This window comes from Callithrix jacchus, chromosome 8 (genome assembly GCF_049354715.1).
Source record: "Callithrix jacchus isolate 240 chromosome 8, calJac240_pri, whole genome shotgun sequence".
NCBI lineage: Eukaryota > Metazoa > Chordata > Mammalia > Primates > Cebidae > Callithrix > Callithrix jacchus.
Window position 1 is genome coordinate 17,222,745 of NC_133509.1, and position 71,333 is coordinate 17,294,077.

General features: G+C 48.8%; 2 long non-coding RNA genes and 1 other non-coding gene across 4 annotated transcripts; 2 read left to right on the top strand and 1 right to left on the bottom strand.

Moving 5' to 3' along the window:
* Positions 1-15,277: 15,277 nt before the first annotated feature.
* On the bottom strand, positions 15,278-24,205 carry LOC118145102 (uncharacterized). Of its 2 annotated transcripts, none has more exons than XR_004730270.3 (3): positions 24,079-24,205; positions 23,157-23,297; positions 15,278-15,438 (listed from the first exon to the last, which is right to left on the bottom strand). It is a non-coding gene; the product is annotated as an uncharacterized LOC118145102 (long non-coding RNA). The 2 variants fall into 2 exon arrangements; XR_004730271.3 differs by lacking the exon at positions 15,278-15,438 and adding an exon at positions 21,231-22,118.
* A 117-nt stretch (positions 24,206-24,322) lies between these two features.
* On the top strand, positions 24,323-27,636 carry LOC118145103 (uncharacterized). Its single transcript, XR_004730272.3, has 3 exons — positions 24,323-24,499; positions 24,601-25,439; positions 27,482-27,636. It is a non-coding gene; the product is annotated as an uncharacterized LOC118145103 (long non-coding RNA).
* Positions 24,708-24,810, top strand: LOC118145284 (U6 spliceosomal RNA). The gene has a single exon (XR_004730410.1). It is a non-coding gene; the product is annotated as a U6 spliceosomal RNA (small nuclear RNA).
* Positions 27,637-71,333: the final 43,697 nt, after the last annotated feature.

The window sequence follows — 71,333 nt, forward strand, 5'->3', positions numbered from 1 at the left end:
GGGTGACAAGAGCAAGACTCTGTCTCAAAAAAAAAAAAAAGAAAAGAAGAAAATAATACAATTGTACTTTTTTTCACTTCATTTCCAGTTGTCGTTAATTCTGAGGGCTTCTTCCAACAAATCCAGAGGAATGAGTCTTGAAAATATAGCCCACAGGCTGTGCTTTTTAGAGGTCAGGTTCTAGCAGGCAAGATGGGGGTGCTGGAAGAGCCCCTTTGCAGGGAGGCAGTGGCAGAGGAGATGAGGAAAGGAGTGTGGTTTGAGAGCTTACCTCTGCCACTTGCCAGCCAGGTAACCTTGGGTGTGTCACCGAATTTCTTCAAGCCTGGTAGGTTGAAGTGACAACATCTACATGAGGCTCCTGGCTACTCAGGACTGGCCATTATCATTCAGCATGCTGGTTCACTTACTACTCTGCCCTAAGATCAGACTCACACACCACGTCTATACCCAGTTCTTGACTTAATGACTGGAATTTGTTCCTGAAAACTGCTGCTAAATGAAAATCTATTAAGTGAGAAACTCATTCCATAAATTTTAATAGGAAAAATGATCATTCCTTTTATCCCCATGTACTGGTTTAAGGCTGCCTCGAGGGCAGACTCTCCAAGGATACGTGTGGGAATTTATGCGTCTGCAAAGCTCCACAGGTGATTGTAATGCATGCCCAGGCCTCAGAACTCCCCTGACTCCTTTCTCCTCCTTCTCCTCCTCCTCCTCCTTCTTCTTTCTCCTTCTCCTTCTTTTCTTTTTTTTTTTTTTTTTTTTTAATTAGAGATGGGATCTCCCTGTGTTGCCCAGGCTGGTCTCAAACTCCTGGGCTCAAGTGATCCTCCTACCTCAGCTTCCCAAATTGTTGGGATTACAAGCATGAGCCACCATGTCTGGCCAATCCCTTCCTTTTTCCTTTGAAGAGCCAGAGATCTTCTCATACCAGCCCCAAGGTCTGAAACTGTACTAGGGGTTTTACACCAAATAGTGCTTTACAGTCACTATTAGCCTCCTAAACCCATTTTACAGATGAAGAAAATATTTTACAGAATGGAGACTGGCTGAAGGCCACCCAGACACGATGGCAGTGCTCTGGGCCAAATCACAGGTGGGTCCATTCTGAGACCTGTGCTCTCTGACCTGCATGTGCGAGGAAGGTGGCTTTGCTAACTCAGGATTAGACCTGAGAGTCTCAGATCATCATCTGCCAAGGACTGAAGGTTCAAGTGTTCCTGGCCTCAGCTGCAGCTCGCACATATACAGCTGAGGGGCCCCGGTGTTTTTACACAGGGTCCTGGTTTATGGTTTCCCCAGAGATTTCCCACTTAATAAATCCCAGGCCCTCTCGGTGTAAACGGGAAGAGATTACTAGCAGGGGCATTTGGTGGGTGCTGCCTGGCCCTCACACACCTCATATAACAAAGCGGGTGCCCCAGGAGCTCTGGCACAATGAGGGGGTTGATTCAGGGCAGCCAGGTGGAATGGAGCTCTTCCCACCACTCTTGTCTCCTCCCCAGCCAGCGGGGCTTCTGTCTGGAGGCCAGGGTAGTGAGTGATTTCCATTCTGCCTGGGAGACAATGGCTCCTGTTCTGGTGGGGCTGTGTGTGTCAAGAGGTGAGAGACACTCCTGTCGCCAGAGGGCTTGCAGCCTCCCTGGAGAGACCAGACACGCACTGCAGAAGGGAGTGAAGGAGGTGCATGTGCATGTATGTGCGTGTGTGTGTGCACACGTGTGCACTTGCACAGAAAGTGTACCTATGATCTGTGAGTTAGGAGGGAGGAGACTAGGGAGAAGGAAGATGAAAGGTGCTGAGAGAAAGGGAGAAAAGAGGAAGAAAGGGGAGGGCAGGAGAAGGAAGAGAACAGGGAGGAGGGGGAGAGAGGGGAGGAGAAGAAGAAGAAGAAAGTGCAGGAGCCGGCCAGAGGTCTCAGGGGGTTCATTTTCCAGCTGGCTCTCCATCCCCTGGTTAGACACAGGATCAGCACTATCCCCTCAGGCCTAGGGTTCCAGATGTGGTGCCTGGAGGGTCTAGCAGGTAGTAACACACAAGAGGGAGGGCGGGCCTGCGCAGTGGCTCCCACCTATAATCCCAGCACTTTGGGAGTCTGAGGCCGGGAGTCTGATTCGAGACCAGCCACAGTGAGACCCTAGCATGGCCGCCTACACTTGCGGTTCCAGCTACTTAGGAGGCTGAGGCAGGAGGATCACTGAAGCCCAAGAGGTGGAGGCTGCAGTGAGCCATGATTGTGCCACTGCACTCCAGCCTGGGGGACAGAGTGGGACCCTGTCTAAAAAAATAAATAAAGTGAGATGGGCCAGTTGCAAAGTTTGAGTGGACCGAGGCTGACTAGAGAGTCTTGTCTAAAGGTCTCAGCCTCCGGAAGCTCCAGCTCATTGTTGCCATGTGGAGCAAGAACTCCGTGTGGCCAGATTTTCCAATTTTCTAATCCAGAAGCTGAATTCCTATAAAAATTTCCAATGTTTAAAGCCTGACTTGGGCCAAACAACACACATTTCTGGGCCAGATTCTGCCTGCTCAGTGTCTGACCTGTCTCTTGGCTTAGAAAAGAGCGCGGCTTTGGGGTCAGATGAGCTGTGTGTGTATCTTATCTTCCACTTTCTCCCTGCCGGGTCCCAGACAAGTTATTTAATCTCCGAGCCTCTGTTTTCTTATCTGCAAGATGTGGATAAGATTGGCTATCTCCAAGGGTTGTGGTGGGATTAAAGATTACACTTGGCAAGTGTCCCCTGCAGGGAGCTGGCAACTAGCACATAGTAAGCGATCCACAAACGTCAGGTCCGTCTGTCGTCAGCTTGCTCTTCTCAGGAAATACTTCTTAGAAACGCCCCTTTGAACATCTTTCCTCTCGGAAACAGTCTTCCTTGGTTTATAATGACAAGGTGGACAGTCCATTCATTTGGATCTGAGACTGGCTAGCTTGTAGTTTACTGGCTGATGCGTTTGAGAAGGCTTTCTCCCTCAAAGTGGAGGACATATGCAATCGGACATGTGAAGACAGGCATAACCCACTGTGCCCATTCCACCTTCTCCCTCTGAAAGAGACTGAGGGGAAGGCTTGCTCAAGACCACCCAGCAAATATCAGTGTCAGAGCTAAGAGGAAAATTCAGTTTCATGGCTCCCAGCCCACGGCTGTCTGAGCCCCTTCTCCCAGCTGGAAATGAGTCTCCAGAATTGGGGGTAGGGGGGATTCGGGAGGTCCTGGTTTTCTCACAGAAGGTACTGTCAGGCCACCTCTGGGTGAGCTGGAGCCTGGAGTAACTCAAGCCTGCCGATCTGGTAGATGCTCCCGCAGGGTCTCTCCAGCCTTGGAGCCCCTGAGCCAGGGAGGACAGCTTGGGAGCGGAGCCTGGCCTGCGCCACCTCTGGCCCTGGGCTCCAGCCTTCCCTGTTCTGGTCCTGACTGTGCATTGCTCCCCTACGCAGGCACATTCATACCCCCAGCCTCCTCCTCAACAGGAGTGTGCATTCGTTCAGAGTGGGGACCTCCATCTTGCCATCTCGATACTTCCCATGTCAAATCAAGAGCTCAAGACCTAGTGGGCGCTCAGTGAAAGCCTGCTGAATGGAAAGAATGTTGGAAGAAGGACTGACTTCCTGTCTACCAAAAGAGCAAAAACAAATTGAGAACATCACCGCCAAATGCTGATAAGAGAGTAGCGGTGAAATGGGTGTACGCAACTCCTGCGGGTAGCATTTGGAATTGTTACGTCTTTTAAGAAGAAACTCAGCATGTAGGATGCACTCTACAGCTGTTCCGCCCTTTTGACCTAGCAATTCTACCTCTGGGAATAAGCACATGGTCTCGGCTTTCTTTAGTCACCATTTTTCTCCCCATGGCTCCACCTACTATTTGAATAACCTTTTCCTGTTTTTTCCCTCCCAGAGACTTCTTGAAGTGCTTCTGCTGTCCAAACTGCTTTTAAAGGAACGTTAACTCATGAGCAAGGCTGGCACTTTTAAGTCCATTCACGTTAGACACGCATGAGATGGCAGCCCTGATGGTCTTGGAAGCCAAGCGTGCCGGCAGGCCTGGTTTTTCCTTCTGTTCCTGGGGCTGTCCTTGTGCTTGTGGGGGAGGTCGTCATGTTTGCCTTTGGTGCTCTCCCACCATCTCCTTCTAAGTCCGTTCTGCCTTTCCCCTTCTGAAATCTCATCCATTTCTCAACAGATGAGAACCTTGAAGGCCTCCGCCCAGGAGGGCCCTATATGTGTTCCCTCCTTAGGGAACTGGTCTCCTAGGATGGATTTCTGGGGAGAGAAAGGGAGAGCACACTGGGTGGGTATCAGGGTGGTTGCAGGAGGCAGGTATAGATGGAAGGACAAGATGTGCCTTTCCAAGTGTCCCCAAAGGGAGCAAAGACAAAGTGAAACAGAGAAGTGCAGTCACATAAGTATTCGCTGTGAGATTCACAGAACAACTCAAACGATTTCTAGCCAGCGTTGTGTTGTCACCCCAGATTCTCCAGCTGAGCGGAGCACAGCTTCTGATCAGATTTGTGTCTTTGGGAGAAGAGCTTGCAAACAAATAAACAGACACGTTTCTGAGACCCACAGGAGTGATTTTGTAAGAGAGGAGTTGACAGTGAGTCTAGGGGCTTTCTCTTTCCACGCCATGCGCCTTGGCAAAGCCTCTGCTTTCTTCCTCCACACCAGCACGGTCAGATGCATTTGCACAGGGGCTCCTGATCTTATTGTTTCTTTCTTTGCCATGAAGTGCTGTGTCGTAGAGAGCTATTCATCTTTTCAATGAACATCTAGTTTTGGCTTCCCATTGCCACAATCTTCTGGAATACACACTCTCCTTAGGCCACCTACACATCCCCATTTCACAAACATCACTGCAGTCCACATCATGGGACACAGACCTTTGTGGATCCCTTGTTCTACAAGGGAGAGACAAATCTCTACCTTCCCTGAGAAACTTACCCGTGAACATACGGGTATTGGAGAGGTCCTCAGAGATGGTTTCGTTCAACTCGTCGATTTTTCAGATGAGGATTCTGAGGATCCAAGAGGGAAAATAACTTGCTCCTGGTCACCCATCTGTTGAATTGGTGACAGAATCTGACCACAACCTTGGTCTACCTCCTCCTCCTTCCCCCTCCCCAAGTTTAGAAAATTACCAGGTGACAAGGGGCGTAGCCAGGTAGAGACACATAGATGCAGAGCAGGACAAAAGCTTGACTAGATGGCAGCAAGGGGGAATGGATGAAAGACTTCGAACCTCCAGGTTTATCTGTCGTATGAAAGATACAGGAGTCTGGCTGTAGCTGCCTAGTCACTGCCGGGTGTGTGTGTGCATGTGTGAGAGCTCTGTGTTTCATCCTGAAAAGATAATGATACCAGCAGCGATGCTGCCTCTACAAAGAGAGCAAACAAGCGTGGAGCAGAAGCAGAGGGAAGACACTGAGGAACAGCCAAGTCAAGCCAGCTGTCCTCTCAGCAGCAAAGGGGGTTTCCGAGCCATGTGCCGCTGCGTGCTCCCGAAGCCAGAATTGCCTGTGTGTGAGTGACAACTCAGGAGGGTCTCTCCTAGACACTTGTTAAGTCACCAGGGGGTTTCTTGTAAAAATAACACAAGCCATACAGAACCTTGGACTTGTCAAAGTGGCCTCTTACCTCTTATCACAGGATTTCATTTCCGGCTGGGTGTAATCTTTTTTTTTTTCTTTTGAGATGGAGACTCCAGCTCAGGCTGGAGTGCAGTGGCACAATCTCGGCTCACTACAGCCTCCGCCTCCCAGATTCAAGCAATTCTCCTGCCTCAGCCTCCTGAGTAGCTGAGATTACAGGTGGGCACCATGCCTGCCTAATTTTTGTATTTTTAGTAGAGATGGGATTTCACTATGTTGGCCAGGCTGGTCTCGAACTCCTAACCTCAAGTGATTCCCCTGCCTTGGCGTCCTAAAGTGCCGGTATTACAGGCGTGAACCACTGCACCCAGCCAACCTTTTTTCTCCTCCTCCTTTATATCTCTGCAATGTCTTTATGTCTTTAAGTAGTCTTCACAAGCATTATTGTAAAAGACTATATAATATTCCATGTGCGACTATATTATAATTCATTACGCCATTCTCCTGCAGTGTCCTGTTAATGGACATCTATGTGGTTCTTGAAATTTTGCTCTTATAAATCTGTGACAAGCATTGTTTGACATACATACTTCTTTGCCCCCAATTCTGACAATTTCCTTGCTGTGTCAAAGGATTTTGGGGGGGCGGGGCTCTTAAAATATAACACCAAATTGCTTTCTAATGCATGAAGTTCCCGTTAGTTCATATCTGTGTCCACATGGAGTAATATATTTTTTTTAAGTTTTGCTAATTTAATAGTATAAGCATGAGGCCGGGAACGGTGGCTCAAGCCTGTAATCCCAGCACTTTGGGAGGCCGAGGAGGGTGGATCATGAGGTCAAGAGATCGAAACCATCCTGGTCAACATGGTGAAACCCCGTCTCTACTAAAGATACAAAAAATTAGCTGGGCATGGTGGCACGTGCCTGTAATCCCAGCTACTCAGGAGGCTGAGGCAGAATTGCCTGAACTCAGGAGGTGGAGGTTGCGGTGAGCCGAGATAGTGCCATTGCACTCCAGCCTGGGTAACAAGAGTGAAACTCCGTCTCAAAAAAAAAAGAAAAAAAAAATAGTATAAGCATGATTTAGACCGCATTTTTATTTATTTGCGTTTTTGTGGTCATTAATTTGCATTTATCCTGTGAATTTTTCAGGAATATTTCAAGTCTTCCATTGGTATTCTAGCTGTTTTCTTATCAATTTGATTGACTCTATATATTCAGATCAATCTTTCTGTCTTTTTATCATAAATGTTTTCAAGCTTTTATGAGCCTTTTTAGTTTTCTTTATTATGTTTGTGAGCATTTGAAAGATTTCCGTTTTTCTTTGGTCAAATGTATTAATTTTTCTTTATCTCTTTTACTTTCATGTCTTTTATCCTTCTAGAGCTTGTTTTCCCCCCATTTTAAGAGTCAATATTTATCTTTGCTTTCTTCTAGATTTTTATGGCTTTGCTTTTTATGTTTAGCTCTTTAATCCTCTGTAATTTATTTTGGAATCAAGTACGATGTGAAGATCTAAACTTATTTAATTTTCTAAATAGTTAAGCAATTGCCTTACCGCCAGTTAATCAGTAATTTTTTTCTTTTTTTTTTTTTTTGAGACGGAGTTTCACTTTTTTTTTTTTTTTTGGTACCCAGGCTGGAGTGCAATGGCGCCATCTCGGCTCACCGCAACCTCCGCCTCCTGGGTTCAGGCAATTCTCCCGCCTCAGCCTCCTGAGTAGCTGGGATTACAGGCATGTGCCACCATGCCCAGCTAATTTTTTGTATTTTTAGTAGAAACGGGGTTTCACCATGTTGACCAGGATGGTTTTGATCTCTTGACCTCGTGATCCACCCGCCTCGGCCTCCCAAAGTGCTGGGATTACAGGCATGAGCCACTGCACCCGGCAATTTTTTTTCTTTCCTTGCTGCTAGGAACTGCTACCTTGTCACCTGCTGACTCTACGTATGTACCTAGCGCGTTTATGTCCTAAGCCTTGCTTTTAGGTTAGTTTTCTTTTTCCTCTTTCATTGACCTACCTAATAATTTTTGTGCTGCAACCATACTGTTTGCTATAAGGATTATAACCTTGTATTATAATATTTTCTTGCAGAGATGGTCTCTTCTCACTTCACGTAATTCTCAAAATCTTCTTGGCTAGCCTCGCCTCTTCATTTTTCCAGATGAAAATTAGAATAATTTAGAAATTTAGAATAACTTGATCAAGGCCTAGATTCCGTAGTTTAAAAATAATTGTATTACATTCATAGATTAATTTGGGGAAGAATGAACATCATTATAAGTCTTATAAGAGTTAGAGGATGTCTTATAATAATGATTATATGAAGACATAATAAGGCTTCTCCTCTGAGAATACGTTGTATCACTCATTTATTGAAGTCTATATCTCTGAAATGTTCTATTTTTTGCCCATGTTATCCTGCTTCTTTTTTGTTAAGGCAATTCGTATTTACAATTTTGTGGCTATTGTTAATGGTATCTTCTTTTCCAAATTTTGGTTTGTTTGTTTTCTGTTTTTTGGGACAAAGTCTTGCTCTGTTGCCCAGGCTGGAGTGCAGTGGCACGATCTCATCTCACTGCAACCTCCACCTCCAAGGTTCAAACGATTCTCATGCCTCAGCCTCCGAGTCACTGGGACCACAGGGGTGCACCACCACACTCAGCTAACTTTTGTATTTTTTAGTAAAGTTGGGGTTTCACCATGTTGCCCAGGCTGGCCTCATACTCCTGGCCTCAAATGATATGCCCACCTTGGCCTCTAAAAGTGTTGGGATCACAGACATGAGCCACTATGCCCGGCCTCTTTTCTATTTCTTTTGAAAATAATTATATGGTGTTTTCTCATTTAACTTATTGATATGATGTCTTATATTAGCAGGTCTCCTAATATTAAATCATATCCACATTCCAGGAATAAAAAGTACTTGATCATGGCCCATTAATGTTTTCATTTAAGGCTGCTTTTGCTTTGCTAGTTTTTTATTTTGGATTTTTGTGTCAATATAACAGATTGTTAAGAAGGCCAGATCTGGAATGAGGCCGCCTGGGTTTGAAATCTGGACTTGCCACTTCTGGCTGTGTGTCCTTGGGCAAGTTCCTCACCTCTCTGATTCTCCACAACAATGGGATAGCACTGGCATCCAGCTCAACTCCCAGGGTTATAAGAATTCAATAAGAGCAATATGTGTGAAGCATTTCCACATTTACCTCATCCAAACCTAATGACCCTGTGAATTAGGCATTGCCAGCTTCGTTTAATAAAATAGAAACCTGAGGCTCAGAAAGGTTAAGTGACTCGCTCCAGGTCACACCTCTGTGAATTGCTGATGAGATTTGTCTTCACTTCTCTTTGCTGTCTCTCAGTAATTGAGAGACATTTGCTGTTCATCAAAGAGCAAACCGTTCTACGTCTGCTTGCCTTAGACATATAATCTCCTTTGCTCTGAAGGACTGTATTCTCTTTGTCTGAAAACCTTCTACTTATCCTTCAAAACCCAGATCAAATATCTCTTCCCCTGTGCAGATCTGATGCCTCCTCAGAAGGTCCTTTAAGTTACCATGGCATCTAATGCTTATATTTTTGTACCTGTCACACCATTTTGCAGCGGTTCCATCTTCCCCCAGGGTCCTAGGCCTCGGAGTAGGGCTCACCCCCATCTGTTGAATTGAGTGGTAGGCTCCAAGTGAGAAGCAGTGTGGCCTGGGAGAAAAGGCCCCTGTTTCAGAGATGAACTGGAATCTAATTTTTAGTTCTACCAATAATAACAACTTATCTTTCTCCTCCCCAGCATCATCGTCCTCTTCTGTGAAACAGGAATAATATCCCAATCCCACAAAGCAGTTGTGGAGATCACATGTGAGTAAAGCCCTTAGCTCAGCCCCCAACACATAGTAAGTGCTTAGTAAACACTGTTCCTTCCTTTCCTCTCCTCTGACACCTCCTTCCCCATGGGAGAACCACAAGCTTCTGGCCCAGGGATCATTTCCCATATACCTTTCTTCCCACTAGTATCTAGCACAAGCCAAATAAGAAATGCTTCTTGATCAAGTTTCCCCACAACCTTGTGAAAAAGGAAAGGATTTGTGTACCCATTTCACAGAAGATGAAACTGAGGCCCTAAGGAATAAAGGAGCTGCCTAAGGTCACAGAGGTGAGTAAGCAGCAGAACCGGCACCGGCGCCTAAATTCCTCAACCTAATTTCCACTCAAAGACACAGTTTCTCTGGCCCTAAAATGGCTGCACTTAGAGAAATGCGTTCCTCAGCCAGGCGCAGTGGCTCACACCTGTAATCCCAGCTCTTCGGGAGGCTGAGGCAGGGAGATCACGAGGTCAGGAGACTGAGACCATCCTGGCCAACATGGTGAAACCCCGTCTCTACTAAAAATACAAAATATCAGCCAGGTGTGATGGCGCGCACCTGTAGTCCCAGCTACTCACGAGGCTGATGCAGGAGAATCACTTGAACTGGGAGACAGAGGTTGCAGTGAGCCGAGATCATGCATGATCAAGTATGTTACCCTCTTATAGCATTTGGGGGCTGAGTCAGCACTGGGGCTGTGGCATCAGCCACTCCGAGGAAGAAATCCCAGCTCTGCCACTTTATGAATTGGGGCATAAAAAACAAGCAACAGGATCAGGAGTTATGTTTGACCCTTTGTTTTCCAAACTCAGCGACATCGTGAACAACCCGAACAAGACCAATGACAGCAACACCAACAATCGGACTCGCCTAAGAGCTTCAGGTGAAACAGCTTTACTCCTACTTTACAGATGAGGAAAATCAAGGCAGCAAGATGCTAAGTAAATTGCTGGGATTTGCAGCCGCGGCGCTGCACGGAAGAGCAAGGTTGCAAACCTGGGCCGTCGGGCTGTAGATGCTACCTGGATTTTGTTTTGAGAGATGCGCTGGGGTTCTGAGCAAGCCCTGTGGGTGTGTGCGACCCTTGCTGGATGACAAGTGGCCCCTCTCCGCCCAGAGTTAACACCAAAATCTTCAGAGGCACGAAAATCAAAGCAGCAGCCAGCAGCAGTGTGGCCCCAGGGAACTGAATGGCCGGGAGGCTGTGACCAAAGGCAGCAAGAAAATACCAGGCTCTGGCCAGGCAGGCTTCGGCTCTGATCTCAGATCTTGGACTAGCTCCAAGGCCTGGCCCAGGGCGAGTCACCTCATCCTCAAGCCTCAGTTTCTTTGTCCAAGAAATGGGATAATAATAAAGAGCTGGTGTGAGGTTTGGCCTCCCTTGCTTTTTCATACCGTGCAGTCGGTCGCAGCCCAGGCTTGGTGGTTTAGTTTTGGGAGGAGGTCCTCTCCCCACCGCCCTTCCCCGCCAAGTCCTCAGGCGCCTGCCTCATTCTTGCCAATGTCTCAACAGTGATCTTTCCTCCTGTCTTTGATCTCCAAGCCACTCTGCCTCCAGGGTCTTCGTCTACCAGTGCCGTTCCCCAGCCCGGAAGGCAGCAACTCCCCACCCCCACCCTGTCCTAACGCTGACCCCCTCCATGGGCACACACATGTGCCCACATGAAATGATTTTGACTTGGGTTCTTCCAAAAGCAGAGTCAAGGCCTCAAGGGCAAGTGGTTCATTTGAGGCCTGTCCTTGAAAACGCCAGCAGGGAGAAGAGAAGTGAGAGTGAGAGGGAAGGCGCCCAGGACAGACAGGGGTGTTCTCAAGCCAGTGGCCACTGTGGGTGCTGGGGCTCAACTTTCCTGGGGAATCCCAGGAAATACTCTAAAACATCGGTCTCAGAGCTGCGCCATGACTCCCCAAGCTCTCACCAATCACTGGGCGAGGGCTGTTCTGCAGGGACGTCCATTCCTAGCACTACCAGTTTTTTGTTTATTTTGAGACAGAGTCTCACTCTGTTGCCTAGGCTGGAATGCAATGACACAATCTCGGCTCATTGCAACCTCTGCCCCCTGGGTTCAAGAAATTCTCCTGCCCCAGCCTCCTGAGCAGCTGGGATTAAGGTGTGTGCCACCATATCCAACTGATTTTTGTATTTTTGGTGTAGACAGGGTATCACCACGTTGGTTAGGATGGTCTCAATCTTCTGACCTCGTGATCCACCCACCTCGGCCTCCCAAAGTGCTGGGATTACGGGCGTGAGCCTCCGTGCCCGGCCAGCACTACCAGTCTTTTTATGCCCGGGGGAGTGTAGACTCCAGTGACCACAGTTAAGTTCCAGCTGAAGGGATTCTGACGGTGGCAGATGGAAGCTGGCAAGACAAAGGGCCAGGGCAGGGCACTGATAGACACTGCTACACGGGTGGGCCTCACACACGGAGGCCATTTGCAGCTCATGGACGGCCTGATAAACACAGTCTCCTGGGACCCACCCTCCTCAGAGTGTCTGCTTCAGAAGAGCTGGGATGGGCCCTGGAATCTGCATTTTGAACAAGTGCCTAAGTGGTATGCTGCCGGTTATCCAGGGTCCTTAGTGAAAACCACCATGCTGTGCGTGCGCGCACACACACACACACACACACACAGACACACACACATAGACACAGATACACACACACAGACACACACACAGACACACACACAGGCAGACATACACACAGACACACACACAGGCAGACATACACACAGACACACATACAGACACAGATACACACACACAGACACACACACAGACACAGACACACACACACATAGACACAGATACACACACACAGACACACACACAGACACACACAGACACACACACACAGACACACACACACAGACACAGACACACACACACACACACCTGCCAAATAGAGTCCAAATGCGTCCACCTAGTGTTTAAGGCGCTCTGTCCTCTCCTTTAAATCAGCTGCAAGCTCATCCCCCGCAGGCCCCCTGCAAATCCTGATGGCTTGTTTTGTACCGTCTCTGGAACCAACTCTCTTCTTTCTGGCCACTTACCTTGGCTTGCTCTGTTCGCTGCTGAAATCCCCTGTGTCTGCCATTTCTGCCTTCTGAGATTGTGCCTATTCTTTCATTTCAACAGCTTACCTCTTCTCTTCAGTCCTTCCCTTGTCCCAGCTCCCGCCCCTCCTCCACTGACTCTGGGCCTTCATAGCCCCTTATCTGGGCCTCTCCAGCAGCACTTACAGCTGTCTACCTTGTACCCCTAGGAAATAAGTGCTTGATTCATCCTCTTCATAACACCCTACAAATCACTTTGTCAAAGAAGATCTCTTGGTTTTCAAAACCACCCTAAGACATGGGGAGTTGGGTGGTATGATTAGCTCTATTTTGCAGATGAGGTTCAGAGAAGCCAAGTAACAAGCCCAAGGCCACACAGCTGGAACTGGTTGGTCAGGCTTTGACTTTGGGTCTTCTAGGTGGAAATTCTGCATTCTGCTCTCCCTCTTGTCTCCTCCCTGCTCTGCTGGTAGCCCTTGAGGGCAGAGACAGGAGTATCTTCAATCAATATTTGTCGGATGAGTGGTTGGGATGGGTTAAAATGAACTGGAATCTTCTTTGAGTTGTCCTCAGAATAGGCTCTTGTAGAAAAGCTTGGCCTTTGGTTGACAAAATGCCTTAAGTCTTTCATGTTGCTTCGAAGAACAGTTACCCATCTTTGCCTCTAGAACTCAGAAGTGGCAAAGACTCTAAAATCCCTGTTTGGGCTCAGAACACCCTTTCTCAAGCTATGCTTCATCATGAACCAACATCCTGGAGCCATCCCCAAGTGGCCGCCCCGATCATCTTCCCATCATCCCAGACCCATCAGCAAAATCCCAGGAAATGTGATTGCTTCCAGTGAGCAAGGGATACCCATGACTTGTGACTTATTTCTTACGGCAAGAAATAAAGGGTCTTGGAGAGAGTGAATCAGAACAAGGGAGAGAAAGGGGTGGGTGGGTGGATGGTGCTTCTTGCAGGGATTGGCCTTTGGCTGCCATGTCTGGGCAGAGGAGAACCCTGTTCATGGTCATTGAAAAGGGAGTTCAGTGTGAGGGGACCTGACCTATAGCCAAGAGATCTGGGCACACGTCATTCTCTGAGCCTTGGTCTACCTGGGTACCCTGCCTTCCTCAAAGGGTGATTTTAAAAGCCAGATAGGGCTGGGCGCGGTGGCTCAAGCCTGTAATCCCAGCACTTTGGGAGGCTGAGGCGGGTGGATCACGAGGTCAAGAGATCGAGACCATCCTGGTCAGTTTGGTGAAACCTCGTCTCTGCTAAAATACAAAAAATTAGCTGGGCATGGTGGCGCGTGCCTGTAATCCCAGCTACTCAGGAGGCTGAGGCAGGAGAATTGCCTGAACCCAGGAGGCGGAGGTTGCGGTGAGCCGAGATCGCGCCATTGCACTCCAGCCTGGGTAACAAGAGCGAAACTCCGTCTCAAAAAAAAAAAAAAAGCCAGATAGATAATGGTTATAAAGGTAGTTTATACCATCACATAGCCTCATACTATATTAAAACCGTGTTTTTATTATACAGATGGGGAAGCTGATTCCCGTAGAAGTGACCAAGGACACACAGGCAATCAACACCCAGCATTCCTGGGGATATGCCTCACCACCCTGGGCTCCCAGCCTCTCTGTGCTGACAAGGGATGGAGCCCCGGGGTCTGGGGCTGGAGTTCCAGATCCAGTTCCACCTCTGGTACTAGCCTATTGTGGAATCTCGGGCCAGTTACTTCACGTCTCTGGAGTATAGACACGTCTTCGTGTTTTCCTTACAAAGAGCCCTCTTTCCTTATTTTCCTGATTGTCTTCCCTGCCGGCTATCTCATTTATAACATATTTAGCTACCGTCTTCCTTTCTGACCCCCAGTCCATATCTCCAGCTCCGTTTTTATTCCTTGCCCCAGAACCTACTGTATGCCTATAAAACACTCAACAGGCACCAAATGGAACTCGGGTCTTTCCCCACAAACCTGAACCTCTTCTTGTATTTCTTGTCTTAATGAGTAATATCATTTTGTGTGACTCAATCACACGACAGATGGTGAGGAAACTGAGGCCCAGAGAGGCTAAGACAATTGCTCAATTTATACAGCAATTGGTTGGCAGAGATAGTCATAGGACTAGAGCTCAGATTTCCTGACTCTGGGCCGGACATGCCATTCTACTCTCTTCCATTTGATTGGGGAGTGACTTGAAAATATTTTCATTGGTTTCTCAATGACAGGCTGGTGTTAGTCAAGACAGGCTGGGCTGTGGTGCAGTAACAATGAGCCCTGGCCTCTGGTATCTCAGTGGCTTAGCACTATAATGCAGATTCCTTTATTATTGTTATTATTAATCATTATTTTGAGATGGAGTCTCACTCCGTGACCCAGGCTGGAGTGCAGTGGCATGATCTTGGCTCATTGCAGCCTCTGCCTTCCGGATTCAAGCGATTCTCTTGCCTCAGCCTGCTGAGGAGCTGGGATTATAGGCACCAACCACCACACCTGGCTAATTTTTGTATTTCAGTAGAGATGGGGTTTCACCATGTTGGCCAGGCTGGTCTTGAACTCCTGACCTCAAGTGATCCACCTGCCTCTGCCTCCCAAAGTGCTGAGATTGTAGGCGTGAGCCACCGCGCCTGGTCTATAATGGTGCTTTCTCACTCGCGGAAGGTCCAGTGTGGGTTGGGTAGCTATATTAGGGAATGCCAGGGAAACAGGATCAATAGAATCTGTCTATCATATATATTATACACACACACGTGTGCACACATACATAGATTGGATCTGTAAGGAGATTTATTATCAGGTACTGGCTCACATGATTATGGAGGCCGAGCAGTTCCTTGATCTGTTGTCTATAAGCTGGAGACCTGCGGAAGCCGTGGTGGAGTTCAATGATCTGGGAGCCAAAGAGCTGATGGCATCGATTCCAGCCTGCATTGGAAAGCCTGAGAACCAGGGGTGTCAAAGGTAGGAGATGAGTGTCTCAGTTCAGCAGGCGGGCAGAGAGGGCTGCATCTGCCTTTCCTCCACCTCTTTGTTCTAGTCAGGCCTTCCGTAGGTTGGAAGAGACCCACCTACATCAGTCAGGGCAAATGGGCTTCGCTGAGTCTACAAATTCATACGCAAATCTCTTCCAGAAACACCCTCACAGACACACCCAGAAATCATGTTTCACCGGATATCTGGGCATCCAGTGATCCATTCAAGTTGACGCATAAAATTAACCATCACAGTAGCCTCCTTCATCTGTAGGTACATTAATTGAAGTACACAACCAGGACAGAGAGTGAGAGAGAGAAAGAAGAGATGCTGGCTCTTAGCTTCAATCTGGAAGCTGCAGACCATCAGCCTGAACTAGCAACATGGTCCCAACCCTTTCACACAAGAGGCTGGGAAAGGGAGCGCATGGCCATGCAGAGAGCGCGAACAGTCCTTGCTACAGGTATTGACCTACCGTGTGCCAGAGAGACCCAAACCAAACCATGCGAAGAAAAAAATGTCCTCTGCTGTCAAGAAGGCCACTGCATCTAGGCCAGGCCAGGTATGTTTTTGGTGTGTAACTAAGAAAGGGCCCCACCCTGAGGATGCCCTGAAGGAATCTGGGGCCTGCATGCAGATGATGGCCATGGCTGCGGAGCAGGGCTGGATGAAGGGCAGTGGGCTGCAGAGATGAGAAGCAGAGGGCAAGGTGGTGGGGAGGAGGGAGGAGGAGGAGGAGCATCCTGGAGACCTGGTGCATCTAAGCCAAGGTAAGCCCCTAAGGTTTCTCTCAGATGGGGTGGCTTGCTGGGGGCCGGCGCTGCCCCTGTGCTGCAGAAAGACCTCAGAGCCCTGCGCTCTCTCAAGGGATGGGCTGGGAGGCAGAACTTGACGGGGCCTGTTAGAGATGTTACAGGCCCAGTGCGGGAAGCTGTTTTGATTAAATTTGGGAGTATAATTGCAGGGTTTGTGCTGCGGTCTCATTATGGCTTTTTAAATCTTGTTAACCTCTCTTCCCCGTCTCCCAGCCCCCTCGCTTCCCTCCGCAACCACAGGCTGTGGCCTTAGAACAATACCAGGAATAGTTTCTGTCTCTCCGTCACGGCTTTCTCCTACTCCTCTAGACTGGATCCTGGAGGCCAGATGGACTGAAGGCAGGAAGCAGGGAGGAAGGCTTGGTGAGCCGAGTGGGGATTTTATGTGGCTCAGTCACCCGGAGTGCCTCTTGGGTCAGTCCCCATGCATCCAGCAGGGTGGAGGGTGACATGAAGGGGTATTTGTCGTGATTTTTAGTGATGGTATGAGTGAATGGAGATTGGCTTCTGGAATTTGAGAGTGGCTGGAAGGGATGGGCTGGGGAGGGGTTGGCAGTGGCCTGGAAGGTTAGGAGGAAATGGAGAATGAGGGACGAGCTTGGTGTGGGAAAATGTGCAAGGTGCAACCTCTGGGCAGGGATTGCATTAGGTAGGAGAGGCCAGGCTGTGGCACAGTCACAGATAAGCCCTGGCCTCTCAGCGGCTTCATGCAATAATGGATTGCGCTTCTCATTCTTGGAAAGTCTCAGTGGGCTGAGCGCAGAGGGATGGCTCAGTGTGACCGTGGAGTTGTGGTGGACTGGGAGAGTGGACTGTTTGGTGCCCAGGGAGGCCGTGCTGGCAGATGAGGCCAGGGCAAGGGGGCGCAGTGCAGGATGAGGGCCTCCAGGCCTCTGCCTGCCATGCTGCAGTGGTGTGGCATCGGGCTGTGAGCTCCCCTGGGGAGTGGATGCCATCCCCAGTGGGGCTGAGGGGAGAGGGTGTTGCCTGGGGAAGCAGGGCTGAGGCAGCAGCCTGGGCTGCAGGAAGAGGGTGGGGAGCCTGGCTCCACCCCTGCAGCTGTCTCTCCCCAAGGGCTCTCTGGCCACTCCTCTTCTCCCTCTGCTTCCCCTCCCACCTCATGACTCAGTCGCTGTCTTCAGCCCTGACTCTGTCCTGAACTCCCCAAGCTGCACCGATCACCTCCCTTTAGGGTGATGGCACTTTCAGCCACCCAGAGTACAGGCCTCAACCCTTCGGTCACAGACGCCCCTCTGGCCCCCACCCCATCATCCAAACATTGAGTCTATGGATTCCTCCTGCTCAATATCCCTGGAATCTTCGTCCTCAGCTGCCTCCACCCTTCCCTGTCCTGCGCCATCTGCTCGCTGCTGGGCCATGTGGTCACCTTCTCACTGGTCTTTCAGCAGCTGCCCTTGCACCCTCCACCCCGCAGTTCTTGATGCTGTAGCTACAGAGGGTTATTCCCAAAATCTGGTCAAACAGCTCTCTGCTTCAAACCCGTCTCTGGCTCCCTCCTGGCCCCCAAGTCCTTCACCCGCAGGTTCCTGCCTATCTCATCTCTAGCCGCTCAAGCCTGTAGGTGGCCTAGCGAACCAAGTCATGCACGAAGCTCTGAGCAGCGTCGTGCATGCATAGCTTAACTAGTCCTCAAATGCCGCCTCTTTTTTTTTTTTTTGAGACGGAGTTTCACTCTTGTTACCCAGGCTGGAGTGCAATGGCGCGATCTCGGCTCACCGCAACCTCCGCCTCCTGGGTTCAGGCAATTCTCCTGCCTCAGCCTCCTGAGTAGCTGGGATTACAGGCATGCGCCACCATGCCCAGCTAATTTTTTGTATCTTTAGTAGAGACGGGGTTTCACCATGTTGACCAGGATGGTCTCGATCTCATGACCTCGTGATCCACCCGCCTCGGCCTCCCAAAGTGCTGGGATTATAGGCCTGAGCCACCACACCCGGCCCCAGATGCCGCCTCTTTTAGGAAGCCCCTCTGGCTCTCACAGATGAAGCAATCTCCCCCATTCTTTCAGTGCTTTGCCACAGCCCCCACTTTCTAGCCTATATTGCAGCAAATGACATCCATGTTTCCTCTGTTCCAGCAACAGCAAGCTCCTCCTGGGCAGGGCCATCCTATTCCCCACCAGCGTTCCCGTCCAGATGCCATAGCCAGCACTCGGATGGGGTGCAGGAGGGCCCCCACCTTACTGAATGAGTGAGTGAATGAGAGCTGCAGTTGGGGCTGGGCTTTCTGCAGGGAAGAGCGACCAGGAACCAAACACTGGGAAACCTTTAGGTCAGAGCCTGGGCGTCAGAGCTTCAGACACTGTGCTGGGCATGGTCTGTCCATCAGAAGACAGAGAAGGCCGGGTCAGAGGAGGAGGAGGAGCGATGGACTGTGGGCAAGCAGCACACTGCCTCCTGGCAGGGTCCTACTCACATGGTCGGTGGTGGGGGGAAACACATGTGTGGGCAGCTCCCTTGGGGTGGGAGCTGAGCCAGATGTGGGAATATTGTCCTCTCCCAGCGCTGTCCTGGCAGTGCAGGGCTGTGTCTCAACAGCCATCTTAGAAAACACTGGCTTAGTTCTTCACAGCCCAGGGGAGGGCCAAGGGGCATTTTCCAGAGCAAAGGGACAAGGGCAGCTAAGCCATGGTCCCCACTCCGTGCCAGAATCTTCATTCCATCCATGGGGTCCTCTGTCTGTTCATCAAAGCGTTTGCCTCCTGCCTCTCAGCCTGTCTCTTGCCTCAGCCCAGAATGCCTCTTCCTTCATGGATTGAGCCAGGTCTTACCCATCTACAAGGCCTTTCTTCTAGGAAGATTTATGGGACTTGCCAACCTCCTCCTGCCCTGTCAGTGCCAGTATATACAATAAGCCATTATTGTGGCTGCACGGCTATCTCTGGGAGACCAAGCAGAGGAAGCAGAGAGCAAACTCTCTCTCTGTGTGGCCCCAAGAGCTGTCCTCTCTGTACATTTGTGAAACTGAGCTGGGGTGGTAGGATGAGGGCTGGACGGGAGTCAGGACACCTAGCTCCTGCACCTGGCTTGGTTGAAGCCGGAGCAGGCTACTTTCCTCCCTGATCCTCCGTTTCCCCATCAGTAGAATGGAGAGGTTGGGCCGGGGGGTGGTGAAGGACCTTACAGCTCTAATATCAACATTGTTGAACACAGAAGCCTACCACGGCAGCAGCTGGTTGATGAGAGCCCAAGGAATGGTCCCTGGTTACCCCAGGCGGGGTTATCTGACCAGTGTCCCAGGATGGTGGGGTCTCCCCAGGGATGCAGATTTTCAGTGTCAGGCCCAAGATGCTGACCAGGAAAGAGGGAGCAAGAGTTGCTGAAGGTCAAGAGCAGAGCAACAGATGAAACCAATGGCCTGTGTTTGTCAATCCAGGTTGGGGTGAGAGGGCAGAGAGCTCTGGGCAACCTGACCAATCAGAATGGGCATGACTCTGGAGGTCTGGGTTCGAGCTGGGTTTCACCACTGCAATGATAGGACTTTGGGTTAGTGGTTTAAATACCTCTGGGTCCAGGTTCCCACTGCAAAATGGGGGAGAACAATACCTACCTCACAAGGCTGTTGTGAGAAGTAAATGTCAGCACATGCTTGAAACGGTTTAGTAGCATCTGAGCTTAGCACATCATAATTGCTCAATAAACCTTCATTCTTTTATTTTTATTTTAATTAAAAAAAAATTTTTTTTTTGAGACGGAGTTTCACTCTTGTTACCCAGGCTGGAGTGCAATGGCACGATCTCTGCTCACCGCAACCTCCGCCTCCTGGGTTCAGGCAATTCTCCTGCCTCAGCTTCCTGTGTTGCTGGGATTACAGGCACGCGCCACCATGCCCAGCTGATTTTTAGTAGAGACGGGGTTTCACCATGTTGACCAGGATGATCTCGATCTCTTGACCTCGTGATCCACCCGCCTCGGCCTCCCAAAGTGCTGGGATTACAGGCTTGAGCCACCGCGCCAGGCCCAATAAACCTTCATTCTTTCCCTCCTCCTACCCTCTTCAGTTTCCATCAAATACATTTGCTGATCCGACACCAGTGAGCCATACAAGGGTGTATGTCAGGCCTTCTATCCCACCTGCCAAGGTGTGCACTCAGCAGCCACAGTCCCAACACTGTGCTGTGCTCAATATCTTGGGGTATCTGGTGTGGTGTTTTCCTTCCAGGCGCTTAGCATCTGCTGGAGAGACAAGACCACACTCACACTCACACAAACTACTAAGAAATGGATGAATGACATTTCTCCATTACCTGGCTTTGTTGTAGGCCTGGGAAAGTCAATGTCAATGTCATTATCCCAAGAAAGGGATAAATGGCATTTCTCCAAAAAATGCCTCATGAATAATTCAGAGCATGGTGGTTCCACATGAACCATAAGCACTAGAGAGATGAGGGTTCAGGAAACAGGGTTCAGTCTGGATGGGAGTAACCAGAGCAGGGGAGAGGCTACGCTGCCTGCGGCCAGCTGAGTTGAGAGAAGCTGGGCTGGAGTGCGACTGATAGGTTAGACATGGGTCGACTACTTAGGCTAGAGGGTCTCCAGGGCACAGTGAAGCCAGGGCTCGGGACGTGCTTCTGTGGGCAGAGCCCTGGAGTGAGGGGTTGCAGGAGTCCAGCTTTCACGGCCAAGCCTCCTGACCTCAGGTATGTGGAGCCTGATCTTCCAGGTAGCAGGCAGACAAATGGCCTTTCAGCTTCTGCTAGGATTGGCTGGGATAGGATGGAGCTGATAAGAACAATTGTGGACTGAGGAGATGGGAGGGTGGGGCTGGGGCCAAGGTGGGGGCTACTCCCTAGACAGAAATTCAACTCCACCTCCATCTGTCATGGACCGCCCCTGGCAACGCAAAGGCCAAGGAAATGGAATTAACATGTGCTCAGCATCTACACGGTGCCAAGCCCACACCTGGCACTTCACCTTCAGGAGCTCATTTTCCCCATGCTGGCCCTATTCTCTTCAGATCCCCAGTAAGGGAAACTGAGGCTCAGAGGGGTCAAGGCCCAGAGTCTTGCAGAGAGTGGTAGGCTGGAGCCCTGTGCTCTTCCTCCGGTACCACACTGCGTCTCCATGACTTAAAGTTTGCACTCTAAGTCTTAGCATGGACTCCAGCTGTCTACCATTTACCTCCTAGACTGAAACCGCCCGTCGCAGTGGAAAGGCTGCACTATGCCCTAGGGCATGTTCCTCATTTCATCAGCCACTGCCCTGCTAGGTCATGCCCGGTTACACATGCAGCCTCCTGGAGGGCAGGGGCTGGGTCTCATTCCTGGACCCAGCGCAGCCCTGGCACAATTGCCAGGGCAGAAGCGATTCTGGTAATGAGAGTGAGTGGTGAGTGGAACTACCCCAACCAGGCGGGTGTGTTTCTGGAATCCACGGACGAGGTGTTTGCTGACAAGTCCCGGAGGGAAAGAAGGAGGGGCGAGGGACTGCCCACCTCCCTCCAGCAGGAATTCCTCCTAACGGGCTGAGTTCTGGGCTGATGAGAGAAATGTTGGACAGGACCCTAACAAGAGAAGGCTCTAGCTGCAGCACGGAGTGAGTAATTAGACGCTAATTCATTTGCATTTCACAGGAGAGTCAGGGATGTTGGGGAAACAAAGCTGCGAAGATGAAAGGCCTCTTGGAGAAGGGAACACTGGGGACAAGAAGCTCAGACGGAGCCGGGGAGGTGCGGCGGCGCAGGTGTGCTTCGGGCACTCAGTGGCATGGATGGCGGGATGGGGCAGAAGGTCCGAAGGTCCCTGCCATGCCCTCGAGGGCTCCAAACAGCAGGCTGGGCTACCTACCAGTGCCCTTGGGATGCTTTTTTCTCTGCATTTGGAATGACCAGAAGGGAGACAGCAAGACAATGAGACAGAGGCCCGTAGATCCTCTCCATTTCTAGAGTAGGGGTTAACCAAGTTTACCTGTCAACGGTCACCTGGTAAATATTTTAGGCCTTGTGGGTCGTACCCTGTCTGTCACATATTCTTCTTTGTAAAAGACACAAAAATCGTTCCTAGTTCTAGGAACCAAGCAAAACAGACCACCGCTGGCCTTGACACCTGGGTCCAGAGCTTCCCTCTCAAGATGGAACATAAGGCCCAATATCCATTCTGCATTTCTAACACGTTCGCAGGTGAACACAGAACGCGCTTTGATCACGGAGGGTCTGAGGTCGCTCTGCAGCACGGGGTCTGCACTGGGAGGCCAGCCATCTAGGAACTGCTGAAGGCCTTGATGGAAGGTGCCTGCCTTGTTTGCAGAACTCAGTGGTAGCAGTGGGTCCACACACTCAGAGTTCCCTCCTAGGAAGGCCCTGCTGCCCATCTGCAGGGAGCGGGGCAGGCAGGCAGTCCCAGCTGTCAGCTCCTTCAGGGTGTCTGCCTCAGCTGCAGATACCACCTCCTTTGAGGTCACACCCTCCCCGGGGGAGCCTGTGTCTGGTGACTTGGCACAATGGGAGTGGAAAGTCCTGTCTACTTCAGAAGACACAGGATGACTCCTTGCCAGGCACTGGGTCTTGGTCACACCTGCTTTGCAATTTGCTTTCAATCTCCGTCAGCCTAATCCATCTCCCCTTTCCTTTCACTGGTAGATCTTTAATAAACCCCTGGTACCCCAAACTCCCTCCCAGAGTTCACTCCTAGAGAACCAGCCTGTGACACAGGTGATGGGAACACATCCTGGCTGGGGAAAATGGTGACCTCAGGTTGGGGGTTGGTACCAGCAAGATTTGCCTGGGGGCCACCACACATCATTTCGGAAACTAGAGGCATCTCAGGGCTAAGACCTCCCAGGGATCCCAGCATGGCCAGGAGAAAGCAGGGCAGATGGAAGCAGGAGCGCAGTGGTTCCGGGTCTTCTAACCTTGATGTGCTGTGTGTCTCCATGCAAGTCGCTGCTGCTCTCTGAGCCTGTATTTCCTCATAAGGAAAATGGGCCTCATGAGCCATTCTCCTGGCTGTCTTTCCTGTGGCTTCTGTAGCAAATCACCCCAAACTTGGTGGCCTGAAACAACAGAGGTTTATTATTTCACAGTTCTGGAGGACAGAAATCAAAAATTGGCATCATTGGGCTAAAATCGAGTCATCAGCGCCATGCTTCCTCTGGAGGCTTTAGGGGAAACTTGATTCTTGCTTCTTCCGGATTCTGGGAGCTGCCAGCATTCTTTGGTTTGTGGCCTCATCACTCCGATCTTCAATACCAGCATCTTCAGCTCCCACTCTGTTCTCATTTCATATCACTGTCTCTCTGTGTGTCAAATCTCCCTCTGTCCGTCTCTTGTAAGGACACTTGAGGTTGCATTTAGGACACATCCTGATCATCTAGGATAATCTCCCCATCTCATATTCTCTAACTTAATCACATCTGCAAAGATTTTTTTTTTCCCTCCAAATAAGGTCACATTTACAGCTCCAAGATTAGGACCTGCTGTCTTTGGGAGCCAGGATTCAGCTGACTCCTCCTGCCATATGTCTCCCTTGCAGGCTTTTTAGCTCTGCCAAAGTTCTCCTTCCCTAGCTGTAGTTCTAGATGCTGGCCCGTACCACTTGCTTGCTCAGCTCAGAGGTTCTCATTCTGCCAAAAATTATTTTTAATGTGTATTGATTAAATATATGGCTGCTCGGCTCACACTGTTGGTTTCCTCCACAACTAATATTTACTGAGTACATACTGTTTGCTCCGTGTTTTACTCGAATTATCATCCTTCTGCCCAAGGAGGTTAAGTGCTGTTACAATCCCCATCATGCAGGTAAAGAGACAGGGGCAGAGAAGCAAAATGACTCACTGTCCGCTGATGTGGTGCTGGGATTCCCGCTCTGGTTGTCTGAGTGAAGGACCTTCTCATCCCCCACAGGTACTGCCTCCCCAGCATGAATAGGGCTTCTCTTTGGAACTGCTTACAAATTCTGGTTGTTTTTGGACTTTGGAGCAAGTTTCTTATCAGATTCTACACATTAAGGCATAACACAGGCAAGGCTGTTCTAGAATGCTGAGAGCCAATTGTAAGAGCCAGGGAATGAGGTTCGTTTGGGGGCTGCGATTGTGACCTCTGCTGTCAAGCTGAGCCTGGCGGGCAGGGGAGGAGGGGGTGTTCCAGACTCTCCTCTAACCCTGTGACAGCACATCTCAGCGGCTCTTCATTACTCTTCCAACTTTGAACTGCTGGGGACTTGGCATGTCACTCTTGTTGCTGTTAAACGTTTAGGGTGAGCTTCTGGGTTCAGCTACTTATTCATCAGCAAATGAGCAGCACACGTTGCTAGTCATAGACGATTGCATTGACGCTTTGTCCTGACTTTAATTTCAGACCCTAGAAGTACTTATATGTAAAAAATCGTGTCAGTCTATGGAAGAAAACTGCAGTGGATGGGCGCTTACAAATGATTATCTTGTGTGTAAGGGCTTCGAAAACCATTGCTTCAGCAGCATACATACTAAAAAGTTGGAACAATACAGAGAAGACTAGCATGGCCCCTGTGCAAGGACGACAAAAATTCATGAACTGTTCCATATTGATTTTTTTAAGCCCATAAGTGGCAAAGTGGATTGGCCCCTTTAAGAGTGTTGCCATCAAGGGAGAACTGAATTTTACAAAAATGCATGCAAGCAGATCTCAAGTTAGAGGGTATGAAGCTGGTCTACACACATCTTATTTCTCTGGATAGAAAGAGCAGCAGGAACAAACGGGCTTAAGGGTTTGGGGGCGTGTAGCATTTGCCAAGCTGGTGCCAAGAATGGATGTAGGCACGTGGTAGGAGGGGTCATGGTAGGAGGAGCGGCGATGCAGGCATTTTGCAGCACAGGTGTGGAGATGGTGGGACAGGGGCAGAAGATCTGAAGGTCCCTGCAAGACCCTCGATGACGTCAAGCAGCAGCCTGGGCTGCCTACCATTGCCCCTTGGATACTTTTTAATTTGCATTTGGAATGGGCAGACTGAGACAGAGATGCATGGATACTCTATTTTCATCTGAGAGTATCCATCTACTGGAGACACTCCATCGGCCGTGAAGGGGCACTTTGTAGACCACGCCAAGGGCTTGAACTTAATTCTCAAGGCCACAGGGAACCTCTGCAAGATTTGAAAAGTGACATGTTTATGTGCTTTAGAAATATTTTTCTGGCTGTGATAATGGCCCCAGTAAGAGGTGAGGAGGGCCTGGATTCCCACTGATAAAGAGTAAGGACTGGCCAGGAGCAGTGGCTCAAGCCTGTAATCCCAGCACTTTGGGATGCAGCGGTGGGCGGATCACAAGGTCAGGGGTTTGAGACCAGCCTGACCAACATGGAGAAACCCCATCTCTACTAAAAATATAAAAATTAGCTGGGTGTGGTGGTGCACACCTATAATCACAGCTACTCAGGAGGCTGAGGCAAGAGAATTGCTTGTACCCAGGAGGCAGAGGTTGCAGTGAGCTGAGATCATGCCATTGCACTCCAGCTGGGCAACAGAGCAAGACTCTCTCTCTCTCCCTCTCCCTCTCTCCCCCTCCCTCCCTCTCTCTCTCTCTCTTTCTCTCTCTCTCTCTAGCTATATATATATATGGACTGGGTTTGAGAGAGAGGCCAGTCCAGTCCAGCTAGGAGTTGGCTGTGGATGGGGAACAGGGGGAGAAGGAGAGAAAGTTGCCCCTGTGCAGCTTGGGTGAGTGGGTGCACGTGGAGCCTTTCACAGAGATGCGGCACCAGGATGCAGAGAACCAGTGGGACTGTGCCTGTGGGAAGAAGGCACAAAGACAGTTTCACCAAGAGGGGAACTATGGGTCAGGAAGAGGCAATGGCTGAGAGGGATAGAAAGTGTGTGCTGTCCCCTCTGTCATGAGGCAGGATGCTGAAAACTGCAGCTGGGCAGAGGCATAGATGGAGGAGGTGGCAGCATCGGGCGTCCATGGGACAACTCTGGGGCAGAAACCAAGTCTAGGCCTGTTCTGTCCTGACTCACCATGCACCTTTGGCAAGGCACTCTATTCCTCTGCCTCAGTTTCCTCATCTGCAAAACCCGGGAGTTGAACCACATTGAGGGTTCCTCCAAGGAGATGGGCTGGCGAGGGGATGTCTTTGAGCCCCTGGAAACTGTGCAAAAGTGTGTGCCCATGTCCCCTTTTGCAGAGGGGCCAGCAGGGTCACTTGAGGAGGGAAGTGATGTCAGATCTCAAGGCCACACCCGCAGCTGGAGACATGCTGGTAAAAATTGCTCTCTACATATGCCCAGGATGAGTCTCATCTCACCCAACCAGTTCCTGGAAGGCAGAGATCTGGGTCATAGGATGTGTCTCGACACCCCATAGGGGTCTTGCAATACCGGTAGAGCCACATAGGCTGGTATGGAGGTGCCTCAGTATATCTGGGTCTTCTAAGACTCCGCCCCTTGGTCAGCCCAGGCATGTACTCCTTACTGGAGCCTCTGGGGCCTCCAAACCCTGCCTCTCCCTCCCCCACCCTGCAAACTCTTGCTCCTTCTCCATGCAGTTTTCCATTCCCCCAAAGGAGCCCTGATTTCTCACTGCATTGGGATTTTCCAGATGAGGCGTCTGTACCTTACGCACAGCCTGCTTTTCACCTATCTGGGATGGAGGTCATCTGCACGTTCCTGTGTCTTTCCTTCCCCTCTTCTCTGGGATGGAGGTCATCTGCATGTTCCTGTGTCTTTCCTTCCCCTCTCTTCTCTGGGATGGAGGTCATCTGCATGTTCCTGTGTCTTTCCTTCCCCTCTCTTCTCTGGGATGGAGGTCATCTGCATGTTCCTGTGTCTTTCCTTCCCCTCTCTTCTCTGGGATGGAGGTCATCTGCATGTTCCTGTGTCTTTCCTTCCCCTCTCTTCTCTGGGATGGAGGTCATCTGCATGTTTCTGTGTCTTTCCTTCCCCTCTCTGCTCTGGGATGAAGGTCATCTGCATATTCCTGTGTCTTTCCTTCCCCTCTCTGCTCTGGGATGGAGGTCATCTGCATGTTCCTGTGTCTTTCCTTCCCCTCTCTGCTCTGGGATGGAGGTCATCTGTATGTTCCTGTCTCTTTCCTTCCCTTCTCTACCACATGGGCCCTTTTCTGGCAGGGACCATGCCGTAGGTACCTCAGTGTCCCTAAGTGTCTCCCTTAGTGGCTGACACATACTTGGTGCTCCATATAAGTTTCTGGAGTCGCCCTAACTTACAGAATGACAGCTAGCAGTGTAGTTCCTGTTTCCAACCTAGGCGCCTCACCTGCCCTGCTTCCCTGAGAGTTGCTGGGAGGACCAGCAGCAGCAGCGACCGGCACCTGCAGTTCCTGGCAGCATTTGCAAAGTCCCTCATGGGTCTTTTCCCACTGGATCCCAGGATGGCGAGCGTGAAATGAGATCAATAAAAGATTGCACAAATTCTGTTGGACTCACACATAGGATGGAAAGAAATACCCACGTCTGAAGCATGTTGGAGCAGGCCTTCCACCAGGCCCTTTAGAAACAGGGTTGTATGTGTCGTGTAGAACAAACCTGGCTGACAGGACAGGCATTAGCATGCCCATTTTACAGATGTGGAAACTGGATCTGAGAGTGTACGGGCCTTGCTTACGCTCCCACTGCTACACCAGTGGCACCAGCATGCTGTCCCTGGGGTCAGAGCCAGAGTGTGTAAGGTGATGTTTTCCCTGGTGGTGAGCAGATGGGCTTGTGCCCTACCTGCATGGTCCCATGTAAAGTCCAGCCGAGATCCACTTCCCTCCCTGGTTTCCTTGCCTGGGCTTTGCTCAGTTCCTTCTCTTCATACATCACAGGATGCCCTCTGAGCAGGCAGGGAGGCCTGTGAGCCTGGCAAACAAGCTGTTTGCTCTGGGAGGTGGGCTGCTTCTGAGGACAGAACAGGATTTCTGGGCCTGGTGCGAAGGAAGTCACCCACAGCCTGGCTGCCTGGCTGGGCAGACAGTTGAGGTGGCCAGAGGAACTTACAAGTGGCCCTCTAGTCTCAGGGGAAAGGCTGCAGGGCTGGAAAGAGAGCAAACTCTATGACTGAGTTGTGGGAAGGCTGGCCCGAGCCCCAGGGCCTTGCTGATGGCAGGCTGGCTGCCGGGGCACCCCCAGACGGGCCAACAGAGCCAAGCCGACAGCCGGGAGAAAGGCCTGCCCTCCCACACACGTGGGGATGAGGGCTGCTGAGTCACTGCCCAGCTGGACGCAGCTCCCACCAAGAGCTGGATGGAAGGTGGGAGAGCATTCCCAGCCAGGCCGGTGGCCTCAGGACACCCTGAAGTTAGCTGAGCCCTCTAAATGGGTCATGGTAGCCCGGGCTGCCCCTCGCACTCCTGAGCTGAGGCATATTTGCCTGTAGCCAGCTCCTGGGGAGCTCCGATCAGGCAAACAGCCCTTCAGACAGAGTTTTGGGCTAGAGGTCAGATCCCTGAACTTTGGGAAATAAAACAACCCCAGGGCAAGTCACTTCATCTCCCACATGCTCACCTTTCCTCTCAGTGACATGGTGAGGCCACAGGGGATGTGGGGAAGGTCTTCAGGTGTTGCCCTGCGTCTAGTAAGATTCAGGCAGGCTGGTGGCACCGCTCCACGCCTTCCCCGAGGAAGGGACAGCAGCCTGGTCCCCTCTGCCCCTGGCCTGCCACGGTTCCCTCCTTTGGCGGTGTCATCCCTGCCTTGGGCCCTTCAGAGCAACCAGGCCCTTCCCTGGAGGGCCGGGGGGCAGTTCCTGGGGAGGAGCTGGGGTCACCTCCTGACCTGGCCTGGCCTGGAATCCACCTTTCGCCTCAGGCAGTGGGCAGAAGAGGGTACCGGCCCTGCAGGCGGAGGCTTCTCTTCCCTCCAGCACCAGCAGTGCCCGCTGGGAGGCCCAGGTGTTGTGCAACTTGAGAGGCAGCTAAGCCAGTGGACCACTCTGCTGGGACAAGTACCAACAGGAAGCCGCAGCACGCATCCAGTTCACATTCCAGGGCACCCAGTCCAGCCCAGAGACACCGTAACTAGACACCACTCTGGCTGGGGTTGCCTGTGACACAAAGCAATCTTTTATCTGCCATCTAAGCCTCCCAATTTGCACGGCAGTGACGTACCTTCCACCGCAGGGCGCTTTCCAAACCTTCTAGTGAGGCTGTGTCTCCTAAGCTCTGAGCAAACAGGGAGTGGGCGATTCTGTAGACACAGGAAGGCTCTGCTTATGATTGTCAGGCGTGGGGCCTTCGAGGGAGGGTCCCATCTGCAGGAAGCAGGGCCCCAGAAGAGGACCTGACACCCAGTGGGTGCTCAGGGAGCATTCAGTGGCAGCTCACTGAGCAAGCCACATCTCCAGGGATTAAAGAAAAGAAAGTGAAGCAGAATCTGGTTAAGCGGGGCCCATGTGTGCCCAGAGAAATCCCCCACCCCATCACATCCACATAGGCCCTCCCCCTCCACACACACATCACTGAGTTACTTCTCATGCTTGGAGCAGGATACCGTGGCAATATAGGACTCAAGCCTTTTATCTCTCAGGCCCAGAATGGGAAAGGAACTCACTCAGAGTCACCCAGCAGATTAATGACAGCACTTTTGATGGTTAGTATTTTTTATTTTCCCGCGTCCTGCCATTTCATTCCACAATTGTCCTTCTCCAGCCCTCTCCCACCCAAGTCCCTGCATCTGCTGCTCCTGCCGCTAGTTCCCCGTGCTGCATTTGAAATGCTTAGGGAAAGGGGATTGCTGGCACAGGGAAGGGCACGTGCAAGCTCCCAAGGCAGCAGGGAGCAAGTGAGGAGAGCACCTACCCGGGCAAGCAGGACTCAGAGGCGCGGGGGCAGTGGGGGTAGGTGGGAGTCGGAATAAGATCCAACTTCATGAAGTTTGTTTCTGGATGTGGAGCTAGCAGCTCACAGGGCCATCTTCTGTCTTCGGGCAGGTAAGACTCCCTGCTTGTGACGAAAGAAGCCTCTGCAGTCCTGAGGCACAGAGGATCTGGGTATGAGCTTGCAGGGATGTGGGATGGGGGCGTGTGAGAGAACACACATCTCCTGCTTCCCAGGTCAGAGTGCCAAGGAGGGTTTCCTGGAAGGCACAGACTTTGTGTGGGGCCCGGAGGAGATTAGCCTGCTGTGGGCAGGCTCCCAGGGTGCCAGTGACCAGACTTTCTTAAATGGTTGAACTATTTCTCCCAGAGGGGAGAAGCCCTTCCCCTCATCCTGAAAGCTGTGTGAGCGCCCTGGGCAAGCTCTATGGATTTGGGTCAGGAGTGAGGCAGGAGGTCATACCATAGGCATCTTCCTGGGCCAAGCGCGGCTGCCCCCAGGTGTGCCTCAGGCATTGGGCCCAGCCTGATGTGTCTCAACAGGGTAGGGCTGGCCAGAGGCTGGCATGGGTGGGTGTTGGGGGAAACCAGAGGAGGAAAGGTGAGCCAGGGCTCCCTGATGTGACCTCAGAGATAACCTTGAGGTCAGCCCGTAGGGGCCCTGGGGGTGGAAAGGTGAAGGGAGCCTGGCACCCTTGCTGGTTGTGAAATGATGGCATCTCCTGCCGGTCTGGAACAACACATAGTTTGCCACAGAGCCTGATCCTTTGGGACCACGTGGTCAGTGCAATTGGAGTTCAACACACACATGCACACATTGCACACCTACTGTGGCCAGGTGTTGCCAGGAGCGGTGGAGCCTCTAGGAGCTCAGTGTGGAGAAGAACCATGCACTGCTCAGAGAACACGGGCAATAGAGTTCCGCTTGAGGGGAATTATTTTTAAAGTGCTACCGAATCTCTGAGGAGGGAGAAAGGAATTCTGGTTGGAAAAGGCCGGGAGCAGCTCTGGTTAGATGTAAATGAGAAATGAGTTGGGGCTGAAGCATCAGGGTGGGGAGGAGGTGGGATGGGGCAGGCATTTCTGGCAGTGAGAACAGGTTAGGCTCAGAGCATGGTGGAACAGGGAGGGGTCTTGTGTGCATGGAGCTAGGAAGTGCGGTGAGGAGTGTGGGAGGCGAGGCTGCGTAGCTGAGAGGGAGGACACCAGACCTTTTTATTTCCCAGGCATTCTCTGTTTTAGGCCAAGTCTTCACACTTTTGGGATCCATAGTCTCGGGACTTCTACATCTGGGAAGGATATCCAGGGGTGGGCTGTTCCAGACTGTCATTCTCAAACTTAGGTGTGCATCCGAAACCCTGGGGTCCATTGAAACAGAGTGTCCCCCATATTCGCCTGGGGATTATGATTCAGTAGGTTTGGCGTAGAGCCTGTGAGTTTGCAGTTCAGACTAGTTCCCAGGTGATGCTGATGCAGCGGACTGGTCTGTGGACCACACTTTGAGTAGCATTGGTCTAGTTTGCCCCCATGAGATGCCCTGGGCAGTTGCCTGCTGGGAAGTCTCATCCTACTCAGCCCAGTTGTTTCTGGGACTGTCTTTGGGGCTCAGAGACCTTGTGTGGGAGAAATGAGAAGATGCCCTGAGTGTCCCCATCTCCACCGCCCAGGCCAGGCTGTGATTCTCAGTAAGGCCCCGGGTCACTTTGTGGATCAGGAACAGTGACAATCCTGTGAGAATGATGTTTTCTGACACTCTAGGAATGGGGTAGAGGAGAGGAACTCTGGTCCCCAGTCTCCCATCTAGAACACTGGCAGGGGGTGCTTTGGATCCAGGAGGAAGGAGACCGGAGGCCCCATCAATTCATGGAGAGATGAGAGTGTAAGGGGAGGTGTGTATGTGCGTGCACACGCGCAGCCCAACACCCACTGCAAACAAGAACTCAGAGTTAGTTATGACCCTGGGCAGGCCTTTTCCTTTTTCTCAGGGTCATTTTCCTCCTCTGGGAAAAATAAGGGCATTGGATTAGATGGTTCCTCCTGAGAAAGAGAGACCTGAGAGACTGCCCTGGTAACAGCGTCATCGTCTGATTAGCACTCAATTTAAAACAGCTAACAGACATCTAAAACTTTGCAAGCCTTGGCAATTACTGGGCAGAGCTGGAGCAGAAGCTCCGTCTGTGGGGACCAGCCCATCTCTGAGGGTGTCATCAGCCACTCGGGACCTTCAGCACGGATACCATTGCCCCGAGGGAGCTTGTAATGCAAAACAACGGCAGCTCTTTCTCCAGCAGCTCCCTGAGGATCCACAGAGGTGGTTTTCTTGAGTCCTTACTGGGCTAGAGGTGAGCTGTCCCGGGAGTTCTGCTGAAGCTGGCAGAGGCTGGCCCCTCTCCCCTCCTCCCTTTCCCTCAGGGCTCTGGCCACTGACACTAGCCCAATTACAGCATCCTTCTGAGAGGCTGGCAAAGAAAGCAAAGGATCTGAAACAGAAGGAGGTCTGAACCCCCAGAGAAGCCCCTGAGCTGAGAAGGCTTCAGCAAGGGTACACACAGGTGTAGGATTCGGCCTTGGATTGAATCCAAGTTCTGCCTTCACAAGCTGTGTGACCCTGGACAGCACACTTGGTCTCTCTGAGTCTCCATTTTGTCATCTACAAAGACATCTTCCTGGTTGGTTTTGAGAACTGGCTAAAATGACAGAAATGCAAGCATTTTGGTGAATGAAAAAGTTAAATCCACTGAAGCCTTCAATGGTGCTGTGTTGTATAAGAAAGCTGTGGTTAAGGGCATGACATGCGGAGTCTCAGACCTGAGTTTGGGTCGCAGCTTACTTGCTGTGTGACCGTTGGAACCTCACTTAACCTCTCTGAGCCTTCATGTCTTCATCTGCATAATGGGAATATTTATGGTATCTTCCCCAAAAGGCTAACAGAAAGAAAATTAAAGGAGGGGCGCGTGTACAAACTGCCTGGCTCGTCATAGTCCTCAAGAAGTTGCTCTTCTCATAGTCCCCAGGCGGCCTCGCCTAGGAGAGAGGGTGGCACTGCCGTTACCCACAGCCAAGCGCCTGCCTCAGCTGTGTGTCACCATGCGGCCCGGGGCAGGCCTGGCCAGGCTGAGGGGCACAGACAAGCCCACAGCAGGCTGCCCGCCCAGTGGTTAGCTCAGGAAAGCCTCAAATTATACAATTTATGAAACCCAATCCAGTTTTCCGACTGGAACGTGTGATTAGAGAGATTACACATTCACTGTTGCAATTATGGTAATGTTGATGTGTGGACAGATAACTGGCAGCAGGGCTGTTCTGAACCGTCTATTTATAGGCTGAAGATGCTTGCGATCTCAAGGCAGACATATGGGCCATAAAGGCAGGCGACAAAAAACAGGAGGGGGAGAGCAAACCTCCCCCGGAATGAAAAGACACCAAAGGAAGCCATAATTAGGGCTGGGATCGGCTTATGTAAATCAGGTAATACTTTCAAAACAGAGATGAGATCTGGTTTTAATAAAGTGCATTGGAACAAATGGTGGAATAATGACTTAATAAATCTAAATACAAATATTTTGTTCCCTCTCCAAAATGAACAGCCCTGGCATCTGCCGAGCCTGGGCCTGGGCGAGGGGGCGGCACCATAGTGTTACTGTATTCTTTCACTCCCTCAGCAGGCTTGAAGATTTTAATTTTTAGCCTTCTGCTAAATTACATGGGCTGTCAGTCAACTGTGGGAGATATTTTGAGTAGGGAGATTTATACAAACACACAGAGCACACTCGGAAGACTCCGCACAATATCTTTTACACCGGCCGGGATGTAAATCATAGGTTGTTGGGAGCCCAATTACAGCTCTTCTGGAAATAGACTGCAGAGAGACCATCCAGCAGCAGGAGGAATCTGGTGCCCTTGGTGCCCTGTCACCCCAGTAGTAATCAGAGAAGCTCTTTGCTTGTTCTTTTTAGTACGTTTTCCCATCGCTTCCCATCCCAACTCCATCCTCCTTCCCATCCCAACTCCAAACACACACACCTGTGGGTTGGGTTTGGCCCATGCTCTCTGGGTTTGCAGCCTTGACGCAAAGCCTTGGCACACGGCCCAATCCCAACCCATAGGTGTGTGCGTGTTTTGCTCAGCTAAACGATGTTGGCCTGAACACAGGGCAGTTTAAAAAAATTAATGCAGATATTTTGAAATCAAGACATGCCTCATAAATGTATATTTCCAGCTCCTCCTGATAGATTAGAAAATCTAACCAGTAACGTTCGGTTTGCTGTCCTGCATGGTGACAGTCAGCTGGAACTGAAGCTGCCAGTCACTGAGTGTGGCTTCCGCGGCTCCCCACTGCCCCACCATCCTCATGTTCCACCCGCTTTCCTTACTCTGTCTGCCTGGTCTCCAAGGTCATGACATTTTTGACCGCTGGTATAAATTCACCCCTTTTTACACGTGATGGTCTGTGGCTCAGGAAATACCATTGAAAACCACAAATAATGTATGCAGAAATCACAAATGCATACAGTATTATGCACTCAAACCTGGGTTTATTAAATAAGAAAACTGAAGACAATATAATATATAATAATATTAATGTAAAATTAATGTCACAGATACATACACGTGTGTGTGCGTATATATATGTGTGTGTATGGAGAGTTCCCTCAAGGGAGGTTTTAATGATTCCTGCTTGGGAAAAACTGCTCTTTATTCCGTTCTGTCTATAATAGATGCTGGTTGTTACACTGATGTTCTTAACTTGACAAAGTTAAAAGCTGGTGACTTTGGCCGGGTGTGGTGGCTCACGCCTGTAATCCCAGCACTTTGGGAGGCCGAGGCGGGTGGATCACAAGGTCAAAAGATCGAAACCATCCTGGTCAACATGGTGAAACCCCGTCTCTACTATAAATACAAAAAAAATTAGCTGGGCATGGTGGCGCGTGCCTGTAATCCAAGCTACTCGGGAGGCTGAGGCAGGAGAATTGCCTGAACCCAGGAGGTGGAGGTTGCAGTGAGCCGAGATCGTGCCATTGCACTCCAGCCTGGATAACAAGAGCGAAACTCCGTCTCAAAAAAAAAAAAAAAAAACAGGTGACTTTATGCCAATCCCCTATATTTTACTGATCTGCGAAATCCCAAAGAATGGATTTTCCTGGCCCCAGTTATCACATAATTGTAGGTTCTCAGAATTGGAGGGCAGCTCTGAGGACATCCACTCATCATCCACCCATCCTTATGTACCTCTGTCTGTGTGTCCCTCCAGCCACCCATTCATGGACACTTGTTTATCCACACATCCATACATTCGTGCAACTGTCCACATATACACACATATATCTATTTGTCTATCCATCCACTCATACATCTGTTCATCTGCCCATCCATCCACCTACCTACCCATCTATCCATTCACCCAACTGTCCAATGCCCAGAGCTCCCTTCCTGCTAGTCTGTCCTCTCCACGTGGATATCCAGTAAGTCTTCCAGTTCTGGTCAGGTCTGGCTATTAGAGAGTTTTTTCTATAGAAACCTGTGTCCTCACTGAAACACACACCCCTATGACTTCCAGCTGTCAGTCTGCTTGAGGGCTTTGCAAACATTCAAAACTCACACCCCTGTCAACAACTTAACGAAACTGTCTATCTTCCCTCCGCAAGCTTCATCTCTCATCCAAGGCCACCAGTCTTTTCTTCTCCTGGACAGATTCCCTGGAACCCTTCCATGAATCCCTCTGTAACAAAAATTTGGAAGCTGTTGGTCAGGCTCTCTGTTCTTCCTCACTATGGCATTTCACAGTGGGCCCTGAGTATCCCAGAGTGTAGTGGGCTCTCTGCTCTCTCACCAGGGATGCTGTTTGTATGGCCTCATTTGGGGTTTGGATGTCCTCCTCTCACTGGTGACACGTAGGTGGTCAGGTCCTCCAAATCTGATAGTTATTTTCATATGTGGGCCACTAATTTCCCATGTGAACATCAACACTGATCATGGACCCAGCTGAAAAAGTGCTTTTTGGGGGGGTTTATTTTCCTGCCAGAAGGGATTCGAAGTATTTCCTCCTGCTAAACATTATTTCCGACCACTTACCATCAATATTAACGTCTTGACCAGTATTAACAACAAGACAAGAACTGGTTTTACCCCACATGAAGTGGTTGGTTTCCGTACAAGGAGGAATTTCTGGGTCTGAGAAGGCCTCTCCACGCCCAAACCCCAATACTTCCGTTGTCTGCACGTGAAGCTTGACATTTCCCCATTAGCACATCCTTGATTTCGTAAGGCTTTGGGCCCAGTTAGGATACTCATGTCCGCTTGAATGGGAGGTAGGGTCACATCATGCTCTATTCCTGGTAACTTTTTTTTTTTTGAGTGGCACGATCTCGGCTCACTACAGCCTCTGCCTCCCTGGTTCAAGCGATTCTCCTGCCTCTGCCTCCCAAGTAGCTGAGACTACAGATGCATGCAGCCACGCCCAGCTAATTTTTTGTATTTTTAGTAGAGACGGGGTTTCACCATGTTGGCCAGGATGGTTTCAAGCTCCTGACCTCATGATCCACACGTCTCGGCCTCCCAAAGTGCTGGGATTACAGGTGTGAGCCACCGCACCTGGCCTCCTGTTCTTGGTCATTTATGCCACATGTGGGGAGATGAAGGTTTTTAAGATCAAAGTTTGGTAGAAGGTAAAAGACAGACATTAGGAAGGCCTGGTCCCGAGCTGGGGTGGAAAACATAGACAAAATGAAAAGTGCAAAGTTCAACTTCACTGTTTTCCTTAAATGAGGTCAAGACAGTTCCCTCAACTCTCCGAGAATCCTATGCTTTTCGGTGCCCACTGTACAATGCCATGCTTTCTCTGTACACACACACACATATGTATGCATACGCACGTGTATGTATCTCGGAGGCTCTGCCTTCCTCGTAGCATGCTAAGGTCTTGGATTTCTCTTGCATTCCCCTCTGAGACTCACTCAGGCCTGGTGCTTCTTTCTCACGTATTTCTTGACTAGGACTAGATGCTCCATGGAGACTCAGCCCCGGTCTTCCTATGGGCTGCACTCTGAGACTGGGGGGGGGAACTCATCCACTCTGAATCACCAGCAGCTGCCCCAGTCCACTCCGTGACACTGATGAGCCCACCAGCATGTTTGCTTATGTGCCCACAGTGATGGAAGGGCCTTTGATGAAGGGGAGAGGCAACTGGGTGTTACTAGAAGGACATGTTCAGACACCCAGGGGTGTGTGCCAGGACAAGAAACACTTCCCTTCCTGGGAGACAGGCGGGATGGTAGAGGGGTTGGAACTGTTGGAGGGCATTCCAGGCACAGCATGGGGTATGACTTGTGACCTGGATGGAGCTCAATGCCAGGAAGGAAGTTGCCACGGCTGATTTTATGTATCAACTTGACTAGACCAAGAGATGCCCAGATAGCTGGTAAAACATGATTGCTGGGTGTGCCCTTGAGGGTGTTAGCATTTGAATCCCTAGACTGAGTAAAGATGACTGCCCTCACCAGTGCGGGTGGGTATCATGAGGGCCTCTGAGGGCCTGGTCAGGACAAGAAGCAGAGGAGGGGTGAGTTTCCTCTCTGTATGAGCTGGGACATTCATTTTCACCTGCCCTCATACAGTGATGCTCCCGTTCCTCAGGCCTTCAGACTCAGCCAAAGACCAACAGCATCGGCCCCACAATTCTCAGGCTTAGGCCTCGAATTGGGACTTACCCCCCTGATTCCCTTTTCGGTTCTCTGGACTCAGACTGAATGACTTCACCGGCTTTTCTGGGCCTCCAGCTTGCCGATGGCAGACTGTGGGACTCAGCCTCCATAGTCACATGAGCTGATCCCTCATCATAAATCTCCATTTATATATCTCCCCACATCCTGCTGGTTCTGTTTCTCTGGAGAACCTGACTAGCACAGAGAGAGCCAGACAGATGGAGGAGGCGATGGTGGGAAGAGTGGCAGTGTGGAATGGGTCTGAGCGAAACAGCAGGTTCACAACTATTAATAATGACTCTCGTATCTCAAGCCCTGCCTATATGTCAGATGCTGGGCTGACTGCTTAATGTAAATCATCTAATTTCACCCTCCCTGCAGATGCTTCGGAGTGATAGGATGAAACTGATTCCTTATCTCCTTCAGAACAGTCACCTATTGAGCTACCCTACCTTCTTCTGATCAAGGGAATTCTGAACGTCTGAGATGACTTCCACCAACCTTCTCCTAAAGTGGAGGCAGGCGTAGGGAAGGGGAGGAAAGAGTCCTGTGTACATGGCACTGCAGGGAGTGCCTCATGGTCACGCTACGTGAGATGTTTCAGAGCAACTGGGGAGATGGCAAGAGGACTGGGGAGTGAAGAAAGCGATTTGAGGGGAAAAGTTATTGTGCATTATTTGAGAGTTTCTAGTAAAAATGGATTTCCTTCTCAACTACTTTTGGCTGCAAAATTGGACTGGACCACATGGGGCCCTGGAATTATACAACTTGCACAGTTATTATTGTTTTTCTGTATAGGTGAGACAATGAATGCTAAGAAAAGTTGTGATCTGCGGAAGGCCACGCTGCTGGGAGTGATGGAGCCAGGACTTGAACGGGGCCGCCGCCTCTGCGCAATGCACTTGCTCTCTCTGCTGTGTATTTTCTGGGTCTAAATAAGTGAGGGGAACATTGCCTCATGGACGTTGAGACACAAAAGGGACACGGGGCCATCCCTCCAACTGTGCGGTCAGTAGAGAAACCAAGGACCGGAGGAAGGGAGTGACTGGCCCGAAGTCAGACATGGAGCACGATGTCATTTGGAAAGCCCAGCTTCCTGCCCCAAAGAGTGTGACTCTCTGTGCTGAGCGCTCACCATGAAGCAGACACGGGGCCTAGGGCCTCACAAGCAACATCTCTGTACTCTCTAGCAGGTCTCAGAGGCAGGTGTCACTATCCCCACTCTGTAGAACAGGAAGCATCGTGTCTGCCTGCATTCGTCCAGCTCAGAAACAGCCAGGCCGGAATCTGAAACCAGGCCTCTTGGACTCAAACCCACGCTTCTCAGCAGCTCTGTCCCCTTCTGGCTTTCTTACTTATGGTTACTAATATCATAGAATGCTTTTGGTTTTCTAATTTTAGTGTCTAAAACAAAATTACACTCTATTTATAGTCAGGTCAAACATCTAGGTAGAAACAAACATTTTCTTGCAGAATTTGAAATCGTAATTGTTTTCAGAGAGGAAGGATGGGGAAGGTTGGGGTGTAGACACGGCGAGGGACTCACCTGCTGGGTGGGGTTTCTCAACCAATGATGCTGAACTGAACAGAGAGGCCTCCGGGAGTGATTTGTTTCCTCTTTTTCTTCCACTGGAATCCTGTTGACAAATCATTCCTACTGTAAGGTGGGCGATTGACCTCTCCTTTACTCTGGGCATGCTGACGCACTCATGGGCATGCACACAGATTTTATGTATTAAACTGTACCATGCACAAAACAGCACATGGACTTGTGCTCACCGCACATAGGCCATTTCATTGCCTCATCTCTGAAAGAGCAGATGGGCCGGATGAGTTCATAAAAAGCTCTGAGCTAAGGTGGCAATGGATGTGCCTTTAGAGAGGGGTAGATAAAGGGAGGGAGAAGGTAAAGGGAGGGAGAAGGCTCAGAGGACCAAATCATCCTATCCAGCTGAGAAATCTGGAGGGCTTCCTGGAGAAAGGGAGATTTTTATCAGGGCTTTAGAAGAAGAGAAATTCCTCAGCTGTCAGAGATGGGGAGAGGTTGAGAGTGCAGGTTTAGGGATTCTCCGTGGATGGGCATATTTCTTCCTTTAAAAGATTTCCTTTTCCAGCTTCCAGTTAAAAATCCATCCACAAAATTCCTTCAAGTGCTTTTGTCATCCTAAATTCTCTGATTTTTTTTCCTTTGCTGAAGTTTATTGTTGATTCCTTGTGAAATAAAACATAATTGCCTACTGTCACAACATGAGAACCACTTGACAGGCATCTATCCTGAGATGTCACTCAATGCCTGTCTCAGCCAGCTGGCTCTGGAGCTGGGGAAGGCAAGGGGAAGAGTCCAGCAGCCAGGCTCAGGGTCCCAGGGCTCCCAGATCACTCCCCCATCATCAGATCAGTTAGTCCCTTCCCCCGGGGTGCCCTGCAGCAGGGAAACCACACACGCTACAAGGGGGTGTTGACAAACTCCCACTCCTAATAAAAAGCGTTTTGAACAGCCCAGATTCCCATTCTCCTTCTGGGCAATTGGCAGTTTGTAAACCCCAATCACCAGATGACTAATTATTATAGGAATGATCAATACATTGTTCCGTAGAGTTGGCATCTGGGGGAAACAGACTGACATACGAAGAGACAGTCTTGGAAGTATTAATGTGCAGAGTCTACCAATTAATCAATAAGTAAATATTTCTTGAGTGCTTATGTGGATAAAAAAGAAGCATTGTGCAGCAGGTAAGAGGGCTGGCTATGAAGTCAGATGGATCTGGGTTTGAATTCTTGATCCACATCGCTGAGGTGTAGCCTTAGGCAGGTTGCTTGACCACGGTGCACCTCAGTTTCCCTGCTTATAATGTGGGGATGATATTACTGTCTACTTTCTGGGATTGTTATCAGGATTAGACAAGATAATGGGCTGGCGTTTCAAAACACCTACAAGAGAGGATTTTAATGGTTCTCACCACAAAGTAATGATAAAAATTTGAGGTGATGGATATGCTCATTAGCCCGATTTGATCATTTCATAATACAGACATGTATCCAAATATCACATTGTACCTTATAAATACATCCAATTACTATTTGTCAATTAAAAATAAGGTAAAACATTTTTTAAAAGACAATGTGTATGAAGTTGGACCGTTTCTGGCTGTGATGTGCTCAGCACATTCTGCTGCTGTGGTTGGTGTCATTGCGCTTGGGCTCCATGGGGAGTTCAGGAGAGGACAGAGTTTGCAGCCTGCCAAAGTCTAAAATCAAGCTGGAGAGACCAAACAGTGACATCACAGAAAATGGCAGAAAGCATCAGCTAGCAGTGTTTTGATTGTGGATGCAACAGAAGCTTTGAAAGCAGTTGCTCATTCTGCGTGGCTGGATCGATCAGGGGAAGCTTCTGGAGAAAGTAGAGACTGACTGGGAAGATCATGCCGGGAAACATCCGCTGAGCACCTGTGATGGGTTGGCTGGTTCCAGGAGCTGTTCAAGGGAAGTATCCTTCGATCTCCATTCTACCCATGGGGAAGCTGAGGCTTAGAAAGGTTCATTCAGAGAGTTAGGAAACAGTGGCGTCCTGGTCAATAAGTTTATTGGGTTTCCATGATACTATAGGCTGGTGTAGAGGGTACAGGAGAAGGCGTCCAGATCCAGTCTTAAAGTCATCCTTTTCCTATTGCTGCCATCTCGAAGCATGCCAGCACCATCAGCTCTCTACCCTGGGTTCTCTCCGTGACCTGTTGGAGCTATCCCAGCTGCCCACTCTTAACAGAGCAGCCAGGGTGAGTGTACCAGTTGGATCCGGGCACACTCAGAAGGGGAGTGCTTTATGAAGGCTCTATTAGGCAAGAAACCAGCAAGGGATGGTCAAGCTCCTGGGACAGCTGGGACCAGCAAGAGCTGGAGCTGCCAGAGAGGCACTGCCACCACCAACAGAATGAGCACCCCAACTTTTCTCTCCCTAGGCCCTCCAACCTCCTGCCACAGCTGCCCCTGGCTTAACCCAGCTGAAAGCCAGAGGGTAAAAGAACTTGAATGGTCTTATCAAGGCAAATTTAGTAAGACATTAAGGAAGCTTAAGCCAAGTTTTTCTTTTTTTCTTTTCTTTTCTTTTTTTTTTTTTTTTTTGAGATGGGGTCTCACTCTATTGTCCAGGCTAGAGTGCAGTGGCACGATCTTGGCTTACTACAACCTCTGCTTCCTGGGCTCAAGTGATCCTTCCACCTCAGCCACCCAGGTAGCTGGGACTACAGTCATGTGCCACCACACTCAGCTAATTTGTTTGTTTGTTTTGTAGAGACAGGGTTTTGCCATGTTGCCCAGGCTGATCTTGAACTCCCACCCTCAAGCGATCCACCTGCCTCAGCCTCCAAAAGTGCTGGGATTACAGGTGTGAACCACCACACCAGCCTCTTTCTTTCTTTTTCTCTCTCTCTTTCTCTTTTTCTCTCTTTCTTTCTCTCTCTTTCCCTTCCGTTCTTCCCTCCCTCCCTCCCTCCCTCCCTCCCTCCCTCTCTCTCTCTTTTCTCTCTCTCTTTCTCTCTCTCTCTTTCTTTCTTTCTTTCTTCTTTTTTCAGATGGAGTTTCACGCTTGTTGCCCAGGCTGCAGTGCATGGCACCATCTTGGCTGACAGCAACCTCTGCCTCCTGGGTTCTAGCAATTCTCCTGCCTCAGCCTCCCAACTAGCTGGGATTACAGACACATGCCACCATGCCCAGCTAACTTTGTATTTTTGGTAGAAATGGGGTTTTTCCACATTGGTCAGGCTGGTCTCGAACTTCTGACCTCATGTAATCCCAAAGTTCTGGGATTAAAGGTGTGAGCCATTATGTCTTGCCCTCTTTTTTTTCTTCTTTAAAACAAGGCCACCTAAATTGTTTAAACTTTCAGCCTTTCAAAATCTGGATCTGCTCCAGGATGCAATTGTTCCAGACCCATCTCCTGGGGCTCTGAGCAGGGTAGAAGGGATCTGATGAGCAGTGGGGAGTTTTCAATTGGGTCCTTCTTTTAAAAACCCAAGTTGCATCTTGCTACTTCTCTGTTTAAAACCTTCTAATCATTACTTGGAAAAAGCCAAGGACCTTACTATGCCTCCCAGGCCCTACACGGCACAGCTGTGTCCTCCTTTCCCCTCTTCTCTCCCCAAATCCCTCTTGCTCACATGGCCTTCACTGTGCCGGCCTCCTCGCTTTTCCACAGTGAGCCAGACATGCTCCTGGATCCTTGCTCTTCCAGCAGCCTGGAATTCTCTTTTCCTGCTTGTGCTGACGGCTTTCAACTCTTGGTTTTGATGTCACCTTCCTGGGGAGCTTTCCCTGACCTCTGCATTGAAATTGGGTTGCCTCGTCCCTGCTTTATTTTTCTCCACAGCCCTCATCATCTTCTAATTATTCTATATAGTGTATTTATTTGTTTTGTTTCTTATCCGTTTTCTCTCACTCCATTGTCGACTCTAGGAGGGCAGCGATTTGTCTATTTCATTCACTCTTGCATCCCCAGTGCCTGGAATAGTACTTGGCTCATAGTAAGTGCTCCATAAATGGTAGTGGAATTAGTAGGTGCTCAATAAATGCTGACTGAGTGAATAGACAGATGAAGGAGGGACAATGAGACAGTTTCTGGGCCTGATGGGTGGGCAGATGCACAAGACCCAAGGCTTTTCAGTGCAGCAGGGCTCCTGATCTTGTGGCTAGAATGCCACAAAGGGCATGTGGGGGGAAGCCCAGGGCTCCAGCTCAGGCAAATTTGACACTGAAGACCAGATCTTTTCTACTGCATGATGCTTCTCAGACTCCCTCATGCTCGCAGTGGTGCGTCAGGGAAGAAGAGGGAGTCCACCTGCTGCAGGCAGAACAGATCTGTTTGGACTTGTTTTAGATGTAAAGTTTTTGAGAATTGTTTTATTTGAAGAAAGATCTCTGGTTCACAAAGAATTGAGCCCTCTACAATGATGCCTTGTCATTTCTTGACGAGGGTGTCCCAAGGTGGGGACCCGGCATGAACACAAGCCTGAAAGGGAGGGAGGGGAGAGGGAGTAAAACTCCCTGGTGTGGCCAAAGCATGTGGAAAACTCAATTATGGGGACAGCAGGCTGAGCATAGGCCTCCAATGCCAAGGAGTTTGGACCAGGTGCAGAGAGCACTGAGGGGCTGTGTGGATTCTGGAAGAGGGAGGTGTGACAGAAGCAGCTGCTTGGGAAGACAGGGCTTGGCATTGCTATCCAAGATTGGATACCCAGTGGAGAGGATAGGGGAGCAGCTCAGAAGCAGTGAGGGATGCAGGGGATGGCAGAGGGAATGAGGAAGAAGGTACCCCATTAGTATTTCCAAGGACTCCCCTAAAGGTGCTTCAGAGCCTCCTGGTGCCCAGACTTGTTTTGGGCTGTGACTTTTTTCTTTTTCTTCTTTTTTTTTTTTGAGATGGAGTCTCGCTCTGTCACCAGGCTGGAGTCCAGTGGTGCAGCTCGGCTCACTGCAATCTCTGCTTCCCGGGTTTAAGCAATTCTCCTGCTTCAGCCTCCTGAGTAGCTGGGAGTACAGGCACACACTGTCAAGACCAGCTAATTCTTGTATTTTAGTAGAGATGAGTTTTTACCATGTTGCCCAGGCGGGTCTTGAACTCCTGAGCTCAGGCAATCCACTCGTCTTGGCTTCCCAAAGAGCTAGGATTACAGGCGTGAGCCATCGCACCTAGCTGAGCTGTGTCTTTTGGATTCTGCTCAGTCCTTGGTGTCACCTGCCTTTCCCTCACTTCTGAATATTGAGTAAACAGAGGTAGATCCAGGCCCAGGACTAGAGCATGCCTCATGCACAAAATGTAAAAGGCACCAGAAAAATTTAGTAATCAAGAAAAATAAAATTTAAGTGAAAAATTTTTTAAAAAACATCAAAATTAATGAAGACAAAATATCGAAATTTCAAATAAAGACAGGAATCAGAAGCAACTGAGGTGTCCTTCAGTAGGTGGATGGATGAATAAACTGTGGTATATCCAGACCATGGACTGTAATTCAGCCATAAAATATGAGTCATCAAGCCACAAAACCTGAAATACACATTGCTAAGTGAGAGAAGCCAATCTGAAAAGGCTACAGACTGTATGATCCCAGCGATACAACATTCTGGAAAAGGCAAGACGACGGAGACAGTGAGAAGATCAGTGATGGCCAGGGGTTGGGAGTGGGGGAAAGGGGAGAGGGATGAATAAGTGAGATCAGGGCATTTTTAGGGCAGAGGAACTGTTCTGCATGATGCTGTCCTGGTAGAGACACGTTATTATACATTTGTCAGACCCACAGAACATACACTAAGAATGAACCCTAATATAAACCGTGACCTTTAGTTACTACTCATGTGTCAGCACTAGTCAATACCACTGATACTAATCAATACCAATTCTAATGTATCAATGCATATATTATGCTACACTTATGAATGGAATGCATTCATTTGGATGCATGGGAGCTCTGTATTTCCCTTTTAATTTTTCTTTTCTTTTGTGGAGGGGACTGAGTTTCACTCTTGTTTCCCAGGCTGGAGTGCAATGATGCTATCTCAGCTCACTGCAACCTCTGCCTCCCAGGTTCAAGTGTTCTCTTGCCTCGGCCTTGCGAGTAGCTGGGATTACAGGCATGCACCACCACACTCAGCTATTTTTTTGTATTTTTACTAGAGACAGGGTTTCTCCATGTTGGTCAGGCTGGTCTTGAACTCCCTACCTCAGGTGATCTGCTTGCCTTGGCCACCCCAAAGTGCTGGGATTACAGGTGTGAGTCACCATGCCCAGCTCCTTTTTAATTTTCTGTAAATTTAAAACTGCTCTAAAAATTGTCTATTAATTTAAGAAAACCAAAATTCTTTGAAAAAAAAATCCATGATGAATAAAATACCAAATTTCAAATAAAGATAGGACCCCAGGCCAGGATTAAAGTGAGAGGAATGAGGCACTTGTTTCCAAGCCTGTGGAAGTGCAGGGTCCAATTCTGCACTTCCTGAACTGGAAGAGTCTTTAGAAGCCTCCTAACCCAACCCTTGAGTTTCACTGATACAAGAGATGCTGAGGCTGGGAGAAGGAGAGAGGGTTGCCAGTGTCACCTGGTGAGGTTGTTGGGGTTCTGGACCAGAGCCATCCTCCAGCCCTGGCCCCAGTCCTATGCTCCTTGCTCCAAGCGGATGACTCACTGTCCCACGCACCCCGTGTGGCCATGGAAAGGAAGGAAGAGGCTGAAGCTTAAATGACCCCTTGATGGAGTGCCAAATGACCTTGGATCTCACCAAGTGCTCAGGGGTTGCTTTATGAGAAGGCCTTCTTCGTGTCTCCCTTGTGTTATAACATTATTAATGGAGAAGCACATGGGCTGAGTGGGTCCTGACATCTTCTTGGGCTCTGCCCAAGCCAGACGCTCCACGCTCCTGGGAAAAGCACCAAAAATGCTGCTTTCCCACTTCTTCCCTTCACAATCCTAGTGATCCTAGTGATTTTCAGCCCAGCCGAGAGCCTTCCTGCTCTCACAATGGAACAGGCCGGACGTTCAGAGGACACGTTCCCCCACTTGACGTTCACTTAGGGCACTCTTCATTTGACGCCTGCCTCAAGTGGGCCTCTGCACTTTCCCTGCACTCATGGGGGCTTCCTTTCCATCCGGGCCTGTCTGAGCTGGCCTCCTGTGCCAGAACACGGCCCACTCTTCACAGACACGGCAGCCAAGAGGGACTCTGAGCTCAGCTGGGCATGACCCTGATCCCCGAGGGTCAGGAGGACGAGGAACAAGTGCAGCCATTAGCTTGCCCACCTCTGAAGTCCTCCAGAGATCTGAGGAAGTGACCTGGTCATGCCGGCTTGGCATGGCAGGCTGTGTGTCCTCCAGCAAGGGTTCGGGCCTGTGTTTCCTCTGATGAGCCATGCGGTGAAGGTCAGATTACGGGACTATTGGAGGATTCAGCCACAGCCGCTGAGGTTGAGGATGGGCCGGAGAGCTCACGGATGGCACCGTAGGGGTGGGAGCTAGACGCAGACCACAGAGGCAGTCAGATTTGGGGTGGAAGACACAAAATATGCAAAGATGTTCGGACCTGAAGATCACAGGAATGAGAGAAAAGGGCTGGAGCCAGGGGAGGGACAGGAGCTGGAGCCGGGACCTTCCCTTGGCCAGGACAATGGATGCTCTCTGGCTTTGGAGATAACAGAGGATTCTAGGTGGAAAGAGCCAAATCCGGAAACGAATGTAAAATGAGAGGTGGGAGGGGCTGGGAGAAAGGATTTCTGAATGCATCCGTCTTCTGGCCAGCAGGCGAAGTACAGGAGGCGCTGACACCCCAGCAGGACCCTTGCTGGAGACCAGGCTCCCTGGCCCGCCCGTGTTTCCTAGCTGTGAGGCCTCTGCTGCCCGTTCTTACTGCTTCCCTAAGCTTCACCATCTTACATTTGCTTAAGTAAATAAGCAAATGTTTTGCTGATGCAGAGGGTAGGAGACGACCCACAGGGTGTGATTCTGTGGGCATCACTCACCTTCACGACCATCCTAATGAGTTAGAGTCTGTAGCATGGCTGGTGGTCCCTGCTGTAGAGAACAGGCTGAAGTGCTGGAGTGTGGGTGGCTTGGGGTCAGAGAGGTCTGGGGTGAAGCATCAGCTTGCCCCGTGTGACCTAAACCCCCAGCCCCGTGTGACCTAAACCCCCATCTTTGTTCCTCTGCTGCTCATTGATCTAGATTTTGTTTTACAGGTAAAATCAAGAGAAAGTAAATATAATACAACCAGGAACACCGCTGGCAGCCTCATCCTCCCTCCCAGATTCCCCGAGTGTTCACATCCAGCCCTATCTGCTCCAGACGCTCTCGGCTTTTTTCCTCCCCCTTCCAGGTGGGGTTGATGGTCCCTGTGCATCCCCCCCTGCACATCCAGGTCCCCACCTTCCTCCTTGAAAGTGGCTATTGGGAGGGCAGAATCGAGTATGAGTGGCTCTTTAGCGCTGACAGCCCAGGGTCAGCTGAGATTGCCCCCTCTTCAGTCTCCCTGCAGAGGCTGTGGACACAGGAGCCTCCATGGCAAGCTCCAGCCCTGGGGTCCCTCCATCCTCCCGGGCATCTCCTGAGGACAGAGGCCAGGCCCCCTGTGTCTTGTGTGCACCACCATGCTCTGTGGGGACCTTAGCGCAGTCTGTGTGTCATGGGTGCGGTTGGATTACTTTGGCTGAAGGCCCCACTCTAGGCCCCTCCCCACTCTTGCTCCGGAGCGTGGCCCCAGGCTGGCTGCAGTGGGAATTGATTTCAATGCCACAAGGTAGCATCTCCTAAATGTCAGTTGCTGCCCCTAATCCCGCCTCTGCCATTCTTAGGTTACGGACACGCTCTTGGTTTATCATCCCTTTTTTGGAGAAGGTGTGGCTTTCTTCTTCTAGAGCCTTGAGATGTCTTAATACAGTACATGACTTGTAAAGTTCACACACACTGGAACTTGGCTCCCCGCCAAGAGCTGAGCCAGGACCTGGAATGGTGGGGCCCACATGTGGGGTCTAAGTCAGGCCACATGGGCTGGGAGAGCCCAAGGACTCAGGGTCATTGCCAAGGGAAGCTGAGGTCCTGGGCAAAGACTTTGAGCACACCTGGAGGCCTCTTTAGGTAGCACAGAGCTCTGTGTCACAGATGGGGGAAGAGGCTCACTCCAGCACCATCCACACATGTCTTTGCTTAGACAATAACTCACAGCTCCTTCTCCCACTACTGTCAGTCTCCCAAGCTGCATTTCTTGCCTCTCATTTTTGTCCTTAGGTCATGAGGACAGGATTCTCTGAGGCCCGGACTAGCTGTGACCCCGAGGATGATGGCCAGGCCACATTTGTTCTCTGATCAGCGGGAAGGAAGATCCCTTCCCAGCCTGGACCTGCCACAGGGTGGTCAGGAGGCGCATAAGAGATGAGGTGTGTCACCCAGGGGTGCTGTGCAGGTGAAGAGGATTAGAATTACTGCTCCCACCATTGCAGGAAGATGGGCTCCCGGGCAGGAATGCTGTGAGCTCCAGGGGCACAGTGAGCAGACTAGCCTGCAGGTCAGGGGTTTTCTGGGTAGTGCCCAAGGAGGGACCAGGGCCTGGGGACCTGAGCGGGGTCTGCATCACCCAGGTTTCCAGGGACCTGTCTGATGCCACCACAGGCAGCACTGGAATGCCAGACCTAAGCCCAGGGTGGACTGTCCCAGCAGCCTACCTAGACCAGTAGGAGAGGCCAGGAACCTCTGGGCAAGGAAACCTGATGAGATCCGGTTCAGGGCACAGGCAGGGCAGGCACGGGCAAGGGAAGGCACAGGGTTGGGTGGCAGGGATCCACAGAATGTTAAGGCAACTCCTAGGGTGACCAGCTCTCCCAGTTTGGTCAGGACTGAGGAGTTTCCTGGAATGTGGGACTTTTCTTGCTAAAAGGAAGACAGTTCCAGACAAACTGGGATGGTTGGTCACCCTAAGGCCACCATTGCCTGGCCATTGTTTCCTTGGAGACAAATGGCTGACTGGAGAGGGGAGTCGGAGAGTCTGGGGGGAGATGTGCATGCCTGGCTGCCCCCTTCTGGCTCTGGCCTCCAGCCCTGCCTGCCTGCAAGGAGAGGACTTTTCACCTCCTGTGGGCCTTGGGGTCTAATCTTGTTAACTGGGCCAGGACTAATTTTTTTGGACGAAGTCTCCCTCTGTCTCCCAGGCTGGAGTGCAGCGATGCAATCTCAGCTCACTGCAACCTCTGCCTCCTCCTGGGTTCAAGCAATTCTCCTGCCTCAGCCTCCTGAGTAGCTGAGACTACAGGCACATGCCACCACTCCCAGCTAATTTTTGTGCTTTCAGTAGAGACGGGGTTTCCCCATGTTGGCCAGGATGGTCTCAATCTATCGACCTCGTGATCTGCCCGCCTCAGCCTCCCAAAGTTCTGGGATTACAGGCATGAGATACCCTGCCCGGCCAGGACTGAAGTTTCTTAAGACTCATCTAGGAGGAAGAATCAGAAACCCACTGATTTCCACACTCCAAGCCAGGACTTCTACCCTGCTTTGAACATAAGGCTGACATTTCCATCTCCATCGTCTGCCTCCTGGACCCTCTCTTACTGGGTTCTAGACTTGGAGGCAAGATGGTTGTTATTTATTGCCCTCCTTGACCCTCCAATAGACACAGAGAGTTAGGGGGTATGGAACACAGCACTCAGGCCTCAAAAAGTTGGGTGAGTGACAACGGACTTGAGCAGTTGTGATACATTCCCACTGAGAGGCAAGATTCCAACCCAGCCCATAGTTAGTGTCTGATACACCCAGGCCATTATCATTGTTCTTGCTGCTGTAATTAGATGACCAGCTTGTAGGCATTTCCATACCCATCACCTCGTGGCCTTCAGACAGCCCCATGGAGTAGGTGGGAGGGTATTTCTTTGTCCATATTTACCAGCTGAAGAAACAGGCCCAGAGAGGGCCTGTGAAAATCAGTGGCAGCCCCCAGGTCACAGTCTGGGTCTCCTGACCCCAGGCCTGCCACAGCCTGTCTGGGCTCTTTCTGGCTGGTGGATGTCAGGGTTGGGAGTCAGGGTGTGGGTGTGTGTGGGGGAGTGTCAGGATTAGAAGGAGGGAGAAAGAGGGCATGGGGGTGGAGAGAGAGGGGAGAATAAGGAGGGGGTGCTGTATTAGGAATCTATGGTTATATCGAATTAAGAGGTTTCAGCAAATCTTTAAGAACCAACATGTGAGGGGTGTGGCTAAGATGAGGGGGCGTGGCTACGCTGAAAGCCAAGTGGGCCCATTGAGGAAGAGGCTGGGTATCAACATTTTGCTGTGAGCAGCCCCTCTGACCCTCTTCCTAAGGGAGCCAGTGTGGAATAGAAGACAGAGTATGCTGATGTGCTTTGGTGTCAGAATGACTTGAGTTTGAGTCATAGCCTGGGTCACCGAGGAGTTCTGCAAGCTGAGGCAAGTGAGCCTGTGTCATTCCACCCTTCGGGGCCTCAGTTTCCTCACCTGTGAAGTGGGGACACTCATGTCTACCTCCTAGGATTGTCGTGAGGGTCACACCTGGCACATAGTCGGTGCCCAGCAGAATGTGTCTCTTTTGCAATTGGCTCGTGTGTCCTCTTGTGAGCTGGGAGAGACCCCACTGGTCTGTAAGGCAATGGAACCTGCCCTCATGCTGTGGCATGCCAGGCAGGCTGATCACCACGGAGGCACGATCTTCAGTGGGGCCTTCACACTCAGGAAAGCTTTAATCATTAATACTCACGAATGTTTTGGTTTAATACTCAGCTTAGTCAAAGAGAATTGAGGGGGAAATTGTGGTGCTCTTTGAGTTTGGAGAAAGCAGGTTGCCAAGGGCTATCCCAGGGCTGGGCTGGGGGTGGCCTTAGCAGAAAAGACATAGCCTCTCAGTCTGGCTGCCCTTACTTCCTGCAAGGCATGGATTCTTTCCCTCCACTGCCTGGTCTTCCCTTTACTTGCTACACAGCCCCTTCCTCCAAAAAGGGAGAAGTCTGGATCCTGAGGCAGGGAAGTCCAGCTGGGGAAACGATCCATTAGGCAGATGAAAAGACATTTTTCTCCACTGCTGTTACACTATCCGCCCCAGACAACACACTCATTACAGCTCTATCTCATTCAGCTCACCTAGAGAATAAAATTAGAAATCAAGTCAACTCCCCAGAGTCTTGTTATATCAATCTGACTTACACAAAACAGGCCAGACAGAGTGTGAGGTTTCCATAAAATTAGGCTGTGTCCCCAGGGGCTGCCTTGAAGCTACCCAACATTTCAGAAAACTGCCAGGCGCCCTTTTGCATAATTTATCAATTACACACAATTCAATTCATCACAGGCAAGAGGCAGAAGGCATGACACAGGATGAAGGGGACCCTGGGAGCAGCGAGCGGAGGGGAAAGAAGATCCAGATTCAAACCTCCACCCCAATGCTGATTGGTTGAGTGAGCTTGGACAAGTCCTGTATCCTCTTGGGATGCCACTTACCCCAACCACAAAACAAGGGGTTTAAACGAGGGGACCTAAATGTCTTTTATCTCCTTCCAGAATTCGTTTGAATGCTGAAGTTCCAGATTTATAGAATCTGAACACTGTGGTGGGAGGAGATGCCCAGAGCATGGGCCCTGCCTGGCAGAGCTTTGGAGTGTTGAGTGAGCCAGGTTGGCACAAGGGTGAGGGTGCCCAGGTGGCAGGTGATCTGGAGGCCACGCACAGGTCTGCCTGTCTAATTTGCCCAGTGGCTGTCATGCTTATAATGCCACTCCTTACCTCTGTCTGTCACTATCACGTTAACTTGGGTCACCTTCACTTCAGTTTGGTTGCTGCTCACAGCTCCCTAGGGAAGTGGGCTGGGCTGCCGTGGGCAATCCTGCTTTCTGATGCAGGCTGAGGCAGGAGCCTGGGAAGAAGGAGTGGTGTGCCCACAGCCACGGAGACCAAGTGCCATTGATCTTATGGCGTCTCTCCACCCCCACCACACAATTCCTCTCTCTCCTGGGCCCCACTGCCCCTGGAGCACACTTTTTCATGGTACAAACAACACTTGTTATACTTGGCTACTAGCCTACCTGAGAGCAGAGAGCAGGACAATTTCTCTGTTTCCCAAGCACTCGGTCAACGACCTTCCCCGATTGTGGATGCTCAGGAAGTGTTGTCAGATGAAGGAACAAATGAGTTTTTTTTTGTTTGTTTGTTTGTTTTCTTGAGATGGAGTCTCGCTCTGTCACCCAGGCTGGAGTGCAGTGGTGCCAATTCGGCTCACTGCCACCTCCGCATCTCGGGTTCAAACGATTCTCCTGTCTCAGCCTCCCAAGTAGCTGGGACTATAGGTGAGTGCCACCACGCCCAGCTAATTTTTACATTTTTAGTAGAGATGGGTTTTCATTATGTTGGTCAGGCTGGTATAGATCTCCTGACCTTGTGATCTGCCCATCTCGGCCTCCCAAAGTGCTGGGATTACAGGTGTGAGCCACCATGCCGAGCCACCTAATACTCATTTAATACTTTAAATGAGTATTAAAGACACAAAAGGGATAGCTTGGTAATGCCAGTTTCCTGACCCCCTGTCAAGTACTCCTGGCTCTGGGACGTGGCAAGCCATTTACTTGCTCCTGACTTCTATGCCATGATTGAAGGCTCATTTGTAGGCTCAGCCGCATCTAGTTCTGAGCCACCACAGAAGGGATAAGACATCTTTTTCCAACCCCAACCCTACCATCTTGGAAGCCTACACTTGGCCATTGTATCCACAGCAATAGAACTTGTGAGACAGACATATTCGAGCTTACTCCTGACCGATCCCAAACCCGCACACTCTGATGTCACCATTCCGCCACGCTGTCCTGTAAGTTTCCAAGTGCCATCTCGCTCCATCTCTCACTAGTATCCTTACAGGATCATGGTGGGCAGATAGGTAGGCAGGGATTGTCAGCACACTTTAAAGATGAGAAGACGGCCCAGAAAAGCAGAGTGACTTCTTGAAGGCCATGTCGTTTGTGACAGACCTGGGACTCCAACCTCCAGGCCCAGGAAGTTAACGTGATAGACAGACATAAGAAGTGGCATTATAAGCATGACAGCCACTAGGCAAATTAAGCAGAACTATGTGTGGCTCCAGATCACCTGCCACCTGGGCACCCACATCTTTGCGCCAACCTGGGTCCCTCATCCACTGCAGATGAAGGACGGAGCCTCAGGCAGGGTCAGTTCTTTTCCCAAGACTCACAGCTAGCAAGTGGTGAGACTAGAGCTCATACCTATGACTTTCGATTCTAAGCCAGTTGTTCAATGCCTCATTGCTGGCTGGCATTTTTCTTTTTTGTTCTATTAAAGTGCTGAAAAGAATTTGTAGGTCTCCCCCCAGAGTAGTTCCCCACTGCAAAAAGATCAGAGTGGGATTTCCTAACAGAACAGGGGCCCACTGGGCCACTGAGACTAAACCAAAGGCAATTTTACTTTGCTGTAGTATCTACTAAATTATCTGCCTGGCAATTATCAGCTCAAATAATGAAACCTAATATAGGTCCTCGTGATTGTCCTGGAGGAGGGCCATGGTGCGGGAGAAAGGGTGAAGTTGCAGGGGGCCTATGTGTTGTCCCTGACTGGAGGGTCAGAAAGGTCGGGGGTGGGTAACGGGTGGGAGGAAGCTGGGGGAGCCTCCAGCCTTTTACTGAGAAGGCTTCCTGAGAAGGCTCTGGAAGCACTCAAGAGCCGCTTTTGTTCCTGGTCTTAGAGCGTGCAGGCAGCTTTCTGGGGCAGTGTGTGCAACTTTTGCTCAGCTTGGCCCCTCGGCCTGTGTGTGCGAGAGCTGAAAGGCTTAACTCGATGAGGCAGTGCCAGCCCCGCTTTGAGATGTCTTTGGGGGAAATGTTTGCTGCTTTTGTCTGGAAGCAAAATCCTTAGCCACTGTTTTCTCCAGCCTCCACGGAAATTAAAGCCAGGAAGCTAAGCGGTGGGTGATTACGGGGTTCAGCTTGCTTATTGACAGCCCACAAAGGATTATCATGAGGCTTCTAGGCAAAGCCCACAGAGGTTTGGCAGCGCAGCGGCTTCCGGCTTTGAGCACTGCTCTCCAAGAGCACCACCTCCTCCTCCAGGCTCCGCCTTGCGGGCTGGGGTGCCCCTGGTCTGCCAACCCACAGGACACTCACAAGAACCAACGAAGCAAAGCCCTTTGTGAAGCGTGTCTGCAAGGGGTGCAGAATGAGCAGGGAGAGAAAAATGCCCAGCCTGTGGTACAGAGTGCAGATGTTTTAAAAGGCCTTGCTGAAGAGGGATCACTTGGGTGAGCTGTTCAAATAGTGAAGGGCAGGGGTTAGTCAGCAAACTGCAGCCGCTTCTGCCTGCTGCCGGTTTTTATCAACCAAGTGTTGCTGGTTGCAGCTGTGCCCATTTCTTTACAGGTGGTCTGTGGTGGCTTTTGAGCTACAACAGCAGGCCTATGTGCAGTCATCCTCCAGGTCCACTGGGGTTTGTTTCCAGGAGCCCTGCGGAGGCCAAAAACTGTGAGGACTCAAGCTCTGCAGAACCTGCATATACAAAAAGTCAGCCCTCCTTACGCTAGGGCTTTGCATCCTGCAGACTCTGTGTATTTGGCCGTCGCTTGGACCTGCGCAATTCAAATCTGTGTTGTTCAAGGGTCAACCGTGGTTGCAGGAGCCTAAAACGTGATCTGCAAAGCCTAAAACCTAAAATATTGACTATCTGGTCTTTGAAAGACAAAGTTTGCCCACCTCCAGGAAGGGGGAAGGATATGAATTTCGGAGTTGATTGGATATGGGTCAAACATCAGTTTCACTTTTGCTAATTATTGCCTTGCGCGTGTTGCTTTCCCTCTGAGCCTCAGCCTCTCCATTCATAAAATGGGGATGATCAGCTGTTTAACACACGCTCAGGGTAGTGTTCACTCTGTAGCACATGCTCTTCTAAGTGGTTTGCAAGCATTAACTCATTTCGTTCACACAACAACTCGATGAGGTAGGTGTTATTATGGTCATGCTTATTCTATAGTGGGGGATGTGGAGCCCCGGAGAGGTTTAGTAACTTGCCCAGGATGGCACAGCACTGAGATTTTTGAACACAGGTGCTGTGGTTCCAGAGTCTTTGCTCTTCACTGCTGGCTGGATGGCGTCTCTCAAGAGCATTTTGTGAAGATTGAGCCACAGGCCCTGGAATGTGGCAGGACCTCGATATATGAGTCCACCCCTCATCCTCTTCCCCAAATAGTTTTGCTTCCCACATCTGCCCAGAATAAAGGTCCTGCCTTTTGAATTTCAGTGTCTTGGGTCATCACGTCCCTTCCTGCCTTTGCCAAAGCCCCGATATCATGAGCGGTACTGTGTTTCCCCAGCGCTCTCTCCCTCTCCCCTCCTGCCACGGTCCCCCTCCTACTGTTTAGTTAATAATAACATATCATGTTCTGCCTCAGATGCATATCAGTTGTGTGTAATTATTTATGGAGAAACAGACAGATGAGTCCCTGCTTGGACCATTTTCCCAGGCAGCCCTACCTATCACTTAGCATCCTCTCTCCCCTAGTCTAATAACACTGTCCACTTTAGATCCTGGGGCCTTGATTTATTAGGTAATTTGTTTCTTCTCTGTGGCTTGGGCCTGCCTGTCATCAATATAATAGAATGATGGAAGTGCAAGCTATAGCCACCAGACATTAAAAACTAGGCAAATATTACCCGTTTCAACTCCCTGTCAGCCACAGCCAATCCATAGCAATCCTCGGTCTCTGCTTATCTGGGGAGAAAAAAAAAAGAGGACACCCAGGACCTGACTTCTCACAAAATGGCTCTTTGCAAATTGGACTGGCTGCTCTGCTAGTAGATGCTTCTTGGAAAATGCTCAGAAGTACACACACACACAGAGCAAAGGAGCCTAATCACAGAGACTAAACATGCTGGAGAGGGAAAGGGATTGAGCCCCATTCCAGCTCTGCCATGCTAATCAGCTGAAGGGACCAGGGCAAGTCACCTCATCTCTCTGCACCTGAATTGCCTCATTTGTCAAACAAGAAGGTGGATGAGATGAGCTCCAGGTGGCCTTCTAGCCTTCACAAGCTGTGATGTGGTCAAGGTTACCCAGAATGGAAGAGGCATGGTTGGAAATTGAACCCTTGCTATTTGATGCCAAGATCAGTGCTTTTAACACTCCATCATGCCATTTCCATCGATCATAATTGGAATCAAAATTATCAGTCTCTTCACTATCAATAGCTTTATCACAATCGCTGACATAGTACCACCAATAAATGATCTTAATTGCATCATCAAAAGAGTCATCAGTGCCATTATCTCTAAGAGCATCTTACCATCATCACCATCATCATCATGTTAATTTCAGTGTTTTATGTTTTCCAGGTTTTACATGCAGGATGCGATTTAATCCTCACATCGGTCCTAGAAAATAGGCACCATTATAATTATCCTCATTTAATAGATGAAGTAACTGGGGCACTTCAGTGGCTGCATTTTTGAGGTCACACAATAGTAAATGTCAGACTTTGGATTTGAACTCAAGTCTCTTTGGTTCCAAAACAAGCTCTCCATCATCATGCTATGCGTTATTATCACAAATGCTAACCATTTATCAATGGTGTCAGCATAACCATTATCCCCTTCATTGGCATTGCCAAATCACACAGCAGCAACTTTTAAACTATTCCCAATATCGTCATCAGAGTCAATATCATTGCTAATGTTGACATTGCCAGTATCAGAATCAATATCGCCAATATCGTTAATGCTAACATTGTTTCCATTTAAACACCATCATTAACCATTAGCAATATTGTAATTGCTGCTGTCATCAATATATACCATACCAACTTCATCAATATCATCAAAAGCACTGTCTTTAGAGTCATTGCTAATATCAACATCACTATTCATATCACCGTTGTCACTAGCAATATTATGGCCACTGTCACCAACCTGTAGGGCCAGCACTAATCTCACCATCCAGGGGGAATCACCAATATTGTGTCTACAGTATGATCAATATCTTCAATTGCATCCTCACAAATATTATCACCCTCGGTTCACCATCGATATTCCCATCCAGACAATCAAAATAAATAATAGACATTTCAATTAAATGGATAACATAAACATCAATATACTTATTATTGCTGTGGACAAAATCTACTGGGTCCCTGCCCTGGGAGTTACACTGTGCTAGGCTTTTTCTCCCTGGTCCTACACAGATATCCTCTGAGAAATACGAAATGCATAGACATTTGATTCATTGCCACACAGCCCATTCGGATCTTGCCAGGGTCATCAGGAATTCAAAATTTCTCTATTTCCAGAGGGCCATTTAATATCCGTAAATACAATCCATTCTTTCAAAATCAAACTACTGAATAGTTTCCAAGTGTGATGCCAGCTCCTGCTTCCTTGTGGCTTGATTCTCTGTTCTAACATTCACTGGCTGTCTCTTGTCCAAGCTGTTTATGTGTCTGTCTCCTTCTCTGGGATATAAGTTCCTAGAGATGGGCTAGGTTTTCTCCGTATCCTTTAGAGGATCTACACAGAATGTTCTCACTATTCATGTTTGGGAGATTGAAGGAAATGAATTATTAGCTAGTCCATAAGAATTATGTGCTGGAGTATAAATGACATCAGACTGAACCAAAATATCTAGAATTTAGCCTGCATCGTCCCTAACTGTACATACAACCTTGGATCATTCACTTCTCCTCTTCTACCCTGCCCCTTCCCTCTCACCCTTCCTTCCTTCCTTCTTTCCTTCATCTCCAAACCTAAGAGTCATCCCTTTTCCACACCTGACCCATCACCAAGCTCTGTGGCTCTACCTTCCAAATGCGCCCTCCAAGCTGCCCATTTCTCACCCTTCCTCTTCTGCTCCCACCCTAAGGCAGCCCCCATGTTTCTTACTAGAACCACTGCAGTTCTGTCTTAACTGGCTTTGCTTTCACTCTGCTCCCCGCTAAACTCTGTCCCCCAAGCAGAGATCAGAGGATAAATCAGCTCACATTAGTCCCCTACATGATTTTGAACCTCACTTAAAATAACACCCAGGCTGTGTCCCACGGTCTGCAGAGTGTGCATAGTCTGACCCCCACCCCTCCTCCCTCCCCTCAGGCCTCAGCACCTCTCCCCCTGATCCTAGCGGCACCATCCTTCTCACAGCATCTTGAAGCGCTGAAGCTTGTTTCTGATGCAAGACCTTGACCCTGGCTGGTCTCGCTGCCTGGAAAGCTCTTTCTTCAGCCCTCCACATGGCTTGCTCTGAGACATCTTTCAGTTCTCCAAGCAATGCCCTTTTCTCAAAGAGGTGTCTATGACTACACTGTGAAACAGGACCCTTCCACAGGCATTCTGTTCTCTTTAAACCCACCCACCCAACACATGTTTATTGAGTATCTACTACAGGCTTTCTCAGCCTCAACACGTGATGTTTGGATGAATCATTCTGCGTCGAGGGACGGGAGGCTCTCCTGGGCATTGCAGCATGCTCAGCAGCATCCATGGTCTCTACTCACTAGATGCTAGGAGCATCCCCCTCCTACTTGTGACCATTAAAGGGTGGGAGCAGAAGAGGAGGGGTGAGAAATGAGCAGCTTGGAGGATGTATTTTGAAGGTAGAGCCACAGAGCTTGGTGATGGTTCAAGTGTGGAAAAGGAGATGAAGGAAAGAAAGAAGGAAGGAAGGGCGAGAGGGAGGGAGCAATGTCAATCTCCAGACATTGCAAAATATCCCCTGGGGGGCAAAATTGCCCCTGGTTGGAAGCCCACAAATGATATGGATTCAGCACTCTTTAAAATCTTGGGATGCGTCAGTGAGTAAGACAGACCCCATATCAGCACCCCACACTTTCTTTTCCTGGCCTTCTTGGAGTACATTCTAGTGGGAGGAGACAGAAAAGAAATCTAATAAATACGTAAATTATGCTATTCTAGAAAGTGACAGGTGCTATGGGAAAAACTACAGCAGATGAGAAGTGATCATGGGTGCTGGATGGGTTGTGATTTCAAACGGTGGTTAGAGTCAATCTTGCTGGCAACGCGCTTTCAGATTTACTTTTTTAAACTATTGCATATATGACAACATGAAACGATATTACAGTTTTGTTTCCTGGTTTGTTGTCTGTCTTCTCTCCTAGAAAGTAAGCTCTATGAGGAAAGAAAATGTTTCTATCCTGTTCAAAACCTTGTACAGTTAATGTATAGAACAGTGGCTGGCCTACCACACTGGTACTTAATAAACATATAGGTCACTTTCAAGAGCTGGGAATATAAAAATCAATTAGAGCCTAAATAGATGGCATTGAGTCCTACTCTGATGTTTAGAGATACCGCTCACCTCCCCATTCTATCCACTACCAGTCGTGAGGGATCCCTTAGAGATACCCTCACCTCCCCATTCTACCCACCACCAGTCGTGAGCTATCCCTTAGAGATACCCTCACCTCCCCATTCTATCCACCACCAGTCGTGAGCTATCCCTTAGAGATACCCTCACCTCCCCATTCTATCCACCACCAGTCGTGAGCTATCCCTTAGAGATACCCTCACCTCCCCATTCTACCCACCACCAGTCGTGAGCTATCCCTAGTATTGACTTCTTTCAAGGGTAATTAGGAAGTTCTGTAACTTCAGTTTACACTCAACAGTTAATTTCAAATATCTAATTCTCTTACTGGATTATCAGTCTTCCTTTATTCAAGCAAATCTGGCCACAAAGCATCTTGTCAAGGAAAGTCCTTTCCATCCGGCTGAACTATGTCCCACCCTGACGTCTTCCCTCCCCTGTCCCCGACCCCCAGTTTTAGCTCTTTCTTCTGAGACCTCACTCAGCAGGAGGAAAGGCTGCTTTGGAAAGGGAAGGGAGGGAGTTTCCCCAACATGGAAGGTGTTCAAAGGTGGATTCCGTGGCCACTTTGAAGGAGGCTATCAAGAGGACGAGAACTTGCAGTGGTGGTGACACAAAGTCACTGATTCAAAATGTTAGTGAGCAGCAGTGTCACCCAGAGAGCTGACAAAACAGATTACCCCACTCTTGGAACTGTGACTCGGCAGCTGGAGGGAAGGCAAGGCCCAGGTGACACCTGGTGCCGCTATTCTGGGGACCACAATTTGAGCCATTCCGCAGTCAGGTGCCCTGCAGCCCGTCTCACACCTGACGGTCTGCAATAATATGATGCTTCATTTTCAGGCATGAAATGCGGCTCTCCTGGTTCCTGCCTGTCACTCACCTCCTGTTAAACTCAATCTTGAACTTGTCTTCCCCTGATACATACTATGGTCCTGCTTTGGGCCTTAAACATCTCATTTTCTTCCCTGCTATCTCTTGTCCATCCCTCTTCGTTTAAAAAGAAAGTAATTCCTGCCTTCCTGCCTTCCTGCCTCAGTCATTAAGTAATTTTTTTTTTAGATGGAGCCTTGTTCTATCACCCAGGCTGGACTGCAATAGTGCATTGTGCAATCTCAGCTCACTACAACCTCTCCCTCCTAGGTTCAAGCGATTCTCCTGCCTCAGCTTCCTGAGTAGCAGGGATTACAGGTGCTCACCACCACGCCTGGCTAATTTTTTGTATTTTTAGTAGAGACGGGGTTTCAGTATGTTGACCAGGCTGGTCTCGAACTCCTGACTTCATAATCCACCTGCCTTGGCCTCCCAAAGTGTTGAGATTACAGGTGTAAGCCACCACACCTGGCCAGTAATTCTTTTAAAGGCCAAAGATGGATATTAACCTCTGCTGTGAGGGATATGGGGCCAGGAGGCTTTGCCTGGGAGGGAAGCATATGAACTTGGCACCCCAGAGAAGCATCAGAGATAGCCCATAAGGAATTGACAAGCTCAGAAAGGAAGCTCTGGGCTTGTTCCCAGGAATGTGTGCACTTTGTGGCCTGGGTAATCATGGACAGTTCAGGCGGAGGTGCATTATGAGCTGGATGAAACCAAGGGAGCTATTGGGTTGAGCCACATGAAATTGCTGCTATTCAAGCAATTTTGGCCTAGAAATTCTGAAATTTCATATGGCTCAATCTAAGAGTATTATTTTAATTCCTCCCACGAATCAGGTATAATTTATTTTGTGGATGAGAAACTGAAGCCCAGGGAGATTAGACCACTTGCCCAATGGCACAGAGTAAGAAGCAGAACCAGGAACCAAGACCTGTTTCACTCTATGTCCTATATTTAGGATTTATCTGGCTCAGTGGGTCTCAACCTTTGGAGAGAGCTTCTGAATCCCCCGGAGGGCTGGTTAAAACCCAAATCGCAGGGCCCCAGCATACAGAGATCCTGTTCAGTAGTTGGGAAGACAAAGAGTGTGAGTTTTGAGAACTTGCATTTCCAACAAGCTCCTAGGAAGTACTGATGCTGTTCTGTGGACCACAGTTGGCATTGTACTGGTCTAGGTAGACAAGAAGGAGGAGGGCATAATTAAATGGCCAAGAGAGGTGGCAGGATGAGCAAAGCCCTAGAAGCAGGAGTGGGCGTGGGTGGGGGAGGCTGGGACGGTGGAGAAAATGGAACAGGCTGGTGAAGGTTGGCAGAGACAGGTCGTCTCCATCCTTCCTGCCCCAGTCCCTCTCACTCCCACCTTGCCCCATCCAAGGAGACAGGCTCCGGCAGCATCCATCTCCCCTGCAGTGGCCCGTGGAAGGTTTCTTAGCCTGGATAATTTCTCCAGCGCCACCAATCCCTTCTGCCTAGTGTGATAAACCCTTTCATAAAGAAGACATGAATGGCTGTAATCAGATACAATGTTTGCCACACTGAACAAAATGAGCAAAAGAAAAAAAAATATGCAGCCAGGCTATAATTATGGGTGTAATATTTCAGCCCATTAGCAAAAAATATCTCAGAAACCTGCTGCCCCTCCTTCTCAGTTAAAAAATTGGATGCTAAGCTGGTGAAGGCAAACAGAGAGAGCAGAGCACGGAAGCAAAGGCCTAATTAATTGCTGATACCATTTTTTTTTTCATTTTTGATTGGCAGTGGTTCTGAGAATTCTGGGTCTTTTGCTGAATGAGATAAAAAGAGAGGTGGCCACTCCCAGCAGGGCCGCTCTGAAGGCACCGGTCCCTCTTCCTGAGCTCCAGCCAGCCAGGTCTAATACTCACAAGGGCCCAGCACTTCCAAAACACTTGGTGCATTCAGCATTTTTGGATAATCGTAGCTATCTTTCATTGCTTGCTGTGTGCCAGGCGCAGTGATAAAGCCTTTACAAATTTGATCTCCGTCTTTCCTTTGGGAGCCATGTGAGGGAGTATAATGGATGCTGTTGATGTTCTTCAGGTCCCTTTTGACCTCTTTTGTTTATTTTTGAGCCCTAGCCCCTGCGACTGTCTTTGGAGAATGATCCATGAGCTGCAAGAGTCAGTTTGTGTGGGTGAGAGAGCCCCTATTACCTGGGAGTCTGTGCCCTAGGGAGGGGTCCCAGACCTGTGGGCAGCAGGGTAGGGGTAGGAAAGCCTGCCCCCTGCCAAGGGTCAGAGTATCAGAGAACTTACACTCCCGAGTTCCCCAGGGATCCCACTAAGGGCAGTAGGAGGCTTTGCCTGAAGTCGCCCCTTGCCTGTTTTCTCCCCAGCCCTGCCCAGTCCCTCTAGTCTTCTCTGGGAATCTTTCTTCATAAATCATTTGCACATCAATCTTTATCTCAGAGTTAGCCTCCGGGGCACCTGACTGTCATTCTACCACAGAGAAAATGGAAGTTTAGAGGAGAGAGTAACTCATTCAGGATAGTTAGCTAAGAAAGTGGGACTGGGATTAGACTCCAAGCCTCTAATCCCAAAGCCTCTTCTGTGAATCCCTACACAGTGACGCTTTTGTTACCAGCATCGGCAAGACAGTGCTGGGCTACTCCTTCCTTTTCCCACCATTTGCAAGTCTCTGCTCCCCAGAAATGTTATTCAAGTATGTTCCCCAAACACTTCACCAGGACCGTTGTGTAGTATACAGATGTCTCTCATATTTCCTGCAGCCATCTGGCTCTGTGATGTCTAGAAATGTGAGCATTCCTCCCCAACCCCACTAGAATGAGTTCTTTTTTCAAGTTTTATTTTAGGTTCAGGGGTATATGTGCATTTTGTTATACAGGTAAACTTGTGTCACGGGGGTTTGTTGCACAGAGTATTTAATCACCCAGGTACTAAGCCTAGTACCCAATATTTATATTTCCTCATTCTCTTCCTCCTCCCACCCTCCACCCTCGGGTAGACCCCAGTGTCTGTTGTTCCCTTCTTTGTGTCCATGTGTTCTCATCATTTAGCTCCCACTATAAGTAAGAACATGCGGTATTTGATTTTCTGTTCCTGTGTTAGTTTGCTAAGGATAGTTGCCTCCTGTTTCATCCATGTTCCTGCAAAGACATGATCTCATTCTTTTTTATGGATGCATAATATTCCATGGTGTATATGTCCCATATTTTCTCTATCCAATCTGCCATTGGTGGGCATTTAAATTGATTCTATGTCTTTACTATTGTGAAATGTGCTGCACTGAACATGTGTGTGAATGTGTCTTTATAGCAGAATGATTTCTATTCCTTTGGGTGTACACCCAGTAATAGGATTGCTGGGTTGAATGATAGTTCTATTTTTAAGCTCTTTAAGGAATCACCACACTTCTTTACACAGTGGTTGAACTAACTTACTCTCCCATCCTCAGTGTATAAGTGTTTCCTTTTCTCTGTAATCTCACCAACATATGTTATTTTTTGACTTTTGGATACCAGTCCTTCTGACTGGTGTGAGATGGTAGCTCATTGTGGTTTTGATTTGCATTTTTCTAATGATCGGTGAGGTTGAGATTTTTTTCCATATGTTTGTTGGCCGTATGTATGTCTTCTTTTGAAAAGTGTCTGTTCATTACACTGAGTTTTTAGAGGATGGTGATTCTGAATTATGCATCTATACATTCCCACGGTCCAACACAGCAATCAATACTCAGTAGGCTCTTGGGAAAAACATATGAGATAAATACATTTATGTGTTAATAGCAGAGCCATGTGGCCTCCACCTGTGAATTTAGCACCCAGCCCCATGCCCTTCCTAGGCCTGGGGATCTATATGAAACCAGGGTAAGTTGGAGTTCAGCAGCCACCACCCTACACTCTGGAATGTGGCATTGTCTGGGCAATTGTAATAATTAGATCCATGTATTTTTCCTGGGCCTCTCTAGTTACCTGTCTTTTACCTTAGTCTCACCAGGTTCTACAGGAGTCGGACCAGTTCCTGTGTAGACCTTCATTCATTAAGTTATTCATTCACTCCGTAGTCACCTACCCATCTAATCCCATCCAGTCATCTAAATCCATCCATCCATCCATCCATCCATCCATCCATCCATCCACCCTTCCAACCATCCAAGCTCTTCTGAAGCTGACTATGCACCAGGCCTTGCCCTCAGTAAAAATCTAGTGGGGGACATGAATATAATAAGGAGTCAATCATCGAACTGTGATCTGTGCCTAGAGGTGCAAATCCTATGTACTCTGGATACATAGGAGGGACACCTTCCCTAACCTCAGCGATTGAGAAAGGCTTCCTAAGGCCCCTGAGCTTGATCTGCCAGGTGAGTGATGACGAAAAGACAGGAATGGTATAGACTGTTCCTGGCAGAAACAGCAGCAGATATGACACCAGAGATGAATGAGTGCATGGAAAGTTCAGAGGAAGAAAGAAAAGCCAACCTGACAGGATCTCTTCTTGTCAAAGAAGGTGAGAGTTGAGGCTGGAAGGGCTGCCTGGAGCCAGATCGTGCAGAGTTTTCTCCCTCAATACAAGTAAAGGAGAAGGATCCAGATCTGAGCGTAGTGGGGGAACCTATAACGAGAATGTCATGCTCAGATTTGCAGCTTTCAGAGGGTCACTCTGGGAAGAAGAGACTAAGAGAAAGGAGACCAACAGTAGGACTGGGGTTGGGAATATGGAGAAACCATTTGAGGGAATTTCAGTTGCCTAAGTGACACTGATGGAGACAGAGGTTGCTGTGGTCACAAAGAGAAGGAGAGAGTGGGTTCCTGCTGGAGGAAAGAGATATTTAGAAATTAATGGGACTTTGTGATTGATTGGATGTCAGAGGCAGGGAGGAGGAGTCAAGGATGAGTTCCAGTTTCTGGCCTGTGCAGCAGGGCAGATGGAGGTGGTACTGACCAAGACAAGGAGGGAGAGCAGGTGGGCAGGAGGCATAGAGCCTGGAGTGGAGAGAGACAGTGTGCTCGGTTTTTGATAGGTTGGGGTGGAGATACCTATGGAGCTTTCCAATGGGGTTGCTCAGAAGATAATAGAATGTCTGGATCTGAATCTCCAGAAAGAGACAAAGACTAGGAACAAATATTTAATGCCCACCAGACTGGGAACGGCCCCTGACTTTTTGGAGTAGGTGGGAAGGCCTAGGAAGTCGGAGTCTTCCTCCCCCTGTTTCCTCCTTCCTTCCAGAACCCACTGGGCCTCCGTTATGTGGAGCAAGCCTGGATGTGTTTCTCTATGCAACTACCATGGGACAGACTCTCCTTCTAGAAGGTTCTTTCGCTTGGAGGAAGGAAAATTGTCCTTCCCAGTGTGGCTACTCACCAGAGAAAGGAGAGAATGAGCACACACCTGAAATCCAAACCTCAGGGATCGAGTCTCCTGCCACTGCTTTTAGAAATGTTTTTAATTATTAAATGACTGTATGTGCATTGTAAAAGAGACGTGCAACCCGGAACAAACACGAGATAAATATGGTAGGCTTCTCACCCATATCCTGCCAAAACCAGCTCCCCTCTAACTCATTCCCTGGTGACAATGATTATTGTAATTCTAGATCACACACACACACACACACACTACATACTGCTCAACAATGGACTTTTTTGTTTTAAAGATATTCTAGACGCATTTCAACATCAAAATATATATAGTTATACTTCCATTTCTCTCATTTTTATTATAAGAATCACACAAGTTTATGTCAGAAAATGTGGAAATTCAGAAAACTACAAAAAAGATCAAAATCTGCCAGTAGCCTGAAATCTCATTATCCTGAGGTGATGATTAATATTCAGAAAAACATATATAGAATTTACTTTTACCAGGGAATAATAGAAGAAAAGATCTAAAGTTAGAGACAAAGAATTAGAGAACTTCAAGCAGATTCTTCTTCATCATAGGCAATATTGGTCTTTATATAATTTTTTTCTCTCTCCTTAATTGAAAAGAATTGAAAGTTGAAGTTGCAGTGTTTTCGTTTATATACTTCTAAGTGGTTGTTAGTTTAGGCAGAACTTAATCATTTCTCTTACAAAAATCAAAAGATACAATTTATCCCTAAAGAAATAGACTAATTTATCTACATATGTATTTTAATTAAAGATAATATAAAGAGTAAGCCCACTGTTGTGATAATTTGTCAAGAGAAATTACTGAAGTATTCAATTGCTTTCAAAAACAACAAACATATCATGAGGAAATAATTGTCACTTGTTCCTAATGCAAATCCAAACAGATGATGTGTGAATTTAAAGCATTCATGGGTTATCTTCTTCTTCTTACATTACCCGACCAATGGCAGGTTGCTTCTGCGGGTTCAGAAAGCATGACTTCCTATACTTAATTGGTGGCTCAGAATCTTGCCCCAAGTTAGCCCCCGTGTCTGTACCATGACTTTCATGTATAGTTCTTTGTTTTTCCCCGAGTTTGCAATTGCCTTTTATTTTCTTGTTTCTTAGAAGTGTCTCATACCTTGCTCTTCTTTCTTCTTAGAAGTGTCTCATACTAGCATTCCAACCTCTTACTCATAGGATTTGGTTAACACTATTTTCTTCTTTAGGTTATTTTTTATGAGTCCTCTGATTTCTTGTTCTAGTTGGGGCTAATTGCTTATTAGGTGAGCTGCACAACTGTCCTACTAGTATTTCTTTTCATTGTTCTTCTGGGTTAATTCTATCATTTTTTAATCTATTGTCTCCCTCTTTATTGAATTCAGTTTTCATTTTGCCAGAGTATATCCCCAAGGAATTTTTCAGGAAGTGTGCATAACAGGGGTGGTGGTACACCAAGTAAATCTGAATCCCTGAACATCTAAATGTGCCTTTACTATGCTCTTGCACTTGAATAAAATATTCCAAATGATTTCCCTTCAGAATTTGTAGACATTGCTCTGTTACCTTCTTGCAAGCCCATTGCATATGAAAAATCAAATGCTGGTTTGATTGTTGTTTCTTTTTAGGTATTCTAAATATTTTCCTTAAGAAGTTTTAAGACTTCCATCTGATTGTTAGAGTTCTGAAACTTTCCCAACTTTTCTGAGAAGTGTGTGTCTTTTTCATTACATCTGCTCTATACTTGGTGAAAATAGCAGATGGCTACGGCTTTGTTTTTTCGGTCCAGCCCGCTTCCCTTTTCCTTGAAAATTGCCAATAACTCACCCACTTCACATGATTTTGGAGGTGCTGTTAATGAAGGGACCGTTCCTTCCCTACCCCAGAGTGGCCATCAGAGCATTCCATCTCTCTAGCCAAGGGGTCAGTTCAGGACTGGACATACAACCAAGCTAAGCCAATCAGAGTATGTTTTAGAGTCCAATCTGGATGCTGGAAGAGAGAATTATGCTCTTTTCTCTGGGTTTGGTACAAGGATAAAATAAGACTGGAATTTATAGAGGCCTTCTTGGTCACTATACATAGAGAACTTGCCTGGGAATGAACCCAACACAGAGGAAAACAGAGTGGAGGGGTGGATAGTGAGGGAGAAAGGGAGAGAGAGGAAGAATAATTTTCAATGTTCAAACTTCTAGATGCAGGCAAGACTAAAGCCAGATTAGTCAACATATTCACTTTTTCTCTTTCAGCTCATTGAGTTGTGTTTCCATCAAATGTAACCAAAAGAATCTTGATAATATAGCGATCCCTTTTAACCCCCAAATTAACATATTTTATCAGCTTAAGGAAATTTTCTTTTGTTATTTGACAATTCCTTCTTTTTTATGACTTTAGTTCTCTCTTTCTAAAATTCCTATTAGTTGGGTATTGACCTTCTGGTATCTAGCCTCTATTTTTTTTTATATAATCTTTCCTCATTTAAAAAGCAATATTGACATTTTAATCTGTGTTCTGAGATACTTCCTAAACTTTATTGTCTCTATATAATTTCTCTGATTTGGTTTTCTATTCTTTCCTTCCATTCTAGCCCCCCCTTTTTTTTAAATTTCAGCCAACATACTTTTAATTTCTAAGAACTTTTAAATGCTCTGCTTTTCTTCTTTTCTTTTCTTTTTTTTTTTTTTTTGTAGTGTGCTGCTTTTGTTTTATGGGTGCAGTATCCTCCCAATAAATTGACCTCCTTTCTCTTCTGTGTGCTGCATCATCTCTGTCTCTCCTCTGAATTGCTTTGTTCACCTCAATTCCTCCCTTTCATGTGGTTTGTTTTCCCCAAAACTTGGAAATCCTCAGAAAGCCATGAAATGTTTGACTAAATGGTGAGGTTGTTACGCGACCTGGCTGGGATGACTTGTTCCCTCTGCGGGTTGCATAGGTCTGCTTGGAAAATAGCCCTCTCTCCTGAACAGGACAGGGGCCCTGGAGGTGTCTGAGCGAGGCTTGCTGATAGGGAGACAGAAATGCAGGCTCATGAGCCGCCACCGTTGCTGAAGTAAGGAAGACATTCTTCTCAAAGTGTGGAGAGCATTAGCGTACATGAGTTTTCACATACAATATACCCCAAATGCTTAAAATTTTCAAAATTGCACATTAAAAGTAATAGGACTAATGACAAAAATAAGGTGAGGAATAAACTACCCAAATTTCATGCAACATTATAATCAGACCACTAACAAAAATAGCAATCCCAGCAAAACAAAATGCTCATATTTTCAGAACACATTTTTAACTTTCTAATAAGTAAAAAATACTATAGTAAATATAAAGCTTTACTTTTTTTTTTGAGACAGAGTCTCACTCTGCCACCCAGGCTGGAATGCAGTAGCACCATCTCAGCTCACTGCAACCTCGACTTCCTGGGTTCAAGTGATTCACCTGTCTCAGCCTCCCGAGTAGCTGGGATTACAGGTGTGGGCCACCATGCCCAGCTAATTTTTGTATTTTTGGCAGATATGGGATTTCACCATGTTGGCCAGGCTAGTCTTGAACTCCTGGCTCAGGTGATCCACCTGTCTCAGCTTCCCAAAGTGCTGGAATTACAGGCATGAGCCACTGGGCCTGGCTTTACTTTTAGAAAAAGTGAAAGTAGCTTAATAGGAGGTGTGAGGTAGGGGTTAGGCTTCTGAGTTATGGAAACGAGGACAACAATGCACCAAGAATGGGTAGAAGTATTTAATAGGCCCTTCCAAGACAACGCAAGTGACCATGAGGAGGAGTGTAGGTGCATGGGGGTTGCTTCTGGTACTGCATCTCTGGGTTCAGCTTTCTTTGCATTCAGCTGCTGTTACTGACATCCTGCTCCTATGCATCAATTGTGTATGAATAATGCAGATCATAGAAACACACACTGTTGTCAGACAGACCAAGTTTATTCCTCTGTGGAGCTCCTCTCCTTTATCTTTTTTCTCTGAGTCTGCTAAAGAGGTCAGGAAGGGTGAGTGTATAGAAATGCCTGCAGAACTCTCATTTTATTTTGAGAGTTGTTCTCATGACTCTTTTCTGTGGGTGAATACCAAGGCCAGCTGTTCTGTCTATTCAAGAAGGGTCTAGGACAGCCAGGCAAGCTATTCTTTAAGCAGTTCAGTTTGCCCCATGGCCTCCCTGCTTTTATGGGAGTTTCCTAGAGTCTGCTGAGATAAAGGGCTCTGGCTTCAGCCACATGCCTCGTGCAGGTCTATGCTGACTTGTAACTTCCTTGCTCTGGATTCTCCATCAGTTGGATCTGATTTGCCTACCACCTTTCAGAAATTCCTCAACATTTCTGGTCCACGGATAACATCCTTTTTCTATTTCCTAATACGAATACATTTATTCTCTTACGTCTTTTCTGACACTTTTTCCAATATGATTTTGGTATAGAGAGAAGTTAAATTTTGTGTACTCAATCTGCATCTCTAATTGGAAATTCTCCACACTGCTTTTATTCCCTTTGACTCTGGCTAGGTCTTTTCATAATCTTGATCCTTGGCTTATCATCTGGAAAATGAGATTGATAGTAATACCAGTTCTGCCTTCCCCCTACTGTTTGGGGAAGGATGGCAGAATTTGGGAGTCATCTGTGAACATAAAGAGTGGCATCAATTTAAGTTGCTATTGGGTTGTGGAGGAGAACCCCTTAAGTGGCAGATGAGAAAACGAAGCCAAAAGATTGGAAGCAATTTTTGCCCAAAGTTACTCAGAAACCTCCAGTCTCTTGGCGCTCACGTTCTGATCTCTTTCCAGGACCTGCTACTCCTCAGCCTGCAGACAGCCAGGGCTGCAGTGCTGGAGGAAGAGCAATTGAGAATTCGGAAGAGGCAAAGATGGCATAAATAATTCAGTGATTGCCAACCACGGGCCATTACATTTTCCATGATCTGTTTTATTGTATCCGCTATGCAGCGTTAGTCACTCCAGTTCAGATGCAAACCAGGCAGTTCGCTCTGGCTACAGGAGCTGGCCACTGCTCTATCTCGGGACCCAAGACCATAAAAGCGTTGGCCTTGGGCCTGGCTGGGCCTCCATCCTAAAAGGGGGACAATAGAGGTTCACATCACAGCAGGTGTGACTGTCAAGCCTCCCTGTTTCCGCTCCTATTCATCACTAAGCCACTGATAGAATGTGACGATCACCACGTAAGCACAGGACATACTTGCAAACACGTCAACCTCACTTTGCTGCTGTCTCTACGATCAGCAAAAACGTAATGTGTTGGGCAGGGGTGAGGGGTTTCAGGGGTTAATTTGTTCCACATACACATTCACAGTTACCATCATTCTGACACTCTATTTTGCCTTTTTAAAAGTATTTCTTCATATACTTGGAGCCTCAAAATCTGACAACGGCCCAGATCTCACATAACTCCTGGAAAGCTAAAGATCTAAATCGTTCTACTATAAGGACACATGCACATGTATGTTCATTGCAGCACTGTTTACAATAGCAAAGACCTGGAACCAACCCAAATGCCCATCGATGATAGACTGGACTGGGAAAATGTGGCACATATATACCATGGA